Source organism: Lepidochelys kempii, chromosome 24, assembly GCF_965140265.1.
Source record: "Lepidochelys kempii isolate rLepKem1 chromosome 24, rLepKem1.hap2, whole genome shotgun sequence".
NCBI lineage: Eukaryota > Metazoa > Chordata > Testudines > Cheloniidae > Lepidochelys > Lepidochelys kempii.
The window spans coordinates 15,820,564-15,889,678 of NC_133279.1; the positions used below are offsets into that span (position 1 = coordinate 15,820,564).

General features: G+C 54.6%; 1 protein-coding gene across 3 annotated transcripts; it reads left to right on the plus strand.

Annotated features, from left to right (window-relative positions):
• Window positions 1–37,796: 37,796 nt before the first annotated feature.
• On the plus strand, window positions 37,797–59,108 carry USF2 (upstream transcription factor 2, c-fos interacting). Of its 3 annotated transcripts, XM_073322478.1 has the most exons (11): window positions 37,798–38,232; window positions 44,904–44,950; window positions 45,258–45,373; window positions 45,626–45,745; window positions 48,598–48,751; window positions 49,975–50,062; window positions 50,816–50,874; window positions 52,376–52,470; window positions 52,921–53,062; window positions 55,788–55,916; window positions 57,204–59,108. In XM_073322478.1, the coding sequence occupies exons 1-11, from the start codon at window positions 38,180–38,182 to the stop codon at window positions 57,452–57,454; spliced, it is 1,254 nt and encodes a 417-aa protein (XP_073178579.1). In that variant the 5' UTR covers window positions 37,798–38,179; the 3' UTR covers window positions 57,455–59,108. The 3 variants fall into 3 exon arrangements, 2 of the variants coding, with proteins under 2 accessions (XP_073178579.1, XP_073178580.1); XR_012156064.1 differs by lacking the exon at window positions 57,204–59,108 and having other exon boundaries at window positions 37,797–38,232; window positions 52,916–53,062; window positions 55,788–55,908; XM_073322479.1 differs by lacking the exon at window positions 52,921–53,062 and having other exon boundaries at window positions 37,805–38,232; window positions 57,204–57,391.
• Window positions 59,109–69,115: the final 10,007 nt, after the last annotated feature.

Here is a 69,115-nt window from a genome sequence, read left to right on the forward strand (position 1 = left end):
TCCCTGTACCTTTTTGCAGCTGCAAATAAACTTTTCTGCTTCTCCACCCCGTTGTGATTATTGGGTGTAGCACACCGGGTAACGAACCAACTCAAGCTGTTGTTCAGCCTCTCGGCACTGGGTGCCGGCAACAGCTTTTTGCGTCCCTGGGTGGGCTCAAGGCTGCAATTTAGCCTTGCCCGGACCCCTCCTGGAGGTCGAGGATTGCGGTGAGAACCGACGCCCAGCGCGCACCGGTGAGTTCATCGGGGGCCTCGGAGGAGACGCGATTTGATCGACCCCAGAGGGCACAACGGTGCAACGCACTCATATAGTGGAGAAGCTGTTGTGGACCTCGGTGAAGAACCGGTCCCTTGGACGTTGGGGAGGAGCAGCTGCAGGCCACGGTGAAGAACCGGTTCCTTGGATCAGGTAGGATCCTTTTAAAATCCGGATTATATGCTCTGTTGGAACCTGGGGACGCCCAGAGTTACCCTGTAGGTATGGGACAGGGACAGAGCTCAGAGGTTAGGGCACGGTGTACGCCCCTAGAGTGCATTCTAGCAAACTGGAAGGTATTTGGTGCGGATCCGATGACTAAGAGCCAATTAAAACGATTCTGTACAGTTGACTGGCCTCAATATCAACTAGAGGACCAGGAGTGGTGGCCACCAGGAGGGTCAATTAATTACAACACGATCCTCCAATTAGTTTTGTTTTGTCAGTGAATGGGTAAATGGAATGAACATATGTATGCGCATTTGTTTCTGACTTTATGTACTCGACCAGATATTTTACAGCACTGTAATCTGACTCCAACTGGTTCGGTAGCAGCTCATGTTAGTCCCCAGACCCCCACCCCCACTGTAATGGCAGAGCCGGTGTCCCCTTCGGCCCCCACACCCCCACCGTATAAGGGTAGGATGCCTCGGGTTACAGAGATTGCCCCCTCAGTGGGACTCTATCCTTTGCTTACCGAGACGGTTGTGGCTTGCCCAGGGGCACACGGACGTCAGGCTACCACTATGCACGTTTAAATCCATGTGCCATTCAATCCAATAGACTTAGCAGCTTTTAAAACACAGGCTGGGGAATTCTCAATGAACGCAAGCAGGTTTATTTCAGTCTTTAAGGGGTGCCTCAGTAGTCACAAGCCGATTGAGACGACTGTAATATCCTCCTGAGAACCCTGTTGTCTGAGGTGGAGAGGGATCAGGTTACAGCTAAAGCAAGGGGAGCATCAGCGTTCAAGCGAAAAAAAAGAAAGAAAGCTATCTGTCAAGTTCCTCTCCAAATAATTGTAAGCGGCTCAGGGCATTTCTGGGTATGGCAGGCTTTTGCAGGATATGGATCCCAGAGTTTGGACTGTGGGCTAAACCCCTGTACGACTGTGTAAAAGGAGCAGATCATGACCCCTTCTATTGGACCCCAGAGGCTGACAGGGCATTTAAAATCCTGAAAAGAAAATTGATGGAAGCCCCGGCTCTGGGCCTGCCAGATCTCTCTAAGCCATTTCAGTTGTATGTACATGAACGAAGGGGGGTGGCCCTAGGAGTGCTTACACAGCTGTTAGGAGCATGGAAGCGTCCTGTGGCTTATTTTTCTAAGCAATTGGATCAGGTTGCAAAGGGTTGGCCGGCATGTTTACGGGCGGTCGCAGCTACTGCCCTATTGCTTGAGGAAGCCGAGAAGCTAACATTGGGAGGGGTTATTCAAATCTATACTCCCCATATGGTCCGAGCCTTATTGGATGCAAAGGGAGGGCTTTGGCTCACCCAGGCTCGGATTGCTCGGTACCAGGCTAAGCTGTTAGAGAACTCTGAAGTCACCCTACAGCCTTGCCCCTCCCTTAACCCAGCCACTCTCTTGCCAGAAACAGAGGAACAGGAACATGACTGTTTAGAGATCATAGATGTCCAGTACTCCAGCCGTCCGGATTTAAAGGATGTACCTCTCCCAAATGCAGATTATGAGTGGTACACTGATGGTAGCAGTACTGTAATAGATGGGCAAAGGAGGGCGGGTTATGCTGTTGTGACCCTCCATGACACTGTGGAAGCTGAAGGTTTGCCTGCTGGGACCTCTGCCCAGCTTGCCGAACTAATAGCCCTGACCCGTGCACTTAAACTGTCAAAAGGAAAGCGGATCAACATTTTTACTGATTCAAAGTATGCTTTTGGTGTGCTGCATGCTCATGCTGGCCTATGGAAGCAAAGGGGAATGCTGACAGCCCAAGGCTCCCCAGTCAAGTACGGGCCCCAAATCCTCCGGCTCCTAGAAGCCGTACAACTCCCCTCGGAAGTGGCGGTGGTACACTGTAAAGCCCATCAAAGGGAGGATCAAGAGGTGGCCAGAGGTAACGCCCGGGCAGATAGAGAGGCTAAGCATGCTGCCACCCTGCCATCCCCTCAGGCTGAGAACGCCCATATGCATGCCCTTAGCCCATCAGTAGGGGAACTTCCAACCCCTCAGTACTCTGGGGAGGAGAGACAGCTAACTGACAAACTCTGTCTCCGGGAAAAGGAGGGATGGCTCCATTCCCCGGAAGGGAAGGTCCTCTTACCAAAGGGCCTAATCCGGCCAGTGCTGCAGAAACTACATCAAACCACTCATGCTGGCAGGGAAGCACTTATCCAGCTAATGGGAAAATACTTTATCACTTCCGGACTCCGACCCCTGGCTGCCCAGGTACAGGCGGACTGCTTAGTCTGCCAAAAGAATAACCCCCGACCGGGACATCCTGTGCCACCAGTTGCCCTAGAACCCACTCCGGGCCCCGGACAAGTGTGGCAAATAGACTTTACTGAGTTTCCCCGGACCCAAGGGTTCAAATATCTCCTTGTTATAGTGGATCGGTTCAGCGGATGGCCAGAAGCCTTCCCATGCCGTAACTGCACTGCCAGGACAGTGGCCCTCAAGTTTGTTAAGGAGATCATTCCTCGCTTTGGACTCCCCCTGTGGATGGAATCTGACAATGGGACACACTTCACGTCAAAAATCATTCAAAGCATCTCACATGCCTTACAAATCCCCTGGAAACTCCATACGCCCTGGAGACCGCAAGCCAGTGGGGTAGTGGAGCGTACCAATCAGACCCTTAAACGGCATCTCTCAAAAGTGTGCCAAGAAGCCTCACTGCGATGGCCTGATGCTTTGCCCCTCGTCCTACTCCGTATCCGCGTTCTCCCAAAGGGTAGATTAGGGCTTAGTCCCTTTGAAATTATGTTTGGAACGGCATGGCCCATGAATGGCACCCCGGTTCTGTCAGGGGAATGGGAGTTGGGTAATGGTTTTTTGTCACAGTATATGTGTTCCCTGTCTGCTGTTCTCTTGTCTCTTCACAGGTATACCAAGGATTCCCAGCCTCTCCCCTTGGACTCTCCCGTTCACTCCTTACAGCCCGGTGACTCCGTGCTTGTTCGCACCTGGAAAGACGAGCCTCTCCAGGAAAAGTGGAAAGGACCCTATACCGTCCTGCTGATCTCCCATACAGCGGCAAAGATCGAGGGACACAAGAACTGGATCCATCACTCTCGTCTGAAGGCAGTACCTGCCCCCTCGTCAGCAGAACCGTGGACCGTCCAACCTGCTGACTCCTCATCTAGTGACGATCTCGGGCTAAAGCTACTGTTTAAAAGACACAAATAGCGGGCACCTTAATGCTAAAATGGGCCCACCCAGGTACTGAAGACCCTGGGTTGGGAAGACTCTGGTAATAATTAATTGGATAACATTGTTATTCTTTGTATTGGTATTTCCAAATTGTGCATATCGGGAGCATAACTCCTTTGTTTTGCTTGCACACCATGTTGCTACTTTAACAAACCAGACTCATTGCTGGGTGTGTGCTCCAACTCCACTGTCCCCCAAAACGGGAATGCCCCTTGACATGCTGCCCTTGACCCTAGCAGAATTAGCCACCACCAAAGAGCAGGAAAGAACGGACTCACCGTTCTGAAACAAGACCTCTTTACAGCAAGCCACCTATCAGGACCAGGAGTATTCAGTTGCAGTACTCACTGAGGGAGTGTTATGTTTTACCCGAAACCAATCTGATCCCTATGGGCATCCTGTGGGAAAGAGCTCCTGTGTTATTACACAGTGGGCTGATGGGTATTGGATAAAGACCAACAGGGGAGGCCAACGGTGTGGGTGTAATGGTTCCTCCCCTTTTAGGGAAACACTTACAAATAATCTTACCACAAAAAAGGGGTTTGGAAATGTAACTTGCCGTCCAGTTAATATCTCCAATGTAGTAAGCCCAAGTGAGAAAACTCAGAGCCAAGGCTGTTGAGTGTTCTCAAAGGGGGGAGTTGTTGGGAACACTGGGGCATGGCCACTAGGTAACTCGAGGGGATGGAAGACCACAAGTGTCGATGAAGCCCCCTCGCACTAGGCCCCTGTGTCCTTGCCCCTCCCCCTCCTGCCTGGAGGCACTCGCTGCAGCTCTGTGTGCTAGGCCCAAGTGTCCTTGGCCCCCCCGCCTGGAGGCACACACAGCAGTTATGCTGAGAATCTGCAACACTATGTTGCAGAGTCAGACTGCCTGAAACTAAGCAAGGCCAAACAGGGGAGATATGGAAGAACAATGCTGAATAAAGCAGCTTTATGTATAGTTTAACAAATGATACAGAGAATCAGGGAACTAGCTGGGAACTGGATTGGCTGGCTATATGGATACTTGGAGCAGCTTGCTATTGGATAAGTATGCTGGGAAAAAGGATGTATAAAAGCCTGTGTAACTTCCTGCTCTGTTGTGCAGGATTTGAGATTTTATTCTCCCTGTACCTTTTTGCAGCTGCAGATAAACTTTTCTGCTTCTCCACCCCGTTGTGATTATTGGGTGTAGCACACCGGGTAACGAACCAACTCAAGCTGTTGTTCAGCCTCTCGGCACTGGGTGCCGGCAACACAGATGATGAAGATGTCATCAATGTAGCACAAGTAGAGTAGGGGCATTAGGGGACAAGAGCTGAGGCAGCGTTGTTCTAAGTCAGCCATAAAAATGTTGGCATACTGTGGGGCCATGCGGGTACCCATAGCAGTGCCGCTGATTTGAACCCTAATTAGACTGTTGCACAAATCATTACAAATCATACGCAGGATCCATAGGGTCAGCAGAGAAACATTCCCTATGAAGCTCTCTTGCTTAAAGGGAGATCTATTGAGAAAGAGTGCTGTGATGAAAAGGGGCCACTCCTGGGTAAAGCTGGCCTTCAATGGGTGAAAGAACGGGAAAGAACATCCTGTACCAGGGAGAGGAATTCTGAGATAGACTGGAAAGGGAAACCTCTGCAGCAGCAGTTGGCTCAGTAGCAGATATATAGGCTGTCATAAATATAAAGGGAAGGGTAAACCCCTTTGAAATCCCTCCTGGCCAGGGGAAAGCTCCTCTCACCTGTAAAGGGTTAAGAAGCTAAAGGTAACCTCGCTGGCACCTGACCAAAATGACCAATGAGGAGACAAGATACTTTCAAAAGCTGGGAGGAGGGAGAGAAACAAAGGGTCTGTGTCTGTCTGTAGTCGTCTTGGCCGGGGACAGAACAGGAATGGAGTCTTAGAACTTTTAGTAATCTAGCTAGGTATGTGTTAGATTATGATTTCTTTAAATGGCTGAGAAAAGAATTGTGCTGAATAGAATAACTATTTCTGTCTGTGTATCTTTTTTGTAACTTAAGGTTTTGCCTAGAGGGGTTCTCTATGTTTTTGAATCTAATTACCCTGTAAGATATCTACCATCCTGATTTTACAGGGGGGATTTCTTTATTTCTATTTACTTCTATTTTTTATTAAAAGTCTTCTTGTAAAAAACTGAATGCTTTTTCATTGTTCTCAGATCCAAGGGTTTGGGTCTGTGGTCACCTATGCAAATTGGTGAGGCTTTTTATCCAACATTTCCCAGGAAAGGGGGGGTGCAAGTGTTGGGAGAATTGTTCATTGTTCTTAAGATCCAAGGGTCTGGGTCTGTCGTCACCTAGGCAAATTGGTGAGGCTTTTTACCAAACCTTGTCCAGGAAGTGGGGTGCAAGGTTTTGGGAAGTATTTTGGGGGGAAGGACGCGTCCAAACAGCTCTTCCCCAGTAACCAGTATTAGTTTGGTGGTGGTAGCGGCCAGTCCAAGGATAACGGGTGTAATATTTTGTACCTTGGGGAAGTTTTTACCTAAGCTGGTAAAGATAAGCTTAGGAGGTTTTTCATGCAGGTCCCCACATCTGTACCCTAGAGTTCAGAGTGGGGGAGGAACCTTGACATAGGCCAAGGCCTGTTCCACCCAATTCAGGACATTTTAACCTCTGAGAAGCCTAAGGGAACTGGTAAGCCAGTAGTATGAAGATAGACAAAAGGATGGATGTGTGTCAACTGTGGACAGCAAGACCATTTAGTACAAGACTGTGAGAACTCACCTCAGCCCAATTTAGCGCAACAACGGCAAAGCTGCCTGCTGGAGGATTTGCGCAACGGGGACAGCCAGCAAAGCAGTCATGTAGAGGCACAGAGTACAATCTGGATCTCATGAGGACAATCCTGGAGAAGACTCAGCATACTAAAAGAGTTTCAGACAGCAAGACCATAGCCTGGAAGGACAAATGTGCAAGATTCTGTTCCTGTTGATTGGAAAGTTTTGCAGTGACAAGATAGGCATATAGGACACTTGATTCACTTTCTGGAGTCTGGCCCTTGGCCCAGTCAGGGTGAGGAGGAGAAGGAGAAATATAAGACCTGTCTATACTTAACGAGACTGGCCAAAGCTTTCTGTGTTCAGTGGGGTTTTGTACAGAAAGATTCAGAAAAGAGTAGATTTGGGGTAGCTAGTGATTCCCTACACTCATTGAGACAGCATTAGAAGGAATCCCTGGGAAGATATGCACCACATGGGAATAGAAAGAACACTAGAGTTGCTAGAGGTCAGTTTTATTTGCCTTAAATGACCCGAGCCGTAGAAAGGAAATGTCTGCAATCAGAACTCAATCCTCAGTCAGCGGAATTTGACCCAAACAAGAGGAGTCAACTTCATGAAGATCAACTGGAAGGGACACAAACCAGGGAAATTTCCCACCACAACATCTGTAGAGAGCACTGCAGAGGTATCTATTGGATCTCACAGAACATGGCAAGTTAGAAGCCAATTAGTCCAATTTGGCGACCATCTCCCTCACTCTGTTATTAATCCAAGGGCTGGAATATAAGGAGCCCTAGACTTTGGTTTGCTGACAAGGCAAGTGTTTGGGAAAGAATCAAGTTGCTGCTGTTCTTTCCAAGTGGTGAAGGTGACACATGCCACGTGTTATGAAGACTGAGACCTCATCTCAGAAAGAAGATCAGAGAGCACTATGTTTGCTATGTGTGTGCTAACGTGTAAAGGCTATGTTGAAAGCTTGTATTTAAATATATGCAACAGCACCAAAGTGGGAACGCTGTATAAGGGCTAGATTTAATACCAAATAGCTTGTGTTTAAAAAATTATTCAGAAGAATTCCAGATACTATTTGCAGGGTGTTTGCATGTGTTCAGTGTTAGTTTATAAGACATTGCACTGGACTCTCTCTCTCTCTCTCTCTCTCTCTCTAGCTGCTTGGGAACTGTTAAGACCTATGTTCAAGGTTTTACATACAAGAGCCCTGAGGTTTAACTCTGTGCAAAAGCTTGTGCTTCAACAACGGGCTCAGCTGAGGACGTGCAAGAAAGAGGGGTGTGTAACCAAGTTACACATCCTAGTGGCGCAGCAACCCTTATCCTGTTATGTGTTGTCTTCAGATACCACCTCCCCTCTCCTTTCTCCTGTGTGATGTCACCCAGAGCCCCTGTCGTTTCCCAGGCGATTGTAGTAAACAAGTCCCTGGAGGTTCTGCTATGCCATGTGAGTAATGGCTTCCTCAGCCCCAGGCCAATTCAGTTACTCACCTCAGAGCCAAGGTACTGAATGGAAAATACAGGGGATGGTGGGAGGGACCCAGTTGTTTCTGGAGCTGACTAAGAAGAGGGCATGGTAGAATAACATGCAGGCCAGAGGGCTCTTCCACTCTCAATGGAGGTGGATCATGCCCATGTTCAAGTCAGCCAAGACCTTCTCTGCCTCCCAACTCACCACTCCATCCTACATTCCTTCTGCTGTCTCTCTACCTCTCACCCCCATCACTGCCCCTCCACTCCCGTTGCTGTTCCCATGTTGGTCTCCCCTCCACACAACACTGCTTGTTCCCCGTTCCCCTCCCTGGGACTCTCACCTTGTTGTTTTGGGCAGGCAATGGAGGGAACCCAGCTGCTCCGGCCTCAGCCATCACCTCCAAGCCCAAAGGAGGAAGAGTAGGGAGCGGCCAGCAAGAATTCCTGCTCCCCCCACCACGCATTTTCAACCAGACAGCTCTGCCAAGCAACAACTCAGGGCTCATCTACAGCCTGATGGATGCCACTGTGTCCTCGCCCTCAGTGCTGGTCCAGACCCTGCCGGGGTCCTTCCCAGACATCTATGATGGAGACACCAAGAAGTGGGAGGAGCATTTCCACAGCATCCAGAGAGCCTACAAGGAATTTGGTAAGGATGATGACTTGGCCATCCGGGTGCTGACCGAGGACTTCACCCTGCCATTCCCATTTACCTGGCCGGCTGAAGGTGAGGCATCCCTGCAGCCATCCTATGACCCCACCGACTGCTCCAGCTTCGACTTCTTCCTGCACCCAGGCAAACCCGTGCCTCGGATCCTGCAGCCGCTGCATGCCACCACCCAGGCCTTCTTCAAGAAGAGACGCCTGGAGCAGCTGGCCCTCAACTATGCCAGCCAGGGTTCCCAGGGGCCACCAGCACAAGGAGCCACTCCCCCGATGCAGACAGACGTTGTGATGATCACCAGCCTGCCGCATGTGAGCACCTCCACCATTCCTGGAGAACCCACCTTCCTTCTAAAGGATGTCAAAGGCCTGAGGAACATCCAGCCTGCCCCTGTGGCAGTCTCCAATCCTGCCCCACCACAGCTAGGAAATCCTGGGTTCCTTACCCCAACCATTTCCCATTTAAACCTTCAGTAATGCTCCAGATGTGAATGAACCCAAACGTGGCCCATCTGAATACTCCAGATGTTTATGAAACCTCGACAAACCGCATGTGAACACTCAATAATGCTCCAGATGTTTATGAACTCCAGCGCTGCCCGTCTTAATGTTCCAGATGTTTATGAACTCCAGCACTGACCATAACACACACTGATGTTCCAGATGTTTTTGAAGCCCAGTTCTGCTCACCTGTCCACTCAGGTAAATCTACATTGCAAAAAACCAACCCCATGGCAGCAAATCACAGAGCCAAGGTCAACTGGTTTGGGCTCATGGGGGCTCATGCTGCTGGGCTTAAAATAGCAGTGTAGACGTTGGCACCCAGGATGGAGCCCAGGCTCTGAGACCCTCTCCCCTTGCTGGGTTTCCAGCCTGGCATGGAACGTCTACACTGCTATTTTTAGCCTTGTAGTGTGAGCTCCGCAAGCCCGAGTCAGTTGACACAAGCTCCGAGAGTTGCTGCTGCAACGTAGACATATCCTCAGTGATGATCCAGATGTTTGTTGTCTAGCTAGGATCTGTATGTTACAGCCTGGGTTGAAAGTTTAATAAAAATCGGCCTATCTGCTGAAGAGGGACCCTACCAGCCTACCCTGTATATGGAGAGAGCATCCCGGGGCGAAGATTAGTAAAATCAAATCAACTTGGACTCTTCTTTGATCTTAGAATGAGCTCATCGGACAGAAACATAGATCCTCTTCCACACCACAGCCAGGTCTCTCGCCATGGGAAGTCAGAGACGAGTTGTGGGAGGCTCAGTCCCGTTACCAGCAGGACAGGTGTCAACACAAGTCAGCTGTCCTTTTCACTATCACCTTCAGCACCATGGTCAGGGATTAAAATAGGCCCAGGACACTGAAGCTGCAGCATCCAGATGAAGGCTGGTCAAAAACTTGCCATCAAAAACGGTATGTCCCAAAACCGAAATATTTCCATTCTCAAATGCCACCAGGGTGCCTCATGGGAGCTGTAGTTTGGGTGACTCGTGCTTTTGGGCTAGGCCCTGATCAGGCTCCCATGATACACCAGGGTCATACAACTGCCATGATGCATGGCTTCCCCTTGCTAAGCGAGGAGCTGGCAGTCCCTCGTGGGCGATGTCCAGATGGGGAGCCTGGTCCCCAGAGCAGAGTATGAGGCACCATTTCAGAATGGAAATCCTGCAATTTTTTTCCCCCCAAAACTCCAAATTTAATCCCATTTTCCAGCTCTAATCCAGACCTCTTCCTACTCTCCAACTGGCAGGTCCCGCTCCTCTCTGTCCCCTGCAAATCCATATCATGAGTGTGTGTATGGGGAGCTGAGCTCTCAGTCATAGGGTGGGTGAGGATTAATGCACCAAACAATTCCTAAATTCTGCCCCCCCAGCACTGGCAAACCCCACTGTGACACTTCCCGGGGATACCCAGGGCTGGGAGACACCCTGCTACCTTCTGCTCTTCCCATGCAGGAGCCACCTGTGCTAGCCATGGGTCAGCTCCCCAACTCCACCAGCCACAGGTGACACAAGCAGTCAATCCTCAGTCTGTGCAGACCCCACTGTCCCTCTGCAGGTTAGCGAGAGGTGCACTCCAGCTCCCAAGCCTGCCAAGCATCTTCAGCTTGGACCCCCGGGTGCACTGGACACTCACTGTGTTTTCTCCCAAGGACAGCACCCCGCAGCTTGCCAGTCATACCTCAGATCACCGCTCTCCTTAAACACAGCTCTTAGGGAGAAAGCAAGCAAACATTTATTTAACAAAGAGTAGATTTCAAATAATAGCAAGTAGGAGTAACTGGAAACAAAAAGTTACATGTAAAATAAAATCACAGCACATATCCGAGGGCCTAGGCAATTAACCAAATACTAAGGGTTGCTCCCCCAAAGATCCTCACAGCGATTTACAGCCTGCTTGGCTGTGACCTTCTGTTCATAGGCAAACACACAGCTTGCTTCCTAGGAGAAGGATCCGGCCTGTCTCTTTGCAACCCCAGATATCTCAAAACAGTTCTTTGATCTTTGTTCATAAAGTGTGCGCTCCTTCTTGTAGATTTCACGGTCTCTTGTCGATGTCACAATCTTGATTAGCTGGTGGCTGTATATGAAAATAAACTTACATTCTGAGATGCACAGTGCACAATGATCAGACAGAGAGATAAGCACCTGCTGCCCCCTGCCTGAACAAAGCCTGTCTGAGGCATGTCCCCACCTGGTGACCTGCCTTTGACTTCAAAAGCTTGAAGACATAATTTCCAGTATAAATACATCACTCCTTAAATATGATCCTACATACATTACACAAAGATGATGATCACTACTGGCTCTCAGCAGACACCTTATGACATCCTTCGGTGAATTCTTCTGCATATACTTGACCCAGGGGATTCGTGTAAAAGTCTCCCCCATCCCCCCCGTGCCTTCTGCCAGTTGGCACAAGGAGGTTTCTGTTTCACCTGTCACACAAGACTTTGGGAAGTCCTGGGCCAAATCTCATTCAGTGGGACCTGCGTTCTGTGACCCTAGTGCCCCCGTGACCCCCCACCAACACGCCTCTGCTTCTCCCTCAGCAGCCGCCTCTCCCTGAGGTATCCCAATGAATCCCTTCCCGTTCCTTTCTACAACCCTTAGTCACCAGTGTCGGGATTACAATGACGCCAGTGGCTCCATGGAGCCAGGCCCATGCTGAGAAGGGGCCCCGGCCTGCTCTGCTTGCACTGCGCCCCAAGACCCTGCCAGCCCGCTGGCTCCCCCCTGCCCAGCCAAGGGCTCCTCTCCGCCCCCTGGCCCCACCCTCCTGCTCCTCTCTGCCGCTGGCTGGACCCTTGTGCACCTCAGGCTCCAGGTATGGGCTGTCTCCCCAGAGATGAGCTGCCTGGGACTGGTGCAGAAGCCTGGCCAGTCTCAGCCAGGTGTGTGTGGGGGGGAGTGACAGTGTGGGGGGCTTGCCTGGGCCCCTCCAGGCACGTGGGTCCTGAGGGAGCCCAGGCGGAGCAGGCCCTGGCCTGGCTGATCGCGGCACTCCCGAGGGGCTGGAGCGATTCCCCGTCCCGGGACCAGCCCTGGCTGCGCTGCCGGCTCACCCCAGCAGACCCAGTCGCCTCCCAGCAGGGCCAGTGAGTGCGGCCGGGAGGCAGGGGTGGGGAGTGGGTTTCTGGGGGGTGCTGGGCTGTGAGGGGACGGGGAAGATCTGTGTGTGTTGGGGCACTAGGGAATGGAGGTACCGTGGGGGGTGCTGGGCAGCTGCGGTGGGCAGGGCTGTCCTTAGGCATACGCAGCTGCGTAGGGCACCCAGAAATTTGGGCGACCACCGGGACAGCCGGTAAGAGCGGGTCGGCTCCCGCATACCCAGCACGCGCTGCAGTCTCCTTAGGCAGGGCCCGTATTCACAGAGCCGAATGCACCGGGGGGTACGCGGGTCTCTGTGGGGAACTGTGACTCTCCAGCACCGTGAGGCGGGGCGGGCGGCTCGGTATCCTTTGGTGCCTCGTCCCTCCCGCCCAGGCTGTGAGCCCGGGCTGCACACGAAGCTCAGTGTGTGTCAGCAATGGGTGGGGGGCTCTTCTGGGGGGTCCGTGGGTGGGGGTGGTGGCTGTGCCCCAATTCGGGCATGGGGGCACCAGTTTAATAATGCTGCGTAGGACCCCATAAATCCTAAGGACAGCCTTGGTGTTGGGGCTGTGGGCAGGGGGGCGCTGGGCAAGGGTGGTGTTGTGCAGGGGGCTGTGGATTTGTGAGGGGTGATGAGGGGAGGTGCTGGGCATAGCAAGTCCGGGGGGGCTCTGGCCATAGTGAATCGGGGGAGGGGGGCATGTATCGGTGTTGGTCGGGGGTGCTGTGTGCGACGGCATGGGCCCGCCCCCAAGGGGAAGGGGCATGCTGGCAGCACAGGGCCAGGCGGGCCACTGTGCATCTGGCAACTCCCGGTTTGTAAATAGTGCCCCTGCCATGCCATGCCCCATTGCCTCTGGCCGGCCCCTCGCTCCGGGGACTGACGTCCCTCACCATGCTCCGCTGCCTCCAGGGGGGCCCCCAAAACGTTAATCCAGCCCTGCGAGTCACGTGACTGCCCCCAATGCCCTGAGTGCCAGCCCCGGGCGGAGTGATGTCATCAAGGGCTGAGGGGCGGGGTCTTTTATCTCCATGGCGACGCTATGAAATCGTGGAACTTGAGTGTGGGTCGGGACGTCTCAGCCCCACCCACTGACGCCAGCGGAGAGTCCGGGCTGCGATTGCCACAGGTCAGTTGGGTGAAAACAATCCAAACGAGCCGCTTTGGAAAGTCCCGGCGGTGCCATATCCCCAGGCTCAGCGGAGTGGGGTTTATTCCGGGGCTGGGTGATCCCTGCCCCACAGCCCCGCCCGGACTCTGAATGGCCCCATTTCCATACCTCAGCCTCCATTTCCCCGCCTCAGTCCCCCCTCTTTGAACCAGGGGCCGTGATAGTTCCCCGGCCTCCCAGCGGCGTTGTGGGGATAAAGGCAATAACTGCGTGTGAAGGGCAGAGACGCCACGGTGAGGGGCCCCACATCGGTTATAATGAACTAATCACCTTCTGCTGCCTTTATGCAATAAACGTCCCAGTTTGCTGAAAGGGCCAGAGCCTCCCTGGTGTCAATCAGGAATAACTGGAGTATACCGAAAGCGGCTGCAGTGACTTTACACTAGAGGAGGATTTGGCCCCATGAGGAATTTGCTCCATCCCTTGGGTGTGAGGCAAAGCCCAATGAGGGCAGGGGGATAAATCCCATTGGCTCTGGCAGGCACTGGATTAGTCCCGCAATGTGCTTGTCTCCTGTACACTGGCAGAGGTTGTCCTGTGAGTCTGACACTGAGACGGGCCCCAGGAGAGCCAACGTGCCAGGTCTCCGAGGAGAGAGTGACTCAAAACCAGACTCACTCTGGATTAGGGTTTGCCGATGAAGCAAGGGAACTGTGCCCCGGGAAGGAAAGGGAGACACTGACGGTAGAAAGAACGAGGAGTCCTTGTGACACCTTAGAGACTAACACATTTATTTCCGCATAAGCTTTCATGGGCTAAAACCCACTTCATCGGATGCCTGGAGTGGAAAATACAGTAGGGAGATCTATATATGCAGAGAACATGAAAAGATGGGGGTTGCCATACCAACTGTAACGAGACAAATCAATTAAGGTTGGCTATTATCAGCAGGAGAAAAAAAACTTTTGTAGTGATCATCAGGATGGCCCATTTCAAACAGTTGAGAAAAAGGTGTGAGTAACAGAAGAGTGTTAAACAAATGGTAGGTTTGTGTTGCATTCACCCAGTTGCCGGGTCTCCTGCCTAAGCCCGAAGCAGGGTGTGTGTCACTTCTGCCCCCGCATGGCTGCCAGGAGAAGGGGGTTTCACTATTGCACAGTAATAGTGGGCAGTGTCCTCGGCTTTCAGGTCGGACAGATACAGCTCACTCTGGGAATCGTCCCTGCAGATGGTGAATCGGCCTTTCACTGAATCAAGGGAGCGTATATCACTCCCACCGGGGTTTATCTGAGCAACCCATTCTAGTCCCTTGCCAGGAGCCTGTCGGACCCAGCCCCTCCAGGAGCTGCTGAAGGTGAACCCGGAGGCTTTGCAGGAGAGGTGGAGAGAGTCTCTGGGCTTTTTCACACACCCCTCTGGACTCCACCAGCTGGACCTGGGACCGGACACCTGAGAATAAAGACAGCCCATTAATATCAGTAGAGAAATAGCGATAACACAATATTCTTCTAACTCTGCCAGTTATTTGGAGGAAGGAACGCACCTTCTAAAGCTGCTACAGCGAAAATTAAAAGGACCAAAAATCTCATTTTCCCTGGTGCTGGAGGGGAAAGTTCTCAGGGGACTGGCTGGTAACTGCACTGGAAGTGGGGTCTGCGGACTGTGTCTCCGGATGCAGCCTGGGCACAGAGAGGCACAGATTTAAACAGGAAACTTGTCTCTCTCATTTGCATGCCCCCACCTTATAAGAGACACACACTCCTCCTGCCAGTGATCTGATTGACTCGCCCTAGTCTAAGGAGCCTGTTGTCCCCTTACTACCCTTCAGTGGGGGTGTTTTGGTTGGGTAGCTCCCAGCACCAAAAGAATGGAGAGAGGCCAATGCGCCAGGTCAGCCTCAGTCTCTGAGCCTGATTGACAGGGCGGGCTAATCAGGGAGTCAGGAGGGTGGCGTGGGGTGGGTCCCACGGGAGTCAGGAGGGTGGCGTGGGGTGGGCCAGATCCAGAGGGGCCGAAAAGCAGCCCAGGAAGCAGGTCAGAGCTGGGAGCAGAGTCACAGCCCTGGTCTACACTAGGACTTTAGGTTGAATTTAGCAGCGTTAAATCGATGTAAACCTGCACCCGTCCACACAATGAAGCCCTTTATTTCGACTTAAAGGGCTCTTAAAATCGATTTCCGTACTCCACCCCTGACAAGTGGATTAGCGCTTAAATTGGCCTTGTCGGGTTGAATTTGGGGTACTGTGGACACAATTCAATGGTATTGGCCTCCGGGAGCTATCCCAGAGTGCTCCATTGTGACCGCTCTGGACAGCACTCTCAACTCAGATGCACTGGCCAGGTACACAGGAAAAGAACTGCGAACTTTTGAATCTCCGTTCCTGTTTGGCCAGCGTGGCAAGCTGCAGGTGACCATGCAGAGCTCATCAGCAGAGGTGACCATGATGGAGTCCCAGAATCGCAAAAGAGCTCCAGCATGGACCGAACGGGAGGTACAGGATCTGATCGCTGTATGGGGAGAGGAATCCGTGCTATCAGAACTCCGTTCCAGTTTTCGAAATGCCAAAACCTTTGTCAAAATCTCCCAGGGCATGAAGGACAGAGGCCATACCAGGGATCTGAAGCAGTGCCGCATGAAACTTAAGGAGCTGAGGCAAGCCTACCAGAAAACCAGAGGGGCAAACGGCCGCTCCGGGTCAGAGCCCCAAACATGCCGCTTCTATGATGAGCTGCATGCCATTTTAGGGGGTTCAGCCACCATTACCCCAGCCGTGTTGTTTGACTCCTTCAATGGAGATGGAGGCAACACGAAAGCAGGTTTTGGGGACAAAGAAGATGATGATGAGGAGGAGGAGGTTGTAGATAGCTCACAGCAAGCAAGCAGAGAAACCGGTTTTCCCGACAGCCAGGAACTGTTTCTCACCCTGGACCTGGAGCCAGTACCCCCCGAACCCACCCAAGGCTGCCTCCTGGTCCCGGCAGGCAGAGAAGGGACCTCCGGTGAGTGTACCTTTTAAAATACTATACATGGTTTAAAAGCAAGCATGTGAAAGGATTAATTTGCCCTGGCATTCACGGCTCTCCTGGATGTACTCCCAAAGCCTTTGCAAAAGGTTTCTGGGGAGGGGAGGGCAGCCTTATTGCGTCCTTCATGGTAGGACACTTTACCACTCCAGGCCAGTAACACGTACTCGGGAATCATTGTACAACAAAGCATTGCAGTGTATGTTTGCTGGCGTTCAAACAACATCCGTTCTTTATCTCTCTGTGTTATCCTCAGGAGAGTGAGATATCATTCATGGTCTCCTGGTTGAAATAGGGTGCTTTTCTTCAGGGGACATTCAGAGGAGCCCGTTCCTACTGAGCTGTTTGCCTGCGGCTGAACAGAAATGTTCCCCGCTGTTAGCCACGGGGAGGGGGGAGGGTTGAGGGGGTAGCCACGCTGTGGGGGGAGGCAAAATGCGACCTTGTAATGAAAGCACATGTGCTATGTATGTAATGTTAACAGCAAGGTTTACCCTGAAAGAGTGTAGCCACTGTTTTATAAAATGTGTCTTTTTAAATACCGCTGTCCCTTTTTTTTTCTCCACCAGCTGCATGTGTTTCAATGATCACAGGATCTTCTCCTTCCCAGAGGCTAGTGAAGATTAGAAAGAAAAAAAAAAGCACTCGTGATGAAATGTTCTCTGAGCTCATGCTGTCCTCCCACACTGACAGAGCACAGACGAATGCTTGGAGGCAGACAATGTCAGAGTGCAGAAAAGCACAAAATGACCGGGAGGAGAGGTGGTGGGCTGAAGAGAGTAAGTGGCGGGCTGAAGAGAGTAAGAGGTGGGCTGAAGACAGGGCTGAAGCTCAAATATGGTGGCAGCATGATGAGAGGAGGCAGGATTCAATGCTGAGGCTGCTGGAGGACCAAACCAGTATGCTCCAGCGTATGGTGGAGCTGCAGGAAAGGCAGCAGGAGAACAGACAGCCACTACAGCCCCTGTGTAACCAACCGCCCTCCTCCCCAAGTTCCATAGCTTCCACACCCAGACGCCCAAGAACGCGGTGGGGGGACCACCGGCCAACCAGCCACTCCGCCACAGAGGATTTCCCAAAAAAAGAAGGCTAGCATTCAATAAATTTTAAAGCTGTAAACTTTTAAAGTGCTGTGTGGCATTTTTCTTCCCTCCTCCACCACCCCTCCTGGGCTACCTTGGTAGTCATCCCCCTATTTGTGTGATGAATGAATAAAGAATGCATGAATGTGAAGCAACAATGACTTTATTGCCTCTGCAAGCAATGATTAAAGGGGGGGGGTGGTTAGCTTGCAGGGAAGAAGAGTGAACCAAGGGGCGGGGGGTTTCATCAAGGAGAAACAAAGAGAACTTTCACACCGTAGCCTGGCCAGTCATGAAACTGGTTTTCAAAGCTTCTCTGATGCGTACTGCGCCCTCCTGTGCTCTTCTAACCGCCCTGGTGCCTGGCTGCGCGTAACCAGCAGCCAGGCGATTTGTCTCGACCTCCCACCCTGCCATAAATGTCTCCCCCTTGCTCTCACAGATATTGTGGAGCACACAGCAAGCAGTAATAACCTTGGGAATATTGGTTTCGCTGAGGTCTAAGCGAGTCAGTAAACTGCGCCAGCGCGCCTTTAAACGTCCAAATGCACATTCTACCACCATTCTGCACTTGCTCAGCCTGTAGTTGAACAGCTCCTGACTACTGTCCAGGCTGCCTGTGTACGGCTCCATGAGCCATGGCATTAAGGGGTAGGCTGGGTCCCCAAGGATACATATAGGCATTTCAACGTCCCCAAGAGTTATTTTCTGGTCTGGGAATAAAGTCCCTTCCTGCAGCTTTTGAAACAGACCAGAGTTCCTGAAGATGCGAGCATCATGTACCTGTCCCGGCCATCTCACGATGTTGGTGAAACGTCCCTTGTGATCCACCAGAGCTTGCAGCACTATTGAAAAGTACCCCTTGCGGTTTATGTACTCGGCGGCCTGGTGCTCCGGTGCCAAGATAGGGATATGGGTTCCGTCTATGGCCCCACCACAGTTAGGGAATCCCATTGCAGCAAAGCCATCCACTATGACCTGCACATTTCCCAGGGTCACTACCCTTGATATCAGCAGATCTTTGATTGCATGAGCTACTTGCATCACAGCAGCCCCCACAGTAGATTTGCCCACTCCAAATTGATTCCCAACTGACCGGTACCTGTCTGGCGTTGCAAGCTTCCACAGGGCTATCGCCACTCGCTTCTCAACTGTGAGGGCTGCTCTCATCTTGGTATTCATGCGCTTCAGGGCAGGGGAAAGCAAGTCACAAAGTTCCATGAAAGTGCCCTTACGCATGCGAAAGTTTCGCAGCCACTGGGAATCGTCCCAGACCTGCAACAGTATGCGGTCCCACCAGTCTGTGCTTGTTTCCCAGAATCGGCATTCCACAGCATGAACCTGCCCCATTAGCACCATGATGCATGCATTGGCAGGGCCCATGCTTTCAGAGAAATCTGTGTCCATGTCCTGCTCACTCACGTGACCGCGCTGACGTCACCTCCTCGCCCGGTATCGCTCTGCCAGGTTTTGGTGCTGCATATACTGCTGGATAATGCGTGTGGTGTTTAATGTGCTCCTAATTGCCAAAGTGAGCTGAGCAGCCTCCATGCTTGCCTTGGTATGGCGTCCGCACAGAAAAAAGGCGCGGAACGATTGTCTGCCGTTGCTCTGACGGAGGGAGGGGCGACTGACGACACGGCTTACAGGTTTGGCTTCAAGGAGCTAAAATCAACAAAGGGGGTGGCTTTACATCAAGGAGTATTTCAGACAGGACTTCACGGAGGGTTCCAATAAGAAATGGTGCACCTAAGTTATTGTTCTTATTGGAACAAGGAGGTTAGCCTGGCCTCTGATTGATACATGGCTAGATTTACCTCGCTGCACCTTCTCTGTGAGTGACTGCAGTGTGACTTAGAGGAATGAGTCCCCTAGACAGGGGAGAGGGGGAAGCAAATGAGTACAAAACAAATCTGGTCTATTTCTTGTTTTGATCCACTCCATCTATCTTTTACATCTTTGGCTGGCAGCAGACGGTGCAGAAGGACTGCAATGCCATCCACATCTCATGGCTGCCTGGCAGAAGATGATGCAGTAGGACTGCTAGCAATCCGTATTGCCTGCCTGCTTACCATAAGACGGTTCAATAGGACTGACTGCAGGACTAAAGAGAATGACCTGGTCAAGTCACTCCAAATTTAGTCCCTGCGCCCATGTCTGCCCAGGCGCTCCTGGCCGACGTGGCCAGAAGCACCTCGGACATGACGAGGACGGCTACCAGTCGTATTGCACCGTCTGCTGCCACAAGGCAAGGGGTTGATGCTGCTGTGTAGCAATGCCGTACCACGTCTGCCAGCACCCAGGAGACATAGGGTGACGGTTACCTGAGGGGGCTCCATGCTTGCCGTGGTATGGCGTCTGCACAGGTAACTCAGGAAAAAAGGCGCGAAACGATTGTCTGCCCTTGCTTTCACCAGGGGAGGGAGGGAGGGAACGGGGGCCTGACGATATGTACCCAGAACCACCCGCGACAATGTTTTAGCCCCATCAGGCATTGGGATCTCAACCCAGAATTCCAATGGACAGCGGAGACTGCGGGAACTGTGGGATAGCTACCCACAGTGCAACGCTCCGGAAGCCGACGCTTGCCTCGGTCCTGTGGAAGCGCTCCGCCAAGTGAATGCTCTTAGAGCGTTTTCTGTGGGGACACGCACACTCGAATATATAAAACCGATTTCTAAAAAACCGACTTCTATACATTCGACCTAATTCCGTAGTGTGGACATACCCACAGAGACGCAGCCCAGGGAGAGCAGACCCTGGGCTGGGAGCCGGCCTGCAGCCACAGAGCCAGCGGGGCCGGAGAAGCAGCCCCGGGGGCTGGAGGCAGAGCAGGAGCAGCCATGCTGAGGCAGGGTGGAGCCGGAGCTCGAACAGTGGGGCTGGGGCTGGAGCTGGGTGCGGAGAGCAACTGGGGCCAGCCAAGGGGGAACCCTGGGCAAAGGGCCCAGGGCAGAAAGACACCCCCAGCCAAGGGTCCTGGCAGGCCAGACTGGGAAGGGGATCTGAACCCGGTGGGGGGCTGATGCTGGGAAGAAGGGTCCCACCACCCAAAGCCCGGAGGTGTGTGGCCACCACCAGAGCAAGTGTCCGACCCACAGCATCCCTGCTGCACAGCCAGGGCCGGAGAAGGAGGCCTGGGACCTACAAGGAACCGAGTGTGAACTGCCCTGACGTCCAGAGAAACTGTTTGTGATGTTCCCTGCCACAGAGCGGGGTGACAGGTTTTCCTTTAACCTTTCCCATTTTTCCTTATTCTTTTTTAAATTCATTGTTGATTAAATAACTTGTATTTGCTTTAAATGGTATGTAATGATCAGTGGGTCAGGGTAGTGTCCAGTGCAGAGAGAGCATCCCGGAGTGGGGACACTCTAGCCCCTGTCCTAAGTGACCACAGCAGAGCTGAGGGTCGAGCCCCCCAGGAATCCTGGGCCCAGCCTTGTTGGGGTTACGAGGACTCGGCCAGACAGGAGAGTGGAAGGGGAGTTCTCAAGGGCAGGGAGGCCACTGGGTAAAGGAAGTGGGAGCGAGGACTCGGATCCTTCCACTAGCCCATTTCTCAGGGGTCGTGCAGAAGCCAGGAAAGTTCCCCACAAGAGCGGGACCATTCCCCTGCTTACACTAGGGCTCCGGATGCAGGAGTCAGACTGTCCCGTCCTGTCTGTCTGTGCAGCGCTGGGCACAGGGCGCTGGGGTCCTTCTTACACTTTTGGACCCCTGGGAGGAATGAACAGCTCCCTGCAGTGACTGTATTTTCTCACACAAGAACTGAGGGCCCGGTTATTGTCAAGTGATATGCGGGGTGGGGGGAGAACTCATATTTGGAGCCCCGTCCCATGCGCAAAAGGGCCATGCAACATACTGTCAGTAGGGTCGGTGTTTGGGGAGGGGTCGTGTCCCAGGGATCCTTTGGGCTAGGACAGCCACTGGAGAGGGAAGATTTCCCATCACGCTGGGAGGGATTTGGGACGGAAGGCCCTTTCCCTTCCCAGCAGTGACCGGCTACATTGAAATGATCTATGACACTAGGGACGTGATCTGAGCAAGCCTGGCTCTTGCTTTTTAACAGGTCTGGGGGTCCGCCTGTGGGTGCAGGTGGGAGAAGCTGTGGGGAAGTCTGAGGACAGAGTTAAGGTTTTCCAGCTGAGTCTCCCTGAGATTAGTCTGCCGAGAGCGGCGTGCCTGGGACTCTTTCTTTAGGGGAGAGTTGAGGGAGGGTTCAGGGAGCGCTGAAGGGAGATTTATTAATCATGATTGATATTCACACTCCTATATCCAGTCACACTCCACTTCCCATTTATGCTAGAATTGTCGACTAAGTGGGATAAAGAGTGGTCTTATGGTCTGTGTTTGTACCGTACCTTGGACAAGGGGATCCCAGACCATGACTGGAGACCGTAAGCCCTAGGACCACAACCACCAGCTACTCCACTGCCACTAATAAGTAAGAAGAAGAAGAAGAAGAAGAAGGAAAAGTAATAAATTGTAGACAGTAACTGTCTCCTTTTTATGCTGAAAGTTCTGCTGTGTCATGAAGGCTTTCAAAATCCCCTCCTCCCGATGGAATACCAAGGGACAACAATAATAAATATTTGCTTTCCCACCTATGTTCCTGTATCTATTACCTTTCACACTGACACTCAAATTGTCATTCCCATCACAATTCAGAGTCACTCCTGTTACCATTAATATTCCCACACCCATTCACACACGTCCTTAATAAGTGACCCTGGGGCCAACTGACAGTCTCCGCTGGGTTATTTTTTGAATCAGAAAGAGTTGCCTCAGTCTATTAGTTTCCTTTCAAAATCCCGGCACGGACACTATGGAGCGATGGGCAACAAGAGGGAATATTGTCTGGGAATTAGAGACATAAAACCAGACTTCATTCCTGGCCTGGTGACCCTTCCCATTCCTGCGCCCAGTGGGGTCTTGTTTATAGATCTGCAGCCCCGATGCGGCCCATGGGATAAGGGGGAATCCGCAGCTGGTGTTTCTGTATGATCATTTATAGGTTTCGGTTCACTTCGTGCCTTGCACAGTAATACCGGGCGGTGTCCTCGGGCTTCAGGCTGTTCATTTGCAAATAAACCGTGTTGTTGGGATTGTCCCTGGAGATGGTGAATCGCCCTTTGACAGAATCATAGGGGTGACTTGAATTTCCGAGACCCACTCCAGTCCCTTCCCAGGGGCCAGATGGGTCCAATCCATGAGATGGCTGCTGAAGGTGAACCTGGAGGCTTTGCAGGAGAGGCAGAGAGAGTATCCGGGCTTTTTCACATACCTTCCGGACTCCACCAGCTGGACGTGGGACCGGACACCTGCTCATAAATCATCTGAGTACTCACAGCAACGATAGACTCTTCCTTTGCCGCTGCAATGCGTTTAGGGGGAGAAATTACCTTAGATAGAAATTATTAGATATTAGATTATTATTAATAATAATTATTAATAATTATTAATTATTAGATAGATCGGAGCTGCTGTACTGGTTCAGACTAATGGTCTCTCTTGCCCAGGATCCTGTCTCTATCAGTGGCCGGGACCAGATCTTCAGGCAGAGTGAACAGAACAGGGACATTTCGAGCGATCCACCCCCATCTTCCGCTCCCCGCTTCTGGCATCAAAGATTTAGGGTCCCTCGAGCATTGGGTTGTGTCCCTGGCACTATTGGCTATTAGCCATAGATCCTCCATGAATGTTTCCAGTTCTTTTTTTGTACTTCTGGCCACCACAAACAAACCAACATCTTATGGCGATGAGTGTCCCTAGTTAATTGTTTATTTTGTGGGGAAAAAAGTATTTAGTGTTGCTCCTATTAACACCCCTTTTCTTTCTCTATTATAAAAGTAAATACATTTCTCTTTGTTCTCTCCCCTTCAACATGTAACGTAAATGGCCAGAGTGCCCCATGCCTGGATACTCATATTGCTGCACCTCTACCGGGATTTATAACCAGAAGGTGCTGACCGCCCAACTTCTCAAAATCGAGTCTCTTCTAAGTTGCCTCAAAAGGGGCAAAGGAAAACCCAGGGATATTAAATAACTAGTCCCCTTTAAAAAGCTCATCCTACGTGCACAGTAGGAAACTTGGTGTTGCAATGACAGAGGCCCCAGTATTGTATGCTAAGGAAGATATCTGAATTTCCCAAGGCTTTGATCAAGTGGCAGGCAGTGTCATGTGTTAAAGGTACAGTCACTCAATCCTTGCCAAACACGCTAGTACGTCACTCTCCTCCATGAGCTCCATGCTGGGAACTGGAGTCCATCAGAAGTTGAATTGATCAGTCCCTTAGGAAAAGGAGGAGACGCGAATGCGGCTACTCACCTCCCCTGCTTCAAACCCCTCATTCCCCAGCCCCTGAAGCTCTGGCACTGTGAAGCCGCGGCCTGGTGGGTTCAAGCAGTGAAGCAGTTCTTTACCCTTTCCCCAAATACACAAACCAGGGGTCATCCGATGAAATTAATAGCCAGCTGAGTTAATACAAACAAGGGGGAGTGAATGAAACTGATTATGAAACTACACCAGTCTGCAACTATTAATAGCCTGGGAGACTTTCTCTGGGCTGCTCTCATCGCCTGTCCCTTGCAGTCGGTGGCTGCTGTTACTGCAGGGGAAGGTTTCTGTCTGAGCTCAGACTCACTTCCCCGCACTGTGTCTCTGGCGCAGTAATACGCGGCGGTGTCCTCCGCTCTCAGTTTCTGCATGTGCAGGCAGAAGTCGGTGCTGTCCTTGGGGGCTGTAATCGGCCCTGGACGGAGGAGGCCTAGTACTTGCTGTTCCCCTCGTGGTGATACAGCGCCAGCCACTCCAGCCCCTTTCCCGGCTCCTGTCTGATCCAGCCCATGCAGGTGCTGCTACGATATGAACTGGGTCCCACAGGATCCCGGGAAGGGACTGGAGTCACATCCCTCCAGATGTAAGGGCTGAACTACTATCTGTTGAAGGGAACGTAAAGACCCACTGTTGGCTTTAGCGGACTGTGGGTCAGGCCGTTAGACAGAAGAGTAGCCGGCTAGGGACCAGGGCACCATCATGGGAAAATCTGTGTTTGTATGGATGGCAGAGGTGTCTGGGACCTAGTGTCTCCTTTCAAGACAGTGTTAGAACTATTGTTGCGTTTTGTTATTTTTCAAAGGAAGCTGAGAGCCTTTGTACCTATTTCCCAACAAACTGCAAGAGGATTTTAGGCACCTTTGAAATCCAAGTCCTAGTTATGACACCTTGAACAATCGATTCCCCAAATATTCCTCTTCTGCAGTGTGCATTTTTACTCTACTGACAGATAGGTTCCACATTCAAATATGTGAATATTCAAGACTCCCCAGTTTTTATGGACACATGATCGTAGATGGATAGACAGATCTGATAGCCGATGACAGATATTTTTGCCCTGTCTCTAGATCCTGTTCTGGTGCCTTGTGCTGGATTGTTTGGGGGAGTGCTTCCCCCAAGCGGCGCACAAGAGAAGCACAATTCTGCAGCTTGCGTTTTTGTATTAGCAGTATCTGCATTCCCCTCACTATGGGCCCGTGTGACGAAGTGGGACTGTTCTTAACGTTTCCTCTGAATAGTGTAGGGGTGCCTCAGTTTCCCCTATGCAGTTCTTAAGTATCTAGGTGGTGGGATAAGGGTGGATGATCATTGCAGAGCCCTAGAGGGCTGGTGTGGGCATGGGGAGCAGTTCCAGAGCATCGCCCAGGGACTCCGTGGCAACTGGTGAGAGCGGTGGGATGTACTGCACCCCGTGGATTGCACTTCCTGCAGTAAGTGACGGGGAGCAGTAAAACGAAGGGGGATTGACGAGGACCAGACGTGCTGAAGGCTCAGAGAGGAGCAATTTTAGGGGGCGGTTAACCCCTGGGAGTGTGTGACCAGCACGAAGGACTGTGCAGTGTTGGGGTCCCCCTGCGGACTGCAGTGAGCAGTCTCAGGGGCGGAGGAGCCTGCGGCTTGGCCCTGGGAGAGAGAAGGACTTTTGCAGTAACGGGGTTCCCCGGGTGATTGCAGAGAGCAGTCCCAGGGGGAGGAGTCTGCAGCTCAACCCTGGCAAAGAGGGGGTGACCTCGAGAAGGGCTGGCACGCTAGGGGTTCTCCCTGGAAACCGTGGGGAGCTGAGAGCACACAGGCCTGTGAGTCTACAACAACTTGGGAAGAGCGGAGTGAGGGCCTGTCACCGTCTCCTTAAGAAGGACATTGTAACCCTGTGCAGAAAGAGAGGGTTGAGCATTGGAAAGTTCACCAAAGCACAGTCTAGTCAGCAGGGTGGGAAGGCGAGGAGAGTAGAAGATGAGTGTCCCTGGACCTTACCTGTTACCTGGGTGGAGAATTGGGACAGTGAAGGGAACGTGCCCGTGTCTGTCAGGGGTGTTGACTTGCCTGTGGAGGGAGCTACCCTGATCTCCAAGCAGTTGTTTGTGACCAGCCCTGTGTGCTGGGACAAGGGGAATGAGATCCCAAGCTGGGTGTCTGGGAAAGGAAAAAGTGTGTCTGGCTCTTCTTTGTCTGTGGAGCAGACAGAAGGGGCCTTGCAGCCTGTGAGGGTTGAGGGTTGTGCAGTTGTCTCAGAGCTGGTTCTGGATTCAGCTAAAGCCCAGGAAGGGAAGGGTCCTAAGTTTGTGTCTGCTCGGGAGAATGGCCCTGTAACTAGGTCGCATCCAGTTAGTGTCTATGTGAAATCCCAGAGAGCAGACAATTCTGGTGCTTGTATTTTGCCTGTTGCTAGTGTGTTGTTGGGAAAGGGTGGAACAACTCTGTCTACTCAGGGTGAGATCCTAGCCAGGGCACAAGGAGAGCAGAAAGGTGATTTGATTGTGTTACCTACTGAGGGTGTGGAAACCTGTAGCAAGAAGGAAAAGATTCCTGAACTTGTTTGTGGCAAAGGGAAGGAGAATGTGTCTGACCTTTTCTCTAGGAAGTCTGTAAGTTTGCCTGAAAGGGGATTGTGGAGGAATCAGCCGGATGGGCCAGAGGTAATTCTGGATGTAAGGGAGACCCAGAAAGAGTCTGTTGTTGCTCAGGAAAGTGTTCCTCTAGAGCAAGCCCTCGGTGAAGAGGGTAAGAGCAGAATTTCTGTGAGGGGTGAATTGTTGTCTAGAAAAGCCCTACAGAAAGGAATCCTCATGGAGTCTTTGCAAGCAGTTTACTGCAACTGAAGGGTGTGAAAGTGATTTAATCAAGAAAGTTTCAGTTCCTAACAGCCAGAAATTTTCTGTTGTGAATGGATCCACTGACTTTCCTGTTGAAAGATCCAGTGTGGATAGCTTTGAGAAGGTCTCAGATGAAGTGAAAGCTGTTAAGAAAGTTAAACAGTCCAGCTTGTTGGGGAGAAGACCCAATCCCAGTTTGACCCCCTGGGGTTTTGGGGTGGCCAAAGGGCACGGGATGCATAAACCTTCCCACATGCGGCCTGCGAGTGCTATTGAACACCCCCGACCTAAAGGAGGGCGTGAAACTGGAAGGGCCTGGTGTAACACCCACCAAGGAATGGGAGAGATGCTGGGGCATCCATGGGAACATTGATGGCTTCGAACTTCCCCAGGTCACCAGCTAAAGTGACCCTGCTCAGTTCGATCTCGAAGGGGGGAGAGATGTGACGAAGTGGGACTGTTCTTAATGTTTCCTTTGAATAGTGTGGGGGTGTCTCAGTTTCCCCTAGGCAGTTCTTAAGTATCTAGGGGGTGGGGTAAGGGTGTATGATCCTTGCAGAGCCCTAGAGGGCAGGTGTGTGCAGGGGTCTGGACACAGAGAATGGCCGACACCCTGTTTCCTGGCATCTCATGGCCTGGGCCCTTTCCCCCTTCGAGGTGAGAGCTAAAGGGTTGGAGAATAAAGGAATCAGGTGACCTCCTGGCCGGGAAAAGGACAAAGCCCGGAGGAGGAGGGGCTGGAGCGAGTTTCAGTTTGGGGCTGGCTGGGACATGGAGTGAAGGGCAGACGAGGTTGTCTGGCTCACTGCCCCCCAAAATGGACCCAGCTGAGGGGTCCTGTTCTCTGCACCTACAAGCTCTGTGTTAGACCATGTTCCTGTCGTCTAAGAAACCTTCTGTTTTACTGGCTGGCTGAGAGTCACGTCTGACTGCGGAGTTGGGGGGCAGGACCCCCTGGCTTCCCCAGGAGCCCTGCTTGAGTGGACTCGCTGTGGGAAGCGCAGGGAGGGGCAGAGGAGGCTGAATGCTCCGAGGTCAGACCCAGGAAGGTGGAGCCGGGGGAGCTGTGTGTCCTGCAGACAGGCTGCTCCCCGAGAGGAGACTCCCCCAGAGTCCTGCCTGGCTTCGCGGGGAGCCGTTCCAGAGCATCGCCCGGGGACGCCGTGACACCCCGTCCTCACTGGCAAGCGTCTGCGCAGTAAAGCGGCGTTCTGCGCCGTCGCTCCCGAGGTGCACACGGCCAAGCCACTTCGTGCGCAGAACCTGCCCGTTGTAGGGCTTTAAAAAAAGCCACCCCGACAAGAGGCGTCGAGCTTCCTGCTACAGAGCCGCGATGCCGGCGTAGACACCCTGGTCGACGACAGCGCTGCGACCGGCCTCCGGGAGGTGTCCCCCGATGCCCGTTCTCACCTCTCTGTGGTCAGCGGTTTGAAATCTACTGCCCTGCCCTCAGGTGACCATCAGCCCCAGCCCGTACGTTCCTTTGCAAATTTGAAAGTCCCCTTCCTATTGCTCGGTGACGCGTGCAGTGGTCCTAGTGCATCTGTCCAGGTGGCCCTGCCTGCTCCAGGCACCAGGCGATGCCCGGCTTGCAGCAATGCCGAGCTGCTGGACCTTGGGGAGAGGAGGCTGTGCAGTCCCAGCTGCGTGCCAGCCGGAGGAACTATGATACCCAGGGACAGATTTCACGCTGCAGGAGAGAAAGGGGCCATGGCCGGGACACACTGCCGTGCAGGGTCACAGGGAAGGAGCTGCGGAACGCCCACCACAGGGCGCGGGAGGCAAACCACCAGTCCGGTGCTGTGCCCACCAGCTGCCGGTTCTACAAAGAGCTGGACGCGATGCTCGGTGGCGACCCCACCTCCACTGCGAAGGCCCCTGTGGATACTTCGTCGGCTCACGTGCCAGTCGAGAGTGGACTGAGCCAGGAGGAGGAAATCTCGGAGGAAGACGGGGAGGAGGACCCAGAGGCAGAGGATGACTCGGAGACCAGAGAAGCAGGCAGTCAGGAGCTCTTTTCTACCCCGGAGCAGCCTAGCCGGTCACAGCAGTCGGAGCTTGGCAAAGCACAAACAGGAGAGGAGTCCTCTGGTAAGTGGACCTGATTTGGGGAATTGCTGAAGCGAGTTGCTGGGGGCAGGAGGGTTGCAGAACACAGGCTTGTCTCCCATTGCAGACGTGCACCACGATGTGACCCCACCACGGAGTGCTTGTTTCCCGAGCCCCACAGCGGCGTTCCACTGTGGTCAGCACCTCCGTGAATGCCACAAGCAATCTCCTGTCGTAGCTCCTATGCGTGGCGAGATCAGTGTCGCACTCCTCTTGCCTTGGTAGTTTCAGGAATCACTCCACTGCCTCTCGTGACGTGTTGGTCAGTGTGAACAGCATTCTTGTCAGCAGCTCGGGGTCCACGTCTGCAGCCCGAAGAGGCAGGGCGTGCAGTACACAAACTGCTGAAAATTGGCACCAAATGCGGATGGAAGCACAGGGATTGCTGGGATGCGAAGCAATGCATCATGGGGCGTTGGGACAGGACCCAGGACGCGCCGTGACCCCTTCCGCCTTCCCACAAGTCTTAGCGGCAGAAGAGAAAGAGGTGCTCTGTGGGATAGCTGCCCAGAGTGCACCGCTCCGAATAGCCGACGCTGTAACTTTGCCAGTGTAGACGTGCCCTTAGAAACTCCCGGAGTACAAGGTCAAGTAGGTTTAGCTTTTTGTAGCCATGGGAGAGCTGACAGTGACAATTGGCTGATCGCTAATGTAGGATGGGAATGTCACAGAAGACTTTGGGAAGTCCTGGGCCAAAGCTCATTCAGTCACAGCCACCAACTCCACCAGCCCTTTAGAGGCAACTTAAACGTGGCACTGAGAGTCTGTTTCCTACAGCTCAGTTTAGATCAATTCATAGACTCTTAAGGCCAGAAGGGACCATTGTGATCATCTCATCTGACCTCCTGGATCGCACAGGCCGGAGAACTGCCCCAAAACTGCCCCTAGAGGAGAGCTGTTGGAAAACCAACTAATCTGGATTTAAATATTGCCAGTGTGGGTAAACTGTCCCGATTACTCTCATGGTTCAAAATTACACTCCATTTCCAGTCTGAGTTTGTTTAACTTCAACTTCCAGCCACTGGAGCTTGTTAGACCTTCCTGTGGTAGATCAAAGAGCCCACGATTAAATATTTTGTCTGCCATATAGGTACTTATAGACTAGGATTAAGTCACCCCTTAACCTTCTCTTTGTTAAGCTAAACAACCAAGCTTGAGCTCCTGGAGTGTCTCACTATAAGGCAGGTTTTCTAACCCTTTAATCATTCTTGTGGCTCTTCTCTGTCCCCTCTGAAATTTACCAACATCCTTCTTGAACTGTGGACACCAGAACTGGACACAGGATTTCAGCACCGGTCCCACCAGTGGCAAATAAAGAAGTAAAATAACCCGAAGAACTCTGTGTAAGCTTGAAAGCTCGCCTCTCTCCCCAGCAGAAGTTAGTCCAGTAAAAGATACTGTGACGATGTGACGCAGCGGGGACGGGGGAGTGTTGACCTGGGAATGTGCCCTGGGGATGGGAGACCTGAGAGCCTGTCCCCTGAGCCAGGAGGGGGAGGGGGAGGTGACACCTCTGCCCAGGAATGTGAACAGAGGCTGCAGCAGGGAACCTGCTGGGGGGGCTTAGTTTCAGTTTGGGGCTGGGTGGAGGAACGCAGGGAACCACAGGGCTAAGCTCCCTGCTCCCCCAGAAGGACTTGACTGAGGGGTCCTGGTTGTACCCACAAGCTCTGTTGTGGACTGTGTTCCTGTTGTCCAATAAACCTTCTGTTTCACTGGCTGGCTGAGAGTCTCAGTGAATCCCAGGAAGAGGGGTGCAGGGCCTGGACTCCCCCACACTTCGTGACAGATACTACCTCACCCGCCTTGTCATAGCTGGATGGATTCAGTTCAAGGGGAAGGAGCTTTTGTTTTAGTAGGGCTGTGATTGCTGGGAGAACTGCCTGCTGCTCAGAATTTTCCCTAGGTGAAAAGTGGCGACCACACTTCTCAAAGAGAAAAGTGCTCCTGTCCCTCTCCAGGGCTTTGCATTCGAGCAGGGTGGAACACGTGTGTGTCCCCGTCCTGGCTGGAGCCCTGCTCTGTGTCCCCCTGCATGCCTGTCCCTGCTGGAGGGGATGAGGCCTGCTCTGTCGGGGAGGCACTGCCCTCTGCTGCATGAAATCCGTCCATCTCAGTTCACTGACTCAGACTTCATTGGAGTGACAAGTTCTGCGAGTGATGCCACAGGGTAACAGATACACAGATCCTCGGGTCCCTGTGAGAGACAGGTGTGAGCCCAGGTGGGGCTACACACTGGATCCTTGGATGCATTTATCAGCAGCATCTCTCCAAACCGCTGTGTCTATAAAACATCTCACCAGCTCTGTGTGTGCGTGTGATCTGAGCACACAGACAGAAAGCTGAGCTGACAGTTTGGTTTCTTCATAGTTGTTGCCTTGCACCGGACACACGCAGCGGTCTCTGGTCAGGAACAGCCGTTTAGCCGCTGCACAGGGCTGATTCAGCCGATGCAGAAATGCCTCCCCTGCTCAGGTGGGGCCCAACTGGTGTTTACCAGCTGTACATCGCTGGTGCGCAGGGCTCAGTCACCCAGTCCCGTGTAGGAATGCAGCTGCCTCTGGGGTGCGACATGGCTGCTATGTCACAGCTGCAGAGCCAAGCTTACCCCAGTGCTTACAAAAACGCCGTGAGCTTTTCAGTGTGAACACAGAACAGAGAACTGGGTGGCTTTTTAAGGCCCCACGTGGTACTCAGTCAAGTAAGTCCCCATTAAACCTTTCGATCCATTGTGATTTTTTTATTCTCACTTCTACAATTTCTGTTGCATTTTTCCTACATTGAATCATTTTGTTCCTTCTATTTAAGCAAAGAAAATAATTCCAAGGAATATTTTTGTATTAAAGTAGCAACAGAGTCTGAGACCCCCTTGTGCCGGGTGCTGCCCAGACACAGCAAGAGACAGTCCCTGCGCCAGCGGGGATCAGGGCCCCATTGTGCTGGGTGCTGCAGAACCAGTGTCAGTCTGTGTCCCATGTTAAAGATGGGAAACTGAGGCACCGAGTGATGCAGTGGCTTGCTGAGGGCAACACGGGGATTCTGTGCCACAGGCATGACTTGAACTCAGCTCTTCTGCGTCCTCATTTAGGCACAGGCCAGCCTTGCTCTCCAGGTGACTGAATGGAACATCGATCTCCTCCGGGCCCTGCCCTAGTCTCCCCAAAACAGCTCTCTCTAGAAGCACCCCGCTCTGTCCTGGCCCCAGGCCAACTCACTGGGCCGCTTTTATTTTTTAGGTTTCAGAGTAACAGCCGTGTTAGTCTGTATTCGCAAAAAGAAAAGGAGTACTTGTGGCACCTTAGAGACTAACCAATTTATTAGAGCATAAGCTTTCGTGAGCTACAGCTCACTTCCTCAGATGCATATCGTGGAAACTGCAGCAGGCTTTATATATACACAGAGAATATGAAACAATACCTACTCCCACCCCACTGTCCTGCTGGTAATAGCTTATCTAAAGTGATCATCAGGTGGGCCATTTCCAGCACAAATCCAGGTTTTCTCACCCTCCACCCCCACACACAAATTCACTCTCCTGCTGGTGATAGCCCATCCAAAGTGACAACTCTTTACACAATGTGCATGACAATCAAGTTGGGCTATTTCCTGCACAAATCCAGGTTCTCTCACATCCCCCCCACCCCCATACACACACAAACTCACTCTCCTGCTGGTAATAGCTCTTCCAAACTGACCACTCTTCAAGTTTAAATCCAAGTTAAACCAGAACATCTGGGGGGGGTAGGAAAAAACAAGAGGAAACAGGCTACCTTGCATAATGACTTAGCCACTCCCAGTCTCTATTTAAGCCTAAATTAATAGTATCCAATTTGCAAATGAATTCCAATTCAGCAGTTTCTCGCTGGAGTCTGGATTTGAAGTTTTTTTGTTTTAAGATAGCGACCTTCATGTCTGTGATTGCGTGACCAGAGAGATTGAAGTGTTCTCCGACTGGTTTATGAATGTTATAATTCTTGACATCTGATTTGTGTCCATTTATTCTTTTACGTAGAGACTGTCCAGTTTGACCAATGTACATGGCAGAGGGGCATTGCTGGCACATGATGGCATATATCACATTGGTGGATGTGCAGGTGAACGAGCCTCTGATAGTGTGGCTGATGTTATTAGGCCCTGTGATGGTCGCTATCTTAAAACAAAAAAACTTCAAATCCAGACTCCAGCGAGAAACTGCTGAATTGGAATTCATTTGCAAATTGGATACTATTAATTTAGGCTTAAATAGAGACTTGGAGTGGCTAAGTCACTATGCAAGGTAGCCTGTTTCCTCTTGTTTTTTCCTACCCCCCCCCCCCCAGATGTTCTGGTTTAACTTGGATTTTAACTTGGAGAGTGGTCAGTTTGGATGAGCTATTACCAGCAGGAGAGTGAGTTTGTGTGTGTATGGGGGTGGGGGGGATGTGAGAAAACCTGGATTTGTGCAGGAAATAGCCCAGCTTGATTGTCATGCACATTGTGTAACGAGTTGTCACTTTGGATGGGCTAGCACCAGCAGGAGAGTGAATTTGTGGGGGGGGGTGGAGGGTGAGAAAACCTGGATTTGTGCTGGAAATGGCCCACCTGATGATCACTTTAGATAAGCTATTACCAGCAGGACAGTGGGGTGGGAGGAGGTATTGGTTCATATTCTCTGTGTGTATATAAAGTCTGCTGCAGTTTCCACGGTATGCATCCGATGAAGTGAGCTGTAGCTCACGAAAGCTCATGCTCAAATAAATGGGTTAGTCTCTAAGGTGCCACAAGTCCTCCTTTTCTTTTTATTTTTTACACTCAGCTGTCTCGCCACCTAGTGGCAACATGTAGGAAAAGCGAGAATTTTTTTTCAAAACAAATCTATTTTTTCTTTCAACTGCAATAGCAAGGCCAGGCTTGGAAGCCAGGCCTCACAATGGGAGGAGACTGGGGCCTAGTGACTAGAGCACGGGAGGCCGCAGGTCAGGACGCCTGGGTTCAATTCCAGCTCTGGGAGGGGAGTAAGATTTGGCTGAGGGTTGGGAGTCAGGACTCCTGGGTTCCCCTCCCAGCTGTGGGAGGGGAGCAGAGTGTAGGGGGTTAGTGCAGCAAGACGATGTTACCGAGACCCAAGATTCCTGGGTTCTCGCCACCTCAGCCTCTACTTTAGCTTTTGCCTTCCCTCCGAGGCTGGTTGGGTCACTGATGCTCAGGGGCCAACCACACAAGCCCAGGCAGGAGGCAATTCCACCCCCAGCTAATGCCACAAACCCAGCACAAACCAGCAAATACAGAGGGATTTAGACAGCTTAACGAAAAACCTCTATGCCAGGGCTGGAGGAGAGCAGATGGCTTGACAGCTCCGTGAGGAGGGGAGGGTCCACACCGGCATCCACCCCCACTGTCCTCCTTTGCCAGAATACCTTCAAAAACCTTGCCATGCGTGGGCAGCTGAGACCACTGCTCGTCATGCCCATTGCTCCCATCCGTCCCCAGCGCTTGTCCTGGATTGGAAGTTTTTGCGGGCAGGAACTGCCTTTTGGGTGGTTATGCAGCACTTTGCAATGGACTTGTGTGGGTATGAGGGTCTCGTGGTTTGAGCAGCGGGGCTTGGAGTCAGGATTCCACGTAACTAGTGGACAACATTGGGGGCTGCTGGGAATCAGGACTCCTGGGTTCTCTTGGCAGCAGAGGGCACTCCAGTGGTTACAATGGCAAGGCTGTGACAGAGTGGCACTGTTTGGGCTTTTTGAGTCGGTGGGTGCCCCCAGAGCTCCCCTTAAAAATGGATCCCTGGCACAGAAGCATGGTGTATAAGCTGAGCTGTTGGTCCGATCCAGGTTGGCAGGGAGGATACCAGGGCAGATGGGCCCATTGGTCTGATCTGATGCAGCAGGGAGCTTGGGACACAGGCTCGAGGGGCTCTTTGTTCTGATCCAGGCAGGCAGGAACCGGGCTCGGTGGGCCCATGGCTCTGATCTGATATGGGAAAGCAGGGCATGGCGCTAGACTGGCCCACTGTTCTGCAGCTAACTCCTGGGTAGGTAGGTGGGGAAACACCCCTCTCCATGCTGATCCCCAGAGCGCCCTCTGCAGGGGGGACTGTGCCACTGATCTCTCAGTTCAAAGGACCATGATAGTCTGACCTCCTGAAGGGCTGAGACCCAGATCCCCACTGCCTTAGCCCCCTGCCCTCAGCCCCGGACCTGGCAGAGTTGTTGAAAAGCACATTGAGCACAGCGAACACCGCACTGCAGCACATCAAGTATAAATAGCCACATTTATCACCCCGGGTGAACAGGAAACAATTGCTCCACCGAGATATTTTATTTCTTCTGTTTTCTTTTAAATGAGCAAATGTAGTGGCTGTTGGAAAGTATCAATACGACATATTGCAAACAGGGAAATATACTAGTTGATCAGAAGTACTGGGGTTAAGAGCCCAGGACAGCATCTTTAACCAGGACCCGCATAGGACAAAACTGTTACTGTTTATATATTGCTGGAAACCCCAAGTCAGGATTCTGTTGTACCAGGCGCTGCCCAGACAGAGACTGGCCCTGCCCCAGCTGGGATCAGGGCCCTGTTGTTCCAGGCGATGCCCACAGAGAGAGACAGTCCCTGCCCGAGCTGAGATCAGGGCCCTGTTGTTCCAGGCAGACAAACAGTGAGAGACCATCTCCAAAGAACTTACGATCTGTCTAGACAAAGGCAAAATTATTCTCATTTTAGAGAAGGGGAAACTAAGGCACAAATGAGGTGACTTGCCAATGTTTCTAGCAGAGCTGGGAATCAAACCCAGAACGCCTAAGTCCCAGTCACATGGCCATCTTCCCCTGTAATTGCCTCATGCCTGACCTGGGGTGAGACATGTCATCAGTCTCTGCCTCTTCAACCATTGGCCTCTCAGCTGAGCGTGATCACAAGGGGTCACTGGGGAAAGCTGGCCTGGTGGCAGAAGTGGGGCTCAGAGCTGTGGGTTCAATTCCTAGCTCTACGACTCCCTGGATGAGCCTCTCTTTTTGCCTCTGTTTCCCCACCTATAAAAGTGGGCTGGTATTTCCCCACCTCAGAGGAGGCAGGATAAATTCAGGAAATGTTTCGATGATGCAGCCATGAAAATTGTGAATCACCTGCATTTTCAAAATTCAACTTCAGCCAGTCCAATGGCAGAAGGGACCATTACATCATTTAGTCTGACCTCCTTTGTAACCCAGAGCAGTGAGTTCACCCTGGTCCCCCTGCCCTGAGTCCAGTAACATTTCAAATGGCATCCAGCCTTGACTGGAAGCCATGGAGAGGATTAACCAACACTTCCCCAGGCAGTTTGTTTCAATGGTTAATCCCTCTCAGGGAGAAAAACCAGTGTCTTATTTCCAGCTGGAATTTGTCTATCTCTAATGTCCAGCCACTGGTTCTTGTTATGCTGTGGTTTGAAGCCACGTAAGTTGTTAGATCATCTTCTTTGTCTCCAAGGGGATCCTGAAAAGCAGGACGGGAACGAGAATCAGTTGGGAGCGGGTTTGGAGATATGTCCTGGAAGAATCAAACCACTTGAGCTGGGTGGTTTGCTTGGAAACGTAGCAAGGGCTGGGAGCTCCCGTGGGTAAATCTGTGATAGGGTGCTTGTACAGCAAAGTGAAAGACACACGGCCGTTTAGGACAGGAAGTGAAGACAGCTTTATCTAGAAGGCTTTGGAGAAGTAGGATGGAGTAATTCATGCTGAAGTTTAGCTGGAGAGGTAGAGCTAAGAGAAAAAGGTATCCCAAAGCATGGATTCACAACACTGCCACAGCACACTGGGGCATCGGGGCCAGCCCTGACTGCCAGGGGAGCTCCCACCCCTTGCAGCACAGCACCCCCCAAGTGCCCCACTGGAGCACTGGGTCCAGCCCTGACTGCCAGGGGAGCTCCCACCCCTTGCAGCACAGCGCCCCCCAAGTGCCCCGCTGGAGCACTGGGTCCAGCCCTGACTGCCAGGGGAGCTCCCACCCCTTGCAGCACAGCGCCCCCCAAGTGCCCCGCTGGAGCACTGGGTCCAGCCCTGACTGCCAGGGGAGCTCCCACCCCTTGCAGCACAGCGCCCCCCAAGTGCCCCGCTGGAGCACTGGGTCCAGCCCTGACTGCCAGGGGAGCTCCCACCCCTTGCAGCACAGCGCCCCCCAAGTGCCCCGCTGGAGCACTGGGTCCAGCCCTGACTGCCAGGGGAGCTCCCACCCCCTGCAGCACAGCGCCCCCTAGTGCCCCGCTGGGACACTGGGCTCAAAGATCTGACAACCAGGGGACAGCCGCTCTGCCAAGTGCACCGGGACAGGCCCAGGGCCCGGGTGCTGCCTGCAGGAGTGGGGGCAAAGCCCGGTGAAAGACGCACCGATCCCTTCCCCATCCTGCTTCGGGGGCGGGGCACTCTCCCAGCAGCAGCCGCCGCTGAGAGATCGCGCAGGTGGGGGGGGGGGGAGTTCTGAGCCCCAGATCACGCGTGGGTCCGTCCCACCATGTTGCAAGGTTCCACCCCCCCCCCCCGGCCCGACACCACCAGGCCGTCACAGCGTTGCATTGGGGGGGGGGGCTCCCAACGTCGCCCCCCGCCCCGCTTCTGCCACGGATCCTCGCAACCTTCCGTCTCCTCCTTCCTCCCTGGCTGGTTGTCACGTTCGATGGGGGCAATATTCCACCCCCCACGTTCCTTCCGCCACCCCCCCCGCCCCCGCCCCCGCCTAGATTGTCTCAACGTTCCATCGGGGTTCCCGACGTTCCACCCCCCACCTCCGGCGACTTCCCGACGTCCCCAGCCCCCCTCCCCCACCGCGTACATTGCCGCCACGTTCCAGCAGGGGGTTCCCAACCGTTCACCCCCCCCCCCAGCCCCGCATCCACCCCGGCCGGCGGCAGCGTTCGATCCGGGGCTCCCCGGCCACGTTCCATCCGCTCCCGACCTCGCGCTGGGCCGGCCACGTTCCATCCGGCCCGCCGCAACGTTCTGTCCCCTCCCTCGAGACAGTAGCAACGTTCCATCTGGTGGGGAGAGCGGGGGGGGGGGTGTCCCCAAACTTCCTCCCGCCCCCCTCCCTTTCCCCCCTCTCGCAGCGCCCGGCCCGGGGGCTCCCCCAAGTTCCCATCGGCTCGCCACGTTCCACCCCTCCCCCCTCGCTCTCCTTCCTTCCCCCCCCCCCGCGATCGTCGCAACGTTCTATCCCCTCCCCCACTCTCCTCCCCGGATTGTTGCAACGTTCCATCCGCTGCTGCCGCCGCCGCCCGCGACGCTTCCCCGGGGCCCAGGCCGCGCTCGATCGGCGGCTCCGCCGGCTCCCCCCTCACGTGTCCCGGGCTCCCAGCTGGGGAAGAAGGGAAGGGAAGGGAAGGGGAGGGGGGGAGAGGATCGCTCTCGCTCTCCTCCTCACATGACCCGAGTGTTTGTCCCCGTGATCAGCGCCTCGGCTCCCGTGTCTCCTCCGCGTCCCCTCTGCCTCCATCCGGCGTGAGATTTAAACTCACCCGCCCCCCTTCCTCTCCCTCTTCTCCTTCCCTCCCCCCCCCGCCCCGGCCTGGTGCTGAGGGGCCTCCCCACCCCTCTCCTTCCCCCCTTCCCCTCCCCCCTCCCCCCTCTCCCCCCATGGACATGCTGGATCCCGGCCTGGACACAGCCACCGCCTCTGCTGCTCCCAGGTAAGGGGACGAAGGGAGGAAATTCCCCACCCCTCTTCTGGGGGGGGCCGATTGCTTCCCACCCCCTCGCTGGGCCTGCGGAGGGGCAGGGTGGGGGAGGGGAGGGAGCCAGCCATGATCCTCCTGCAGCGGCGCGGAGAGGGGGAGAACAAAATGGAGGACGAGGCAGAGAGAGAAAGGGGGGAAAGGGGGTGGGGGGCTGGGAGCCCAGTCGGCTGGGGGGGAGAGGAGGAGGGGCCTTGAGTGTCTGTTGGGGAGGGATGGGGGCAGAGTTGGAGGGGGCTGTGACCTGGGGGGAGGGGAAGGGTTGGGGCAGGGAGTTGGGGGGTGGGGCTGTGATCTGGGGGGCAGGGAGTGTTTGGGAAGCAAATAGGTGAAGGGGCTGTGACATGGGGGGGTCAGGGAGTGTGTGCCGAGGGCGGGAGGCGAGGAAGGGGTCCGGTGATCTGTGTGGCTTGTGCCTGGAGTTGCGGGGTGGGGGAGACAGACAAAGGGGGCCACGGGTGAGAGTGAGCTGGTGTCAGGAGTGGGGGGGGCGTATGGGAGGGAGATAGGGAGGGCTGTGATCTGAGTGGATTTGTGTTGGGGGGGCAGACACAGGAGTGAGGGCTGGGCTGGGGTGAGCTGGTGACAGGACTGAAAGGGGTGCAGACAGAGCCTGGAATCTGGGGCGCCGGGGTGAGACAGGAAGAGGGGAGCACCTGGGGTCTGAGGGAGCTGGCTGGGGAGGAGGGAGCTCAGGGGGTCTGTGGGCTAAGCGAATTGGTGTCATGGGTTGGGGGGGCCGACAGAAGTGGCAGCTGGGGTCTTAGTGGCTCGGTGTCGGGGGCCGGGAGTGTGAGGAATGAAGAAATGGGGTGGGAGGGGGCAGAGGAGAGGACTGGGGAAGTAGGTCAGGGAGGGGGAGGGCTCTTGTTAGCGTTGGGGGGCCAGAGCAGGTAGAAGGGTCCTGTGACCTGTGCGCGGTGGGGATGGGATGCCAGGGGAGCTGAGCAGGGGGAGTTCACCCCACCAAGTAATTAGTTCCCAGGATCCCCCCCCCCCACGCTCTAGGTGGCTTGGGACGGGGTCAGCACTGTGACGGGGAGTGGGGCGCCAATGTAGATGAGATGGGTCCATAGACGGTGGAGTGGCCGAAAGAGACTGCAGAAGCCTAAGGGTACTTGATGCCCAGGAGAAAGAGGTGGGGGGTAGAGAGAAGTGAGGGGGGAGGAGGCCGCTGTGCTGGAAGTGGGAGAGGGTGCGGTTAGGGAGCATCTTCTGGTGATCCTCTGTGTCAAGGGAAGTGAGGTGGGAGCTGTTGGGGAGGGGGGGCGGGAAGGATTCTAGGATCCGCCTGAGTTGGGGGATGTGGGAGGTCGGGGGGGGGGCCAGACGGAGGTCCCCATGGGGAGGAGGGAGTTGGGAGGCTCGATCCGTGTCCTGCATTTGGGGGCAGCCCAGGGATGGGAGGGTGTCGCTGTAAGTGTGCGGGGGGCGGGGTGCACACTCTGGACCAGCTCAGTGGACTCTGGGGGAGCTGCGGCCCCTTGACCCCAGCTGGGATCAGGCCCCGGTGACTCCGGGGGAGCTCTGACTGACCAGCTAGGGGTCTGGCCCTGTATATGCAGACTGTGAAGAGGTCATTCACACTTTTTGGGGTCTGTGGGGGATGAGACAGGGACTGTGTTGCCTGTGATCTGTGTCCACGTCTGAGACCCCCTCTGGGGATGAAGGGCAGAGCGGCTCCCTACCCCCCCTCCCCCCAGCTGCTCTCCTCTCCTTCCTGGCGGTATAAGGCAGCTGACAAAATTCTCCAGCCCTTACCCTCCTCCATAGGCTTAGCAAGAGTATCAGGACGAGCCAGGAATTGACGGACATCTGGAAGGAAACTTGGGTTAATATTCTCCAGAGCCAGGGACATTACTGGTCCTGTGGGAGTGGGTGCCCCACATTGGCTTGGCTCCCTTGCCTGAGGCTCCACCCCCACTCCACCTCTTCCCACCCCCACTGCTCCCCTGAGAGCCTCCCTCCCTCGCTCTTTTCTGCCCCCTTCTACCTTGGGGGCCATGAGGGGGCAGTGAGGAGCCAGTGGCGGGGGCAGCCCCACTCAACAGCTGGAAGGGGGGCAGGGCCAGAGCTGAACAGCTGATTGGTGGCCTGCCCCAGGGCCCCCAGAGCAGCAGCCCTGTGGGTGCTGAGACCCCCTGTTTTTTCTCCAGGGGTGCTTGAGCCCCTAAGCACTCAAGGAGTCAGCGCCTGTGAAGGGAGCTGGGCTGTAAATCAAAGCGTGGCCCTCGTAATAATCCCTGCCTCTCGTCTATCACTTCCTAGCTGTGATCTCAAAGCACTTTGCAAAGGAGGTCGGTGTCCTCCCCATTTCACAGGTGGAAAAACCAAGGCCCAGGGAGGTGAATGGAGACGCCCTGGGGCTGGATCGTCTTTTGGTGGAAAGGCGAGGCTGCGGCGCGTCCGTTGTGTTGCCCCAGCGGGCGACTCTGCCCTTGTGATCGCTGGCAAGGCGAGAACTCCGGGCAGGGGCCTGGGCGCTGTTAAAGCCATTGAGTGTCTCGCAAAAGTTTTGGTGCTGCGGAGTCTGGTCGTCCTGGAGAACTTAGGGGAAAAGATTTCACGTTGGGAAGCGAAATGGTGTAGAGTTGAATGGTGCTGACCCCCCAGCACGGCACCAGGGGGCACTGTGCTGTAGGGGGCAGGCAGGGGGCGCTCCCCACAGACAGTCAGGACTGGCCCCAATGCCCCAGGGTGGCGCTAGGGGGCGCTGTGCTGCAGGGGGTGGGATGGGTACTCGTCCTGTGGACGATCAGGACTGGCCCCAATGCCCTAGGGTGGCACTAGGGGGCGCTGTGCTGCAGGGTGCGAGATGCTGACACATCTGGCTATTGTCAGAGTAGATGGGTCCCTGCGGCTGGAACTAACTGTGCCCACGGGGACTGAAGTGAATAGGTCCCATAGCCGCTCCCGGCTACAGCTGGCAACACTGGATGCTGTGGAGATCTGGGGGGCTCTCCGTGCCATGGCAGCTTTAATTAACCCTGCTAGTGGTCAAGTTCCATGGTTACTGAAGCAGCCAGTCCCTGCCCCAGCTGAGATCAGGGCCCCGTCGTGCCGGGGCGCTGCCCAGACCCGGCGAGAGACAGGCCCTGCCCCAGCTGAGATCAGGGCCCCGTCGTGCCGGGCGCTGCCCAGACCCGGCGAGAGACAGGCCCTGCCCCAGCTGAGATCAGGGCCCCGTCGTGCCGGGCGCTGCCCAGACCCGGCGAGAGACAGGCCCTGCCCCAGCTGAGATCAGGGCCCCGTTGTGCCGGGCGCTGCCCAGACCCGGCGAGAGACAGGCCCTGCCCCAGCTGAGATCAGGGCCCCGTCGTGCCGGGCGCTGCCCAGACCCGGCGAGAGACAGGCCCTGCCCCGGCTGAGATCGGTTCTGTGGTGCTAGGCATTGCCTCGACATGCAGCAAGAGACAGGCCCTGCCTAGGGAGCTTCTAATCTAAAGAGGGAAGCCTGGTGCATGATGGGAGATGTAGTCCAGTCTATCCTGGAGAATGTGGTTCCTGAACTACAACTCCTGGGAGGCACTGCGGTAGCATTTTCAAATAACCCTGTTTCAGGGTCCCCAACACAGGGACTTTTGGGGGTGCTGGGCAGCCCCCTCTCTGGGACTTGATCCTCCTTTAGTCCCTAGTATTTGAGCCACTCCCAAATTTATCCTTCCAAGCCTGGAAGGTGGGTTCCCCATTCTGCTGATGGGGGAAACTGAGGCACAGAGGTCCAAGGGAACAGGTGGGAGGTCTGTGAATAGAACCCAAGAACATGGGGTCTTAGCCCAGCACCTTCGCCCCAAAGCCACCCTGAAAGACCACCCAGCGGGTCTGCACTAAGTCACCGGTGGATGAGAGAGGTGGGCGTGTCTCACTGGACCTGCCAGGACAGCTGGGCTGGAGGAGCAGGCCTGTCTGCCCCGTGGACTCTCCTAAGGGGAAAAAGTCTCCAGGGGCAGCCATAGCCGCACTTCTTAGCTGTTCCTGGGATGTCCAGGCGGCTCGGAGAGGCCTGTGTGAGCGATCATTACTCCCTCAGGGAAGGGATCTGTTGGCGGGAGGCCATTAGAGGGGGGCTTGTAGTGTCCCCTAGTCCTGTGTGTCTGTGAAATAGCTCCCATTGGGTGTATATTCCAGAATAACTCCTCTGATTTCACCATGGCTTTTCGCCAATTTCAAGGCCGGGCAGGGCCATCTGATCATCTGGTCTGAGCTCCTGGGTAGCCCAGGCCAGGGAATATTGCCCAGGTCCCCCTGCACTGAGCCTCATACTCTCCCAACTTCCCCCTGAACTGCATAAGATCAGAATCTGACCCATTTATTAGTAGTATTATTTTAAAATCCGTTCTGTATGTATCCCATTCCCCGGTTTCTATCCCCTCTCCCCCCATAGCCAGTCCGTACCAGCTGCAAGTGGATTGGCGTCAGCGCCCTCTAGAGAGGAAAGGCCCCATGTCCCATTCCCTGCCCCACTGAGCCAGCCATCCCCTCCCACCCCCCAAGCTCTGGGGCCAGATGGGGAGCTAAGGCACCCAAGAGGCCATACGCTGAGCCAGTCTGTTCCTGGATCGGAGCCGGTGCCCAGACATGGCAGGCACGTCCCGTTCGGGGCCCTTTTGCATGCATTTCATAACGGGATACATTTCACAAGGGCATTAATCGGTGTGTAACGTCCACCCCCAACCATCGTCCACGTTGATCCTCTGCAGGGATACAACCAGGGGATCTAAAAGCGTAAACGCCTTCCGAGTGACCGGAACAACCAGATCCAGTGGTGCAGAGGAATTAACTGACTCAAAGTGCTATGCCTGATCTAGCCACTAGGGAGTGATAGTCGCTCCTCCTTTGCCAGGCTTACCAGGGCAAGAAATGTGGTTGTTACTTACTGGGGGGGGCGGGGGGGGACCCAGGGTCACGGAGTCAGGAAAGACCCTCCGAAAACAAAGCTTTAAGTGCAGGGTGCACAAATTGTGGGCCCACACTAGCGCCAGGCAGCCACGTCACCGAGCACCCGCCCGTTGCCTTCATCTGATCATCGTGGCCCTGTGTTGGAAAGGGAATGGTCAGTGCCGGTGGCTCCCAGGCACACACGAAACTGACCGGGTGGAAAGGAAATTGACCGATGGTGTAAGTGGCTGTGTGAGTCTCCCTGCAGCCTGTGCTCTGCTCATCCAGGCGGGAGCGTCTCTGGGCAGTTGCATACCATGCTGGCATCCAGATAGGGCATGGGCATTATCTCTCCCTGCCAGCGGGAAGGATTAGATTTCAACCCGTTCTAATACCTCCCGGCATGAAACCCTGTTTCGGAAAGCAGCTGTCTGAGCCTTCATCTGCGGGAAAGGAGAGTAAGTCGCCGCATGCATTGTAGCTAGAAGCTTCTGAGAAATAGCTGGGTTGGATTTCAGCATCCTTTGTTTGTGTTTATGGTAGGACCGACAGGCACTGTTGTCAATCACTGCACAGACACACTGTGAGAGACCATCCCTGCCCCAGCTAACCACTAGACCCCACTCGCCTCCCAGCGCTGGGGATAGAAGCCAGGAGTCCTGGCTCCCAGCCCCGCCCTGCTCTAGCTCACTAGACCCCACTCCCTTCCCAGCCCTGGGGGTAGAACCCAGGAGTCCTGGCTCCTAGCCCCGCCCTGCTCTAGCTCACTAGACCCCACTCCCTTCCCAGCGCTGGGGGTAGAACCCAGGAGTCCTGGCTCCCAGCCCTCCCCTGCTCTAACCCACTAGACCCCACTCGCCTCCCAGCGCTGGGGATAGAATCCAGGTGTCCTGGTTTCCAGGAGTCCAGTTCTGGGTCCGTCTCATCTCTCCCTCGTTTTCACCAGTCTCAGCTGGGACAGGAAGTCTGGTAGAGCCAGGAATCAAACCTAGCTCCCACTCTAGTTCCTCAAACACTAGATCATCTTCCTGCTCTCTACCGCTCTTGAGATGGTAGCAAGTGCTGGCAAAAGAGATCAGGCGAAACTGATCCAGCCAGAAATGCAGCTGCTTCTGGGGTGAGGTGCTTCAACAGCGCACAGCAATGCTGCAGAGTGTAGGACAGGAGACCAGGGGAATCCTGTAGCAGATTAAAATTTAAGGATGAGGATGTGGGGGGGAATTAATAGCTCTTTCCAGTAGTCCTTGTGTCCTTGGAGAATGAGGGTCTTCTCCAGCAGTGAACTGGGTGCAGGGAAAGAGGTTAAAATATTGTCAGCTGGGTCCTGGGAGGTGTTTGGTTTCTATGAAATCCGGTAGCTTGGTGGCATTGGTTGTTGGGTGTGTGTTACCCCCATGGCAGAATTCTGCCTGGTCTTCTCTGGCTGAGGGGCTGAGATCCATGTTGCATGGCAAACTGTCACAAAGTGAATTACAGCCTCTTCTTGCAAGAGTGGCTACGTGGAGGTTCTCCTCCATCTGGCGTCTTCTTGGAGAGCAGGGAAAGGGGAGTGGGATCTGGTGGGTTAGAGCAGGGGGGCTGGGAGCCAGGACGCTTGGGTTCTCTCTTCCACTCTGGGAGGGGAGTGGGGTCTAGTGGTTAGAACAGGGGGAGCTGGGAGCCAGGACGCCTGGGTTCTATCCCCAGCTCTGGGAGTAAAGCACCGGCTGAAGCGGCTCCCGCTTGTGTTGTCTCCTTCTGTCTTCCAGCCACGAGAAAGGACAAGAAGTTGAAGAAGGAGTCGAGCTGCAGGAAGGTGAGGCGAGGCCAGGGAGCCCTGTCGCCGTCCAGGTGCTGCGTTGCTGGGAGCTTGGAGCTCCTGCTTGGGCCATTTAAACCAGCGGGGTGGGACTCGTGCAACCCTGTCAGCCTCCCCCTGCTCTAGCCATTAGACCCCACTCCCCTCCCAGAGGTGGGGATAGAACCCAGGAGTCCCGACTCCCAGCCTCCCCCGCCCCGCTTTGACTCCATAGGTCATGCTGCCTCCCCAGAGCCGGGGTGTGAACCCTTCCCCCTCCCTCGGTGGGGTCCTGTGTGAGTGACTGGTCTCTCCTGGCTCCCAGGGGACGTCACGAACGCCGAGGAGCAGACAGCAGTGGCCATTGCTAGTGTCCAGCAAGCAGCCTTCACAGACCACAATATCCAGTACCAGTTCCGCACAGAGAACAATGGAGGACAGGTGAGAGACGCTAGGGGGCGCTGCGCTACAGGGGGCGGGGTGAGGCTTTCCCCTGGCAGGCAGGGCTGGCCTCGATGCCCCAGCGTGGCACTAGGGGGCGCTGTGCTGCAGGGAGTGGGGCGGGGGCTCTCCCCTGGTGGTCAGGGCTGGTCCCGATGCCCCAGCACGGCACTAAGGGGCCCTGTGCCGTCTGTGGATTCTGTTCACATTTCTCTATCCCAAATGATCTTTCCTGTCTCCCTCTCCTCCCAGGTGACATACAGAGTGGTCCAGGTGACAGACAGTCAGCTGGATGGACAGACGGACGCAACGGGAGCCGTCAGCGTGGTCTCGACAGCCGCCTTCGCCGGGGGCCAGCAGGCTGTCGCTCAGGTGGGGGGCGGGTCTGCGCCCGGTTTCTAACCGGGGCTTAGTAAAAGGGACTGGGGAACGAGCAATAGCTGGCCCCTCTAGTGCATTCTTCCTCCATAGGTCTCCAAGCGCTTTGGAAAGGAGCCCAGTATCACTGGCCCCGTTGGAGAGATTGGGGAAACTGAGGCACGGAAGGGTGAAGCAGGGCCAGAGATGGAGCTCTGGAGTCCTGAGACTCAGGCCAGTGGCCTCCCCCTTGGGGAAGCTCTGATTAGTTCTGAACAACGGGCTCAGCAGATAGCCCGCGTGGAGTTAATTATAAATCACGCTGCAAGAGTGGGCTGTATTAGGTGTATTATGGTAGTGTCCATGGGTCCCAGCTGGGGTCAGAGCCCCGCTGTGCCGGGCGCTGCCCAGACACAGCGAGAGACAAGCCCTGCCCTGGAGAGCTCAGTCCCCACCTGAAAGATGCAGCGGAGCTGGGAATGGAACCCAGGTGTCCCTGTGTCCCCACCATCCTTTCCCTGTCTCGGGGAGCTGGAGATGCTCTTGGGTTACAGCCCCCCCGCCCCAGTGCTTCGCGGTTTATTTTTAGCCTGACGTTGCGGGGGCCTCTTTGTTCTCCGCGAGCGTGCACTCGCTCGGATGTGGTCAGGGCCAGGCCGTCTCATGCAGCTGTGGCTGTTGGCTGCACCGGGCGGCTCGGGGCACAAGCCCCAAGGAGCGAAGCAGGTGCCTTTCTCATGCAGCCGAATGCGGGCTCCGCCGTCTGGATTGTCGGCCACTTGGGACAGGGGCCAGCACCTGGCACCGGGGGGGTTCTGGGCCAGCACTGGGGCTGATGATAATCCTGCCCTTCGCCCCTGACTTATCTGCACAGGGCAATGGCAGAGTAGTTCCCCGGGAGGTTGTGGAGTGAAAGCGGTTTGAGTCCAGAACAGTGTTTACACGGGACCCTCTTCTGGACTAGCTTTTGGGGTCTAACCCCTGCTTCTCAGGTCCAGCTGTGCAGATGGCCAGAGGGCGAGCCCCTCCGCTGTGGGTGGGAAGGGAGGGCTAGTCACTGCCTCGCTCCGTAGTGTCTCCAGCAGCCTCTCCTCTTGGGCAAACGCCCCCCGGCTCTGTGGCCAGCTTCTCCTTTTTAATCTGCCCTTTGCTGGGGAGCCCAAGCTCTGCCGCTGCACCTAATTGGCGTGGGTGGGATGGGGCGCATCCCATCACTAGGCTGTAAAAGGCAGTCTGGCCTGCTGGGTAGAGGGCTAGTTCGTTCCCGGCTTGATCTGCCTGGTAACGGTGGCCAAATCCTGTGGCTCCGTGCCTCAGTTTCCCCATCTGAGCCATGACGATAATGGTGCTGGCCGCGTGTAGGAAGCGTTTCCACCCGAAGAGCTCAAGCGCTAGAGAAGAGCTCGGGGGTCCGATGATGCTGGTTATTCGTTCTCTAACCATAAAATGGCCCCAGGATTTTTCTTTTTTCTTTTCTTTTCTTTTATTTTCTGAAAAGCCTTAAAAAGTTGGGTCTTGGCCCATGTAAGCAATGTCGTGTGGGGGTCACACTTACAGGCTGCAGGGCTGTGCCCTGCAGAGCAGCTGCTCTGGGAAGGACCCAGGAGTCCTGGGGCACCAACAGCCCATGAGCTCCCCAGCATTTCTGTGGCTAAGAGGGCGAGCACCCCGCTGGGCTGGAGAAGAGCGAGTGGGAGCTGGTAAGTGGGGTCCCCTCTGGATACAGCATGGGGGACGCCATGACTGGAGACTGCGCCCAGCTCTGGGGGGATGCACGTCAAACAGGACATCAGGAAATCGGGGAGGGCTCAGGGAAAAGCGACGGGGACGATCTGAGGGCTGGAAAACCTGCTGAAGGAGCTCGATCTGTGGAGTTTCTCCAGAGACGGCTCAGAGGGGACTAGATCCCGGTCTATCAGAGTCTCCCTGGGGAGGAGATTTCGGGGAACAGAGGGCTGGTTAGCTCAGCCAGGACAGGCAAAGCGGGAGCTGGCAGATTAATTTAGGCTGGAAATAAGGGGCAGATTTTTAACCGGGAGAGAATTAACCCTTTGACTGTTCCAAGGGACCTGGTGGGATCTTTATCACCTGGATGTCCTGAAATCTAGATCTTTCCACAAGACCCTTTGCTTCAGTTCTTTGGGCCAGCCCTGACAGCCAGTGGAGAGCTTGCACCCTGCAGGGCAGCGCCCCCTAGCGCCGTGCGGGGGCATTGGGGCCAGCCCTGGCTGCCAGTGGAGAGCTTGCACCCTGCAGGGCAGCGCCCCCTAGCGCCGTGCGGGGGCATTGGGGCCAGCCCTGGCTGCCAGTGGAGAGCTTGCACCCTGCAGGGCAGCGCCCCCTAGCGCCGTGCGGGGGCATTGGGGCCAGCCCTGACAGCCAGTGGAGAGCTTGCACCCTGCAGGGCAGCGCCCCCTAGCGCCGTGCGGGGGCATTGGGGCCAGCCCTGGCTGCCAGGGGAGAGCCTGCCCCCTGCAGCATAGCGCTCCTCCCAGCTTCCCCACGTCTCGCCGGCGAGATCTTCCCCGTCCTCTTACTGACCACACTGAGGCAGAAGAGGGCGACTGAACTGTAGATCTGGGCTTCAGGGCAGCGATCTCCGGCTGGTGGTGGGGTCAGGAGGAAATCTCTCGGGGGCAGGTCATTCCATCATTGACCACTAGGGGGTGCCTTTGTCTGAAGCAGCTGGTTCTGGCCAGTGCTGGAGACAGGACGCCAGGCTAGATGGGCTCGTTGGTCTGATCAGAGGGTGGGGAAGGATATCAGGCTAGGCCCCGCTCCCCTCCGAGAGCCGGGGATAGAACCCAGGAGTCCTGACTCGCTCCCCTCACCTGCTCTAACTGGTGCCCTCTTCTCCTCTTCTTCAGGCTGTGATCCAGAACCCGTTCAGCAATGGCGGAAGCCCGGCCGCAGACGCAGTCAGCGGGGAGGCCCGCTTCGCGTATTTCCCTGCCTCCACGGTGGGGGATGCCACGGCCGTGTCAGTTCAGACCACAGATCAGTCGCTGGCACAGGCTGGAGGTGAGAGGACTCCACCAGTTTCCCAGGGCTGGAAAGACTTGGGGGGGGGGGGGGGCAGGAAGGGTGGCTGGGTCTGTTTGCTTCTAAGACTCAGGACTTCTCTACTCTGCAGCTGGGCACATGGCGGGGTGGGGGGGTAAAGACGCCTCGCCGGTGAAGGTTTGACCGCTCTGGTTCACGGCTGGCGTGGTGTCATCCGCAAAGCATGCTGGGAGGATGGTGTGGCTGACCTGGAATATCTCAGCCCTGCTTTATTTAAAGGGAAGGTCTAGAAAGGGTTAGCAGAAATGGGGAAGCATTTTGGGAGACGGAGGGGGGCTCTCTGGAGACCCAGACAGTGTCGGTGCGTCAGTCGCATCCAAGGCAGCCTCCTCCTCCCCCAGCGGCGGGCTCGGGCTCAGGCTCTCGGCAGACTCAGGCAGCGTTGCGGCGTCGGTCACACTCAGAGCAGCTCCCCCCCCTCCCAGCGACGGGCTCAGGCTCTCGGCAGACTCAGGCAGGTGTCAGTTTTGCTCACTCATGCTTTGGAGCTTTCCCCCGGCCCCCGAGGAACAGAAACCCCTTTTACTGAACGCTGAGGTTCTGCAAAGTCACATGAGTCCAGGAGCCCAATCCTGAGCACGTGGCTAGAGCATCTCACCCTTAATCCTTAATATGAATTGCGCCAGGTATTTGTAGTGGGGGATGGGGCAGAACCGCTTCCAGGCTGTATTCCCAGGTCCGCAAAGAACCACCCCAAAACAGGCTCACGCCCCAATGACTTCCTCTTCCCCTTTAAATCCTCCTCAGCCTGACCCAGATCTAGTGAATCTCCGGGATTGAAATTTGGGCACGAGTGGCTGTTCCTGATTGATTATTTCCCCCCCGACCCTTGTTTAAATGACCAGCATCCCAGCAGAATAGCATCATCATCAGGCTGTTAATTGCCCCCTTGTTACAGCCGTTTCTGGGGTCTGATAACGAGACCCCGAGGCATCTAACCTGGCTGCAGCGCCAACCTTCCCCTTCTGTAACCTGGAGGGCAGCTCAAGCCGAGCCATTCAGATCGAACGTAGGCAGAGTCGTTCAGAATGGAACCCAGGAGTCCTGGCTCCCAGACCCCCCCGAGTCTAACCCACCAGACCCCACTCCCCTCCCAGCGCTGCGGATAGGACTCAGGGGTCCTCATTTCCAGGAGCCCAGTTCTGAGTCTGTCTCACCTCTCCCTCTGTCTCCCCCAACAGGCCAGTTCTACGTGATGATGACCCCCCAAGACGTGTTGCAGACAGGGACGCAACGCACCATCGCTCCTCGCACCCACCCGTACTCCCCGTATGTAGCCCGTGAAGTTGGGGTGCGGGGTGGCCCCAAAAATCTCCCATCTGCCTGCAACTTGCCCAGCTTCAGCTATGTGGGGAGGGGGTCCCCCATGGGGCTGGGATCTGCTTGCTGGGGGAGGGATAGTGGATCGCTGGGGGATCGCACAGCTCCTCTCTCGGCCCTTGGGATCCTGCCCAGCTTCCCCCCTCCCCCAGCTCCTGCTCTAACCACCTCTCCCCAGCCTCCGGGGTTTCCTGGCTCCTCGCTGGGTGCGGCCCTGTACCAGCACCCGCTGCCTAGGTGTGCCCAGCAGATCCTTCCCCTCTCCACCAGCTACGCCGAGCAGCACCTCGCCAGGAGCCAGCCAGCCACAGGCAAACCCACCTGGGCCTGGCATCACCCATACAGGGCGTCCGCCTTGCAGGGGATTAGAAACCCCTGCAGAGGAGCCAGCCTGTGACCAGGGGGGTTAGGTCCCAGGACCGAGTGTGCGACTGGGGGTGGGCTCTCAGGAAGGGGGGCTTGGAAAGGAGTTTAGACACTGAGAGAGACACCGCTGCCCCCTGCTGGATGGAACTGGACTGTGTGTGTGTGCCTACTGCCCCCTTCTGGATCTGGATCTGCACGCCCTGAGTGAGTGTGAGGAGGGAGAGCGAAAGGTCAGTAGCTCAGGATGGCCTGGACTCCGCATGGGGGTTCGGTGTCAGTTCAGATATTGTTTTTGCCCCTCTTATAACTCCCTCCTCTCTCTTTGTGCCACCCTAGGAAGATGGATGGGACGCGGACGCCCCGTGATGAGAGGCGGCGAGCCCAGCACAATGAAGGTGGGTGGCGGGCTGAGATCCCGCTGGTCTTGTGCCCCGTGGCCCCGTTTCACCCCACTGATCCTGTGGCTTCCCCGTCCCAAACACGGCCCTTTGTGCCCTTGAGATCCTTGATAGGCAGATTGTATCTGGCTGGGCTCCCCCCCGAAGCTACCCACCCCCTCAGCCAAGTGTGAGAAATGTCTTTTCTCTTTTAGTATAATCTCCTGGCCCTCCACAGGGCCCTGAGATCTCTGGCCAACTGCTTTTAATACCCCAATGCAGCCTGTCCCGGGCAGCACACCTGGGTTTGGGAATCTCCATCCATCCTGGAAGTGCAAATAATGAGAGAGAACGTGTGTGCGGATGGAGAAGAAAACAAGGGGGAAATTCTCTCTGCACAGATCATCTCCGGGCTGGGATATCGGGGTTCTGAAAGGCTCTTAGAGGGGTGCGCTCAACCTGTATCTAACAGGGGGATCCAAGTCTGAACAGTCATGACTGGGGCCAGCAGAATGTTTTCTATTGAAATGGGATTTTGATGGAAAATCGGGTTTTCGGCACAACAGAACTTACAGTGAAAATTTTCTTCCTGTGGAAAATTTTGATTTTTTTTCCCCCGACAAATTGCTGAGAGTCTGAAAATTGCCATGGTTTGGCTGAAATATTGAATGTCTAGATTCTGAAATGTAGAGCTGGTCTGAAAACCGACTTTCCATCCAGCAAAATGTGTTGAGACATTAACATATTCATCCCATGTCTGGCCAGAAAGCCAAACCATTCATGGTTTTTGCCATACAAATATTTAAACTGCCATTTGGGGGTCAGTATGGACTGTTTTCTGTTTTAAACATTTTTTAATATAAAAAAATTCAAAAGGAACCATTTAAACTCTTCCATTGGAAAGATTTTTGTTTTCTAAAATTTTTTAAACAAAATTTTGTCTGAATCAGTCCAATTTCACAAAACGTTTTGGGTTTGTTCAGAAAGGAAGTATCCGGTTGTCTTTTTATCTACCGGTTGTACTAAAATTCCACCACATGGCCTCATGCCTGCTGGCCTCTAAATTGAGCTCTTTGGTCAAACTACATCTCCCATGATGCACTGTGGTGCCTCATGCATTTTTCTCACAGAGTTGATCTCTCTGGTAATACTACATCTCCCATGATGCACCGCGGCCACACAACTGCCATGATACATCTTCTGACCAAGAGGGCAGACCGTGGTGCATCATGGGAGATGTCGTTCAGCCAGGGAGATGGGTCTGTGGGGTGGTTTGGAGCAGGATGCACCCGGACTACAACTCCCAGAAGGCCCTAAGCAGCTTTTCAGAATTTTGGCCAAAAACTCAATTTTTATTTTTTCATTTTCATCAGCCTTTTCGCCCCCCCCCCCACCCCCGTTTTCCGATCAGCTCCAGTCCTGCTGCAACCTGCCCTGTGGCTGGGCCGAGGCGCCAGGTGGGGGCGCTGTGCGTTAACCATCTGTGTTTCTCTTCACCCCCCCCACCCACCCCCCGCAGTGGAGAGGAGGAGGCGGGACAAAATTAACAACTGGATTGTCCAGCTATCGAAAATCATTCCAGACTGCAACACTGACAACAGCAAGACGGGCGCGGTGAGGGGCAGGGGCTGGGCCGGGCCGGGAGGGGAGCATGGGGGGGGGGGGTGATATTTGAGGGAGGGGGCAGCGGAGACTGGAGCGGGGAGCTCCCTGCGTTGGGGGAGGGGCATATACTGACACACACCTACCGGGAACAGACTTCATGGGGCAGCTCCCACCAGGCCATGAGGAAGCGAGGAGGTGATATTTTGAGTCTGCTTACCGGTTTGTTTATTGTAGGGGGGACTCGGAACCCTTGGGGGTTTCCACGCCCTGGCTTGGTGGTGGGGCGGGGTGGCTTGGTGGGTGCTCGGGTTATTGTAGGGTCTCGGGGTCAGGGCTCTGTGCGTGGTTTGTTATTGTAGGGTCTCCTGAAGGCGCTGGGTCTCCAAAAACACTGGGTTGGTTGTTGTGTAGGATGACTGGCAAAAGGCTAATGTAGTGCCCATCTTTAAAAAAGGGAAGAAGGAGGATCCAGGGAACTACAGGCCAGTCAGCCTCACCTCAGTCCCCGGAAAAATCATGGAGCAGGTCCTCAAGGAATCCATTCTGAAGCACTTAGAGGAGAGGAAAGTGATCAGGAACAGTCAGCATGGATTCACCAAGGGCAAGTCATGCCTGACTAATCTAATTGCCTTCTATGAGGAGATGACTGGCTCTGTGGATGAGGGGAAAGCAGTGGACGTGGTGTTCCTTGAGTTTAGCCAAGCTTTTGGCACTGTTTCCCACAGTATTCTTGTCAGCAAGTTAAAGAAGTATGGGCTGGATGAATGAACTACAAGGTGGATAGAAAGCTGGCTAGATTGTTGGGCTCAACGGGCAGTGATCATAGAATCATAGAATATCAGGGTTGGAAGGGACCCCAGAAGGTCATCTAGTCCAACCCCCTGCTCGAAGCAGGACCAATTCCCAGTTAAATCATCCCAGCCAGGGCTTTGTCAAGCCTGACCTTAAAAACCTCTAAGGAAGGAGATTCTACCACCTCCCTAGGTAACGCATTCCAGTGTTTCACCACCCTCTTAGTGAAAAAGTTTTTCCTAATATCCAATCTAAACCTCCCCCACTGCAACTTGAGACCATTATTCCTCGTTCTGTCATCTGCTACCATTGAGAACAGTCTAGAGCCATCCTCTTTGGAACCCCCTTTCAGGTAGTTGAAAGCAGCTATCAAATCAATGGCTCCATGTCTAGTTGGCAGCCGGGATCAAACAGAGTGCCCCAAGGGTCGGTCCTGGGGCCGGGTTTGTTCAACATCTTCATGGATGATCTGGAGGATGGCGTGGATTGCACCCTCAGCAGATTTACAGATGACACTAAACTGGGAGGAGAGCTAGATACGCTGGAGGGCAGGGATAGGATACAGAGGGACCTAGACAAATTGGAGGGTTGGGCCAAAAGAAATCTGATGAGGTTCAAGAAGGACCAGTGCAGAGTCCTGCACTTAGGACGGAAGAATCCCATGCACCGCTACAGACTAGGGACCGAATGGCTCGGCAGCAGTTCTGCAGAAAAGGACCTGGGGATTGCAGTGGATGAGAAGCTGGATATGAGTCAGCTGTGTGCCCTTGTTGCCAAGAAGGCCAACAGCATCTTGGGCTGCATTAGTAGGAGCATTGCCAGCAGATTGAGGGAAGTGATTATTCCCCTCTATTCAGCACTGGTGAGGCCATATCTGGAGGATTGCGTCCAGTTTTGGGGCCCACACTACAGAAAGGATGAAGACAAATTGGAGAGACTACAGCGGAGAGCAATGAAAATTATTAGGGGGCTGGGGCAGGGGATGTACGAGGAGAGGCTGAGGGAACTGGGCTTGTTTAGTCTGCAGAAGAGAAGAGTGAGGGGGGATTTGATAGCAGCCTTTAACCACCTGAAGGGGGGCGGTTCCACAGAGGATGGAGCTCGGCTGTTCTCAGGGGTGGCAGACGACAGAACGAGGAGGAATGGTCTCAAGTTGCAGTGCGGGAGGTCTAGGTTGGATATTAGGAACCACTGTTTCACGAGGAGGGTGGTGAAGCCCTGGACTGGGTTCCCTAGGGAGGTGGTGGAATCTCCTTCCTTAGAGGTTTTTAAGGCCCGGCTTGACAAAGCCCTGGCTGGGATGATTAATTGGGGATTGGCCCTGCTTTGAGCAGGGGGTTGGACTAGATACCGCCTGAGGTCCCTTCCGACCCTATGATTCCGTGCCTCTTGGAGGATGCCACACTCACTGTGGTGGCACGGGGCCAAGGCTGTGCACTGATTTTGTTTTTGTAGGGTCTCCCAGGCGTGCGGAGGGCGGGAGGAAGGATTACAGCCTGCCCCTTCCCAGCTGTACTGGTGCCCGGGTGGAGATCCTGGGAAAACTCCCTGCGGACAGTATCAGCAATCCGCTCAGCAAATCCATCTCCCTGCCAAGGGGTCCTGGGGCATGTGAGAGACCCAACAATAACAAACCGGTGCATTTGGCGCCCACTGCTTCCAAGAGGCCCCACAATAACAAGTGGAAACGGAGTGATCACCAGGAGACCCTTCAATAGCATACTTGCCCAGCGCTCCCACAAGACCTTATAGTGAGACACTGGGGCCTGACAGGACCCTACAATAACAAACCCAGGGATCGCAGAGCCCCGAGTCCCCTGGCCAGACCCTGCTGATGTGTTTTGAAGGCAGGAGGCAGTGGAGGGGGGAGAAAGCAGAGTTAAAAACCCCCGTGTGCGTCATTCCTGGAGACCCCCAGAGCTCTCTGGCTTTGTTGCTGCTCTTGGCCAGGGGATGGCAGGTCCCCTTTGGCAGGGAGGCTGATGTGTATTGGGGGGAGATCGGTGAGGAGGCTGTTGGGTGGGGAGGGACATTTGGTGGGAGGGAGTTCATGGTGGTGGTGAGGTCCTGGGGATCTTGTGGTCGCAGGGGCGGGGAGAGGCAGGGGGTGCAGTGGAAACGTGTTCCAAAGATGTGGAGGGTGATTGGAGGTGAGGGGGAGGTTCCAGGGGGGGCACAACTGGGGGGGTTCCAGGGAGGTGGGTTTGGTGGAGGGAGATTCGGTGGAAGGGGTCCTGGGGGGCGAGTGGGAGGGGGGAATTCAGTGGGGAAGTGTTCTGAGGTTGCGGGGGGGAATTCAGGGGGGCAGGACTGGGGAGATTATGGGGGCGATTGGGCGTGTGTGTCGGGGGGGGGGGGTGTTGGAGGGTGCTCCGGGGTCCTGGTGGGATTTCCTGGGGCAGGTGGTGGGTTTTGGGGGTCAGCTGAGGGATTGGGCGGGGGGCCCAACTGGGGTGGTGGGTTGGGGGTTCGGTGACCGGGGCGGGGGGTTCCAGTGCATTTTGTGCTGAAGGCTTCCCCGTCCGGCCGTGCAGAGCAAAGGGGGCATCCTGTCCAAGGCCTGCGACTACATCCGGGAGCTGCGCCAGACCAACCAGCGCATGCAGGAGACCTTCAAGGAGGCCGAGCGGCTGCAGATGGACAACGAGCTGCTACGGCAACAGGTAGCTGTGGCGATGCCCCCTCCCTCCCCTGTCTGTCTGTCCATCCCCTTATATTCCCCCCGCATCCGTTCCCCCCACGTCTACCTTTCCATGCCAAAGCGTCCCAACGTGCTGTTAACACAGCGATTGTGCGGCTGCTTCTGGAGTGGGGAACAGCCGCACGTAACACCGCACAGGCTGGATCGCCTGGCGCCGAGATGCAGCCACCTCTGGGGCGAGGCAGCTGGGGAACAGCCACACATCGCACCACATAGCAGTTTGGGCCACGGTCAGGGAGAATGTCAAACCCAATTGAAGCTGGAGCAGAAAGTTTTCGAGTCGGCGTGATGGGAGTTTGACCAGGAAACCATTATTCACATCTCTGATGCCGAAGAGAAGTCCCGGGATGTTTAATGCATTGAGGCCGGCCCTGACTGCCAGGGGAGAGCCCCCACCCCGCCCCCTAGCACTGCATTGGGGCAGCCCGGCCTGCCAGTGGAGAGCGCCCCCTGCTGAGCCCTGCCCAGCTCCGAGGTCTCACTCGTTCATTTCTGTCACGGCATCCCTGGGCGATGCTCTGGAACGGCTCCCTACGAAGCCAGGCAGGACTCTGGGGAAGTCTCCTCTCGGGGAGCAGCCTGTCTGCAGGACACACAGCTCCCCCGGCTCCACCTTCCTGGGTCTGACCTCGGAGCATTCAGCCTCCTCTGCCCCTCCCTGTGCTTCCCACCGCGAGTCCGCCCAGGCGGGGCTCCTGGGGAAGCCAGAGGGTCCTGCCCCCCAACTCTGCAGTCAGACGTGACTCTCAGCCAGCCAGTAAAACGGAGGTTTATTAGACGACAGGAACATGGTCTAACACAGAGCTTGTAGGTGCAAAGAACGGGACCCCTCAGCTGGGTCCATTTTGGGGGGCAGGGAGACAGACAACCACGTCTGCCCTTCACTCCATATCCCCAGCCAGCCCCAAACTGAAACTCCCTCCAGCCCCTCCTCCCCTGGGCTTTGTTCCTTTCCCGGGCCAGGAGGTCACCGGATTCCTTTGTTCTCCAACCCTTTAGCTCTCACCTGGCGGGGGGAAGGGCCCAGGCCATGAGATGCCAGGAAACAGGGTGTCGGCCATTCTCTGTGTCCAGACCCCTGCACACACCTGCCCTCTAGGGCTCTGCAATGACCATACACCCTTATCCCACCCCCTAGATACTTAAGAACTGCATAGGGGAAACTGAGCCACCCCGACAATATTCAGAGGAAACATTAAGAACAGTCCCGCTTCGTCACAGTTTCCCTCCCTCTCTCTCTCCTGCCCAGATCGAGGAGCTGAAGAACGAGAACGCCCTCCTCCGAGCGCAGCTTCAGCAGCACGGCATCGAAACCGTGGGCGACACCCCGGGGCAGTAACCGCTTCTTCCCCACCACCACGTCGCCCTCCTCCTCCTCGGCACCGGATCTCCGCCCTTCCCCCGCCTCCTTCCCTCCCTTCTGCCCTCTGTCTGGTGCAAAGAGAGCTCCCCGTGTTCACTCGTGCGGCCAAACTCGACCCCATGGGGGGGGGGCGCTGAGGTGGCAGCCGCACGGCCGGCCCCTGCTTTGCCGTGCCCCCCTCCTCTGAGCCCCACCAGCCCCCTCCCCCCCACGTAGGAAATATTAAGATTAAAGCAAACTGCGTTTTTTATAGTAGGTTTTTAACACAGGATAGCAGCCCTGGGACGTCCATTTCCCTCCCCCAGCCCAGCCATGGGTTCAAATCCTCCCCCTTCCGGCTTAAAGTTGTCCCGTCACAGTGGCCCTTCCCCGTCCGATCCTTCCGTTCAAGCCGCGGTGTGTGTCTCGCTCAGCGAGGAGGCTGTCGCCATATGGCTCCAGCTGCCTCTTTCTTTCTCAAGGCAGGTAGCTGCATGGCCAAAGTCAGCCCTGGGGGTGGGGTTCTGTGGCTGCCTCCCCCCGCCTCCCGTTTTGGACACCCGGGGGGGTTATTTTTCCTCTGCAGGCAGCAAACCTCTGAAAAATCACACCCCTTTGAAAATGTAGCAACTCAGGGGGGCAGGAATGGGGCCATCCCAAATCACTAGCCCAGTTCAGCGAGTTCTAGCCAGCTGGCGTGGCTCCGATTGGCTCGAATCCACTCGTGACTCTCCAGCTGAGCAATTCAGTTCAAACCCTTGCGGCCACCAGACCTTCCAAAGGCGGCTAGCAATTTTGTAGCTCTTATTTTATTTTATTTTTCCCCCTGCCTGTCAAATCACAGCTACCGTTTCTGAGAGGTCTGACTTCCGGGGTGGGGGGGCTTTCCGAAAACCCCCTCACAGCATCTCATGTCGGGCAGCCGGGAAAAAGTAGAGACCACGCAGCATTGCTAGCCCGTTCTCTTCCTAAACCTGTGGCTGTCCCATGTGTCCACTTGTCTGATCTGTTCCTCAGCCCTCTTTCTCTTGTAATTATGTTTTGAACAGAGGGAAGTCGGAGTGAAAACGCTAACAGCGTCCCTCTTTTATTTTATTTTATTTTTTTTTTGTAATTAATCTGTATTTTATTTTTTAGTTCCAAATGCGTTTGTATAGAGGTACGTTGCCTGTATCATAACTTGAACCCAGAAAGTTTAATATTTACCACGATCGACTAAATGCTTGTTTTCTGTGGAGGGGTTTTGGCAGATATATACCGATACATAATTTTTTTAAAAAAAATTATAAATTCAGCGGTCGATCGCACAATCTTTGGCTCGGAATCAGGAGATCTCTTCAATCCCCTTCTCTCGCGATCTTCAATTTGGCTTTATTTCTCTTCTCGAAGCACGAGATTTTTTTTTTTTTTTTTTTTTGGCTTTTTGGGTTGGTTGATTGTTTTTAAATAAGCATGGCTCTAAAAATCCGAAAATTCGCAAAACCCACCAAAAAAAAAATTTATAATAGCGAGCTTTTAGCTTTGGGGTTTTTTTTATATACCGGCAAAACAAAAAACAAAAAAACAAAAAAAAAGAGAGAAAAGCAAGGCTTTCAGATGGAATTGGAAATATTGTGTATCCTTTTTGTCCTGGTCCCTGCGGAACGTAAGAATGAATGAATCAAGGAAAGAAAAAAAGGCAAATCAGATTTAAGGAAAAGAAAAGGAAGGGGAAAAAAATGTGGATTGAGTTGAATTGCAGCGTTTGAATGTTGGAAAGTAGGAAATTAATTCTGTTTATATATAAAAGAGGAAAAAACTGCACAGACATAATATTGTATCAGGTCATTTCCTTGTGGTTTTACGGTGTGGGGAGGGGAAGGGATGGGGGTTGAGTGGGGTGACCCCAGATCTGAGCGGGGTGGGGGGCAGATGCACAGAAGGATGGTGGTGTCTGGCTGAGGGGGCGGGGTCTGCAGAGCGATGGGGTATCGCTGGAGGGGTGGAGTTATATGGAGGGGGGGACAGTGCACGGGCAGGTGGAAAGATGGAGGGGTTGGGGTGCGCACCCCCAGCTGGAGAAAATGGCTCTCGGATCTGGGTGCGCACCAGTGTCCCCTCCTGGGAGGACTCGGACCTGTCTCTGTTGAGGGTTGTCGGGCTTTGTGTGTTGCCGCTGGCTGAGAGGCATGGAAAGGCTCAGGGCGTGAATGTGGGGTGTGTGTGTGAAGGGGGACAGACTGCCGCCCCCTGCTGGTGGGTGTGAGACTTGCACTGGGTCTGTCCCACTCCCCCCCCCCGTGCCGGATGTGGTGTCTCGGGTGCATGCGGGACCCCTGCTGGATTGTCCCTGCCCTGCTGCGCGGCCCCCGCCTCCCCTGCCTTGTCGAGTTCTCCCTAGGAGACATGTTGGGAAGAGCAGAGGAGCAGAGACAACATCTAGGAACTCCCTGGTGCATCCCCCCCTCTGTGCTGCCTGGGCAAGGAGGGGGGTCCCCCAGATCTCAACCCCATCCCCTTCTGATCCGGAGCTGTGGAGAGTTCGCCCAACGCACACTGGGAGGCGCCTGATCATCACCCACTTCTCCCTTGCTAAGATTTTTCTCCCTCCCCAGTGAGCTTGCTCAGGACTGTTTGCAAGGGGGCTGACCGGCTGTCGGCAGAGATGGCAGGATTCACGGGTTCCCTTTCAGAGCTGCAGCTTCTGGGCCCGGCTCCCTTCGCTCAGAGCTGGGCGCCAGGTCCCATCACAAGGGTGAGGCAGAGAGAACCCCGCGAGCCCGCCTGGAAATGCGCTTTCCATCCCAAGACCGGGGTTTAGGTTTTGAACATTTATTTCCCATCTGGAATTGGGACCAAAAAAGTCAAAATCTGAAATTTTCACCAAGCGGAAATGGAAAGATGCTTCCGAGCGGGTCGATGGGGACGTCTCGCTTCGGCTGTTTGGATGCATTTTGTTTCTAGTTGGACCGAAACGTAATTTTTACTGTCTGTTACTTCAAAATTGTGAAACCAAGGGTCATTTTGACCCAAGAAAAGGAACTTCTTTGGTTTTAGAAAACATCGACGACTCTGCAACTTCTCTTTTTTCAACCAAGAAATTGATCGAAACAGATTCTTTCCTGCAAACACTTTTGGTTTCAACTAACTGGCATTTTCTGATCCAAGAAACCATTTCATTAAATAAAATATCCCTGGATCTACTGCGGGTTACGTCCACCTAGTGCCAGGGGTGTCAATCGGCAGATTGCGGGCCAAACCTGGACCGCCAGGCGCTTTTGAACAGACCCGGAAATCTTTTTATTTACTTATTGTGGTGAATTTTTTATTTATTTTTTCTGGAATCTGGGCCCTGACACAAAACAATTGACTACCCCTGATCCAGAAGGTGGAACGCCAAAGATTGGAGGGGCCCTTAAGTTACTTAGCTGCCCTTCCACTCCTGCCTCCTCCATCCCGTACAGGGATCTCTCTCCCGCCAGCTTGCCCCAGGAATGCTGGAGGGGGTGTCCTGCCTGGGGTGTTTATTTGCATTGGGGGGCATGTGGGGTCTCTAAGGCGATGGGGTTGTTTGCGGAGCTGGGAGTGATTTCAGGGCTGCCTCTGTTCCACAACGCAAGCTGGGCTGCCCTCTTGGCTCGGAGGCCTGGGAACAAGCCCCGGATCCCGCTGGTTGGCTGTGAAGCCGGAGTAAGCTCGGTGGAGTTACTCTGGATTTACACAGCGGTGTAGGTGTGGGGTGGGGAGGCGACTTTGGATTTATGCCGGGGGGGTGACTGCAGAGTAACTCACTGGCGTTGGTGGGGTTACTCCACCTTTCCGCCCGGGGCGACTGAGGTGGGGGTTACTCTGGATTTACACCAGGGTTGACTGGAGTAACACTGTTGACCTAGAAGGAGGGTGACTCTGGATTTACTCAAGGGTGGAACTCAGGTGGCATTACGGTGGGTGTGCAGAGGGAATTCCTGAGTTTACATTGGGGTCTAAGGGCTAACTGCTGTGTAAATCCAGACGATAGCCCACTAACGGGAGCAGTCGGTCTAGGTTTAAGCTGACCTGAGGAGTGACTCCCTTGATAGCAGTGGGGCAGTTACTCTGGTTTCACAGGGGGGCGGCCCCTCCAGGCGTCTAGCAAGGTGTGCCTCCGTGGATTAGCCGCTGCATTAACTCAGCAGAGCTAGGACAGCGGCCGCTCAACTTTGCTTTGCTTCCAGCGTCCCACTGCAGAGCCTGGAGCTGGGCCAGGGCCGGAGTTCTGTTTCCCCGGGAATTCCCTGACTTGTACATTTGTTTGTATCCCAAGTAGGAAGGACACGTCGGATTTCACAATTTCCCCTGAAATTGACTCACTGACTTTCTAAATCTTACAATGCAGCGTAAAATGAAATGACTGTTAGAAACTAACGAGGAGGCAAAGTGTTCCTCTTGCAGGAGGGCTGGTTGCTTTCTGTCTTTTTCCCCCAAAATGAAATTTCAGCAAAATCGACGCAGTCCCGCGGCCCTTTTCCGTTCCGACGAGTCGGCATTGAAGGGCCCAGTCCCCGTTGCTGTCAATGGCCATAGCTCCACTGGAGTGAATTTCTTTCTCTTAAGAGAATGACTAGAAGGGGAAAAAATGGTTCGGAAATACGTTTTGTGTGTACAAGTGAAAGAAGTAAATAAAATCCAGCGTGTGGCAACTCACCCGAATTAGGGGGGGTGCACCCATTGTTGCTGATCGGGGTGATCAGGAGTAATGTGGGGGAGCCGATGGGACCAATTCCCCTTTTGCTAACCTGGGTGTAAATCAGGAGTTGTTCACTGAAATAATGCACTTCGCATCGGTTTTGACAAGGGAGAGGAAATAAAGCTGATTTCTCTTCATAATGACGCCTTTGGGTTTTAAAAGTGACTTTTTTTAGTTTTAAAAACGTTTTTGTTTTTCCCGCTTTTGGTGATTTCTGTCAATGGGGTTATTTATTTAATGTTTTTGTTCATTTGCCTTTTTTCTAATAGGCGAGGGTGGAGTGGGGAGCATTTAAAATGGCAATAAAACAAAAATGGAAATGTCTGAAAGATTCTTCCTTTGTATCTATCCAGTCGCTGTCTGTCTGTCCCAAGCAGTCAGTCGTCACTCATCCAGCTCTCCAGATTCATGATCCCCCATCCATCCAACAGCTCCTCCTTTATCGTCAGAGCCCCCGTATTCTGCAGCAACATGGCACCAAATCCTGCACCCGTGCTAACGTGCTGCATCTCCAGGAAGTAGCCTTTGTTTCCCTCCCTCACGCTTCCAAATACACGCCCCCTTGGGACTCCTACTTCACACCTCTCCAAGGTGCTGTTTCAGGCTCTCTGCAAACTCAGTCATGGTATCAGTTACTCTTGGCTCACCTTTTATGAAGTTGCATCTGAAGAAGTGGGGTTTTTACCCAAAGAAAGCTTATGCTCAAATAAATCTGTTAGTCTTTAAGGTGCCGCCGGACTCCTTGTTGATTTGGGGATCCAGACTAACACGGCCGCCCCCTGACACTCTATGAAGTTGTCTTTCCCACCATGCGGCCAAGCATCTTGATTATTTTTTTTCCCACTGGAAGCAGAGGTGGTGCAATGCGATTCTCTGGAATATCTCCTCAAGATTCACCGCTGCCATGCTGGTTCCAGATCCCCGAGGGAATGAACCGAACAGGTAATCATCAAGTGATCCATCCCCTGTTGCCTATTCCCAGCCCATCCCCTGTCGCCTATTCCAAGCTCCCTCTGCAAGCTAGTTAGGTTGTTTGCCCCATGCCTGGTCAGGGCCCATTAGTCCACAAACTGCCTCCGGTATTATTTCTAGGCTCAATTGAGTCTAAGCCAAATTGTTCCCCTACCTCTCCCAATGGTCCCAGGTCAATATACAGATTAGATCTTACCCACAAATCACACTCGTGCCAATCCTTTAGAATCTAAAATCTAAAGGTTTATTCATAAAAGGAAAAAGATACAGGTAAGAGGTAGAATTGGTTCAATGGAATCAAATCCATACAGTCATGGCAACGTTCTTGGTTCAGGCTTGTAGCCGTGGTGGAATAACCTGCAGGTTCAAATCAAGTCTCTGGAGAACACCCATAGCTGGGATGGGCCATTCAGTCCTTGGTTCAAAGCTTCAGTTTGTAGCAAGGTCCCTCCAGCGGTATGAAGCAGGATTGAAGACCAGCTGGAGGAGATGCAGCCGTGTTTTACAGTTTCTTGCCATGTGGTCTTTCTTTCTTTGTCCCAAGGCCAAGCTGCCCATCCCACGGCCTGGAAACCCCTCTGAGTTCAGGCCATAGGCCGGTCCCCGCATGCCTTGCTGAGTCCCAAGGCGTGTCTGCCGTCTCTCAAGGGGACAGTTGTGTAGCTGATGGTCCTTAATGGGCCGCCAAGCAGGCACGGCAGAGCTGTCACCAAGTGGGCTGGGGTGTCCCCCAGAAGCAGAGCACATGTTTGAAATACGGACAACAGAGCCAATATTCATAACTTCAACTACAAAACTGATTCACGCTTCCAGGCAGCATCCTAACGAGCAAACCCTAACCTTCCCATCGCCCCCTCAAATATAGAACCGTGGTCGCACCAGTGAGCGGTACGGTCACGGATTCTGTCGATAACGGCCCAGAGGTAAAGAGCCGGCCGTAGAGTCAGGGACAGAGCCACACCCATCACCCAGGAAGCCCCATGCCCTGCTCTAACCACTGGACCCCACTCCTCTCCCAGAGCCGGGGAGAGCGCTCAGGCGTCCTGGCTCCCACCGCCCCCCCCTGCTCTAACCACTAGACCCCACTCCCCTCCCAGAGCTGGGGAGAGAACCCAGGAGTCCCAGCTGGATTTGGGTGCATCATGGCTCCATTCCACACCCCCCCAAGGTCCCCCCCTGTGGGTAGTGAAGTGTCCTTGAGGTGTTTTGACAGCCCTGGAGCACAGACCCCCTGGGGGAGGGAACCGGGGGCAGGGCAGCAGCTCTGGCAGGCGGCTTGGCCAGCCTGGCTGTCGCCCGGAGCCGGCGCCACTTGTGACTGGCCCTGGGCTTGGCCCCGGCGCTGTCTGTCCCCGGAGCTGGTGTTGCAAGCCCCAGCCGCTGTTTGCGGAGTTTGCGCCTGGCCTTCGGGGACAGCAAAACCCCGCACGACCTGAGTCCACCCACCCCCCTGAGCCGGCCTGTCCCCTGCCCTGGGGCCGGATCAGAGCCCCCCAGAGAGGACAGGCCCCTTGTCCCCATCCGCCCCCCCCCGAGCCGGCCCGTCCCCTGCCCTGGGGCCGGATCAGAGCCCCCCAGAGAGGACAGGCCCCTTGTCCCCGTCCGGCCCCCCGAGCCGGCCCGTCCCCTGCCCTGGGGCCGGATCAGAGCCCCCCCAGAGGGGACAGGCCCCTTGTCCCCGTCCGCACCCCCTGAGCCGGCCCGTCCCCTGCCCTGGGGCCGGATCAGAGCCCCCCAGAGGGGACAGGCCCCTTGTCCCCGTCCGCCCCCCCCCCCGAGCCGGCCCGTCCCCTGCCCTGGGGCCAGATCAGAGCCCCCCAGAGGGGACAGGCCCCTTGTCCCCGTCCGGCCCCCCGAGCCGGCCCGTCCCCTGACTTGGGGCCGGATCAGAGCCCCCCAGAGGGGACAGGCCCCTTGTCCCCATCCGGCCCCCCGAGCCGGCCCGTCCCCTGCCCTGGGGCCGGATCAGAGCCCCCCGAGGGGACAGGCCCCTTGTCCCCGTCCGCACCCCCTGAGCCGGCCCGTCCCCTGCCCTGGGGCCGGATCAGAGCCCCCCGAGGGGACAGGCCCCTTGTCCCCATCCGCCCCCCTGAGCCGGCCCGTCCCCTGCCCTGGGGCCGGATCAGAGCCCCCCCAGAGGGGACAGGCCCCTTGTCCCCGTCTGCCCCCCCTGAGCCGGCCCATCCCTGGCCCTGGGGTCGGACCAGAGCCCCCCAGAGAGGACAGGCCCCATGTTCACCCCTGAGCCGGCCCGTCCCCTGCCCTGGGGCCGGATCAGAGCCCCCCAGAGGGGACAGGCCCCTTGTCCCCGTCCGCCCCCCCTGAGCCGGCCCGTCCCCTGCCCTGGGGCCGGATCAGAGCCCCCCAGAGGGGACAGGCCCCTTGTCCCCGTCCGGCCCCCCTGAGCCGGCCCGTCCCCTGCCCTGGGGCCGGATCAGAGCCCCCCAGAGGGGACAGGCCCCTTGTCCCCGTCCGCCCCCCCTGAGCCGGCCCGTCCCCTGCCCTGGGGCCGGATCAGAGCCCCCCAGAGGGGACAGGCCCCTTGTCCCCGTCCGCCCACCCTGAGCCGGCCCGTCCCCTGCCCTGGGGCCGGATCAGAGCCCCCCAGAGGGGACAGGCCCCTTGTCCCCGTCCGGCCCCCCGTGAGCCGGCCCGTCCCCTGCCCTGGGGCCGGATCAGAGCCCCCCAGAGGGGACAGGCCCCTTGTCCCCGTCCGCCCACCCTGAGCCGGCCCGTCCCCTGCCCTGGGGCCGGATCAGAGCCCCTGCCCCGGCCACCAAAGGGGAGAAGCTCCGTGTCCCTCTCCCGCCCCCCTGAGCCGGCCCGTCCTCTGCCCTGAGGCCGGAGCAGAGCCCCCCCAGAGGGGAGAGGCCCTATGTCCCTCTCCCGCACCCCTGAGCCAGCCTGTCCCCTGCCCTGGGGCCGGATCAGAGCCCCCCAGAGGGGACAGGCCGGCTCACAGGTGCAGAGGGGCATGGGGCCTGTCCCCTGCCCTGGGGCCAGATCAGAGCCCCCCTGAGCCGGCCTGTCCCCCCGGATCAGAGCCCCCCAGAGAGGACAGGCCCCATGTCCCCCCCGAGCCGGCCCGTCCCCTGCCCTGGGGCCGGATCTGAGGCCCCCCAGAGGAGACAGGCCCCGTGTCCCATTTCCTGCACCCGTCTGTTGTGCATTGTGCTGTTGTCTCTCCCCCCTTCCTCACGCAGCGGGGCTGCCAAGGCCACTGGCCCTGGGTGGGGCGCGTAGACGGGAAGGTGTGTGGGCTGGCGCCTTCGGGTCTGCCGTGGGGCGCCGGAGCGGAGCCGGGCTTGGCGAGGGCTCGGCCGTGTCCGGGCAGCCAGCAGGCGATGAGCTGACCTCGTGGAGGGACAGCAAACAAAGTGTGCGATAGGGCTCTGAGCAAACAGCCCCCTGGAGCCAGGCACTGCCCCGCGATGCCAGAGCATCGTAATGGTGCCTTCGCCGGGTCTGGGATGACGGGCCCTGGTCTCAGCCGGGGCAGGGCCTGTCTCTCGCTGGGTCCGGGCAACACCTGGCACAATGGGGCCCTGATCTCAGCCGGGGCAGGGCCTGTCTCTCGCTGGGTCCGGGCAACACCTGGCACAATGGGGCCCTGATCTCAGCCGGGGCAGGGTCTGTCTCTCGCTGGGTCCGGGCAGCACCTGGCACGACGGGGCCCTGATCTCCGCCGGGGCAGGGCCTGTCTCTCGCTGGGTCCGGGCAACACCTGGCACAATGGGGCCCTGATCTCAGCCGGGGCAGGGTCTGTCTCTCGCTGGGTCCGGGCAGCACCTGGCACGACGGGGCCCTGATCTCCGCCGGGGCAGGGCCTGTCTCTCGCTGGGTCCGGGCAGCACCTGGCACGACGGGGCCCTGATCTCCGCCGGGGCAGGGCCTGTCTCTCGCTATGTGTCTGGGCAGCGCCTGGCACGACGGGACCCTGATCTCAGCCGGGGCAGGGTCTGTCTCTGGCTGTGTCTGGGCAGCGCCCGGCACAATTGGGCCATGATCCCTTGATTTTATGGTGGCACCTAGAGGGTGGCACAGAGGCTCAGGGGTAACCGAGTGTCTGAAACACCCCAGTTCAGGTCCCTCCGGCCTGGCTCCTCCATGCTGTGTAGATCGAACTCAGTGGGAGTTAGGTGCTAAAAGCCCCTTCTGGGTTATTGGGAGATTAAATATGAGGTGCCCAGATGCTATGGGGTGTGGGGGGGCAGGCCTGGGACCCTCCAAACTGTCTGTTGTCCTGGGGGGAATCGCAGTTATGGAAAAGCGGCACGAGGCGAAGGCTAGAGTACAAGGTACTCCGTCTCTCCCGCCCGCCCTGCCAGCGAGGGCGCTGCTGAAATCCCACCGAAAAGTGCCCCTGGTGGCAATAAATCCGAAGCACTGCAACGGCAAACAGCCCACCGGACTGCCCCGCCTCATTGGCACCGGTGTAAAGCCGCATTTGGGTTTTTCTACCCATGTCACAGCCTGATTCCCTGGGAGAGCCCCAGCAAACCTCTGGTGAACTGAGCTAAGCAATCACAGGGGAACCATCGCTACTGAAAGCCAGAAAAACTGGCATTTAGTTCTATGAATATGTTAATTCAGCTGCAGGTTAATTACTAGTCTAGTTAATGAATAGATCAGTTAGTAATTACTCTTTGAATTAACGTTAACTGTGTTATATACTAGTCAATTAGTGGAGAGGTTAATAATGTATTACTATCTTAATCGATATGTTAGCAGGGAAACAAATACAGTCACTAGGTTAGCTAATAAATAGATTGCTACCAAGGTGATAAACATATTAGCAATTAATAGAGTAGTTATATTTTAATATGTTTATTTTATTATGTATTGTATTTAATGTGCCAAATAATTTAATTAAATAAAATAATTTTAAAATAAAATTAAATAATCCAGTAGGTGATTAATAGATTATTTAATATATTGTTTAGTTTAATAAATACACTAGCCAATTAATGGCAGAAGTTGGCCAGTCTTGTTTAATATGTTAGCTAATTAATGCACTAGCCCATATGTATTATTAATCAATTGATTAACTTAATCAAAATAGTATGTGATTAATTCATATAATATAGAATACACTTGTGAGTTTATTAGAATGGAAGTTACTATAGTGGCAAGTTAATTAGCATAAGTTAATTAATACACTAGGCAACTGATTACCATATTCACCAATTATTATTTCTTTGTTAGTTGAATGATTTCTTTTGAGAGTACTAAAAACAAATTATTGAAATCACTGAAATTTAAAAGTCATTGAAATTTAAAAAGACACTTTCTGGAATCAGTAAAAATTCTCACTTTTTAAAACGAATGTTTATTTGTTATGAAACTCACTAGAAAAAATCTGACCTCAGAGGAGCAGCCGTGTTAGTCTGGATCCGCAAAAGAACAGCAGGACTTGTGGCACTGTGGAGACTAACTCATTTATTTGAGCAGACGCTTTCATGAGCTGAAGTGAGCTGTAGCTCCCAAACGCTTATGCTCACATAAATTGGTTAGTCTCTAGGGTCCCGCAAGTCCTCCTGTTCTTATGTAGAAAAAAATCTATGTAAGTATTTTAATTAATTCAATTTGAAAAATCCCGACTTAGCCATAAAAGTTGCAAAATGAAACTGCTTCCTAAGGAAAATTCAAATGCTTGTCTGTTCTGTTCATTAACTACTTTAATAATTAATATTGAACGTTCTAGAAATTTGTATTTATTGTTTCTATTATGTAACACTGATTATTTTTGAAAATACTAGAAAAATGCAATTGAAATCATGTCAATGTCCACTGCCTATCGATTCAAATGATCCCCTGGGTATAATCAATGCACGTGCACTAATTAGTTAGCGATTAAACTATGGGAATCAGAGAATACATTCCATTTCCCATCATTTTTTTCCAAAACATTTAAAGCTTTTCCTTTTCTCAGGCCAATAAAAATAATCATGTTTAACTAATTAATGAAACAAACAACTGAAAGACTTTGGGAATGGAAGTTTTTATTTAATTTCTAAAAGACAATAAAATAAATAAACCTCTTCATCGAATGTGATTACTTTAGGCATAAGAACCCTAGAATCAAATAACTGAAAACCCTTTGCTACATTTGCCTTTTAAAAAGTCACAGGCAAAAGGTACA

Excerpts from the sequence above, each read along its gene's own strand:
- USF2 (XM_073322478.1), top strand. The coding sequence starts at position 38,180 with ATGGACATGCTGGATCCCGGCCTGGACACAGCCACCGCCTCTGCTGCT. Across the intron at positions 38,233-44,903 it reads ACCGCCTCTGCTGCTCCCAG|CCACGAGAAAGGACAAGAAG; the intron begins GTAAGGGGACGA and ends TCTGTCTTCCAG. Across the intron at positions 44,951-45,257 it reads AGGAGTCGAGCTGCAGGAAG|GGGACGTCACGAACGCCGAG; the intron begins GTGAGGCGAGGC and ends CCTGGCTCCCAG.